This window comes from Lactuca saligna, chromosome 4 (assembly GCF_052625555.1).
Source record: "Lactuca saligna cultivar CGN05327 chromosome 4, ASM5262555v1, whole genome shotgun sequence".
Taxonomy (NCBI): domain Eukaryota; kingdom Viridiplantae; phylum Streptophyta; class Magnoliopsida; order Asterales; family Asteraceae; genus Lactuca; species Lactuca saligna.
The window spans coordinates 55,976,380-56,048,468 of record NC_136420.1 but is presented as its reverse complement, the minus strand read 5'-3'; the positions used below and the strand labels follow the sequence as shown (position 1 = coordinate 56,048,468).

The following is a 72,089-nucleotide window of genomic DNA, read 5'->3' as shown; positions in this document are numbered from 1 at the left end:
ACATGCAAGAGTCACGCAAACAACTAGGATCCTAATCATATTAAACTATGGGTCGACATTAGTGCCTTCGACTCGCCAAACATAGTGAGGAAACTAACCTCAAGTTGTTGAATCTCAATAAAATCTCCGATTGCTGATCCAAAAAAATCCTTGCACTAACACTATCAAATAATATCCAATTAATAGTTGTTCCTTAATCCAAAATTGGAATCCTAGTCCGAAGTCCAACCCTCAGGGTAAAAGTATATTTTACCCTTTCCTCACTTGGACCAAAATCCGTGGTCCAATCCAATAGTATCAAAAGATCAATATTTACTAACTTCCTAATTAGGCCCAAAACCCATCATAGGCCTAATTCCAATGAAACCCATAGCCTAGAAATGGCCCAAAGTCAGAAGTCCAATGGCCCAAAACCTAAAAGTCCAAAATATGCCCCAAACCCGAAAGTCAACAAAAGTGAAACTGTTGAGTATGCTTGGCATACTCAGACTTACGCTAAGCGTACTCCTTCCGAGGCCATTACATGCAGCGTACGAGCTAGGTACGCCCCACGTACTCCGTATACGAACAATCTAACACATTTAGCATTTTATCAGTTAAGCCATTAAGCTAAACTCCCAAATCTAATCCAAAAAAGTAACTTAACACGTAAAGTTGGTAACTTTACTCCCATGCATGACTCAATGGGACCCAAAACTCAAAAAGTACCATATTAAGGATCCTAACACATGCATGTAGTAATATAGCTCATAAAGGTGGCATTTTTATGGACATGGGACCTCATAGGTGCTAAGATCTAACATCTATGGCTTCTGGAGTAGACCATAATCTCAAATATGGCTTAAATGACCAAAAGTGCACAAATAACACCCTAAGTTCAATCTAGCATAAGGAACCATCAAGTTGAGAGCTTTTTACCTCAAATAGCTTGCAAAGATGAAGATGATTCTAGATCTATAAGCTCAACCACTCCCAAACAATCTCCAAGTGTTTTTCTTCCTTCACTTCACCAAAAGCACCACTAAAACTCACTTCCAAACTCAAATCTCACAAATGTAAATTAGGGTTTCCATCTTAGGGTATAGAGAGATGAAGTCTATTCATAAAGGAGGTCGAAGGGTGTAATAACTTATTTAAATACGACACAAACAACTAGGGTTTTCCCCTACATTGTGTACGCCTATCATACATAGGTGCATCCGCGTTCCAACCAACGATCAAGTATGCTCAACGTACTTATATAGTACTCCCCGCATACTGAGCTAGGGACTAAAATGAGAAATTTATTTTTAAAGTTATATTTTTATAGGCTTAGACTGTTAAAGTTCGTATAAAAATCATAATTTTCTCATATGGACACCTTTCTCGATTGTCTTTATATCGATGGAATCATATCGACAATCTTCAACTCTCTTTTATATTGTCATTCCTAACAATCGACCAATTTAGATTTCGGCTTCTGAGTCACATAATGTTGCGCTAAAACGTCGAAAAATCATAACTTTCTCTCACGAAGTCAAATTTAGGCGTTCTTTATAAGCACTAGTTCGCTTTTTTGATTACTACAACTTTTGTTTAGATTATTTATCCTAAATTACATTTTATTTTTAATATCTATTTTAGTCATATTTACTACCTTTCGATGTAGGTTTTTACATAGATACCATATATATCTAATATCTATAAAATTCTCATAAACACGTGTGTGTATATACATATATATATATATATATATATGTGTGTGTGTGTGTGTGTGTGTGTGAATAATTTATTTTTATCTATTCATAGAAGATTTCAATCGTCGAACGACATACATGCATATTCATAACTATGCTTAGCATAAACGCGAGCGTTATGGTCATACATGATATAAAGAGGCAAAATGATTTTCTAGTTAAAACAACTATATAAAGTTAACTAGTTAGTATAAAGTTAACCAAAATATCCAAAATTTTGTATATAACTTATGAAATCATGCTATATTATATAATAACTAGTTATACTCTCTTTAATTATTATTATTATTTTTTTCAGAAAACAATAATTATTCCATAATTAAATACAAGAGTTGATTTTATTATTAATAATCATATTAATAATAAAGATTTAAAATGTTTCAACTTGATATAGTTGTGACCCTATAGAATGATATGTTATTAGTAATATCATTCAATAATGATTCTTGAGCATATAGATCCTACATGGGGTACAATCAAGCATGATTCAGTAATACTTTTCTTCCTTTATCTTTTTAATGATTTCTCGTTTAATTTTATGCGCTTATAAAAATATCACCTCATTTTGGATATTGTGGCCAAAATAATGTACATGTATGTCATTATTTGTGATACACCACACATGCTCTTTCTAATGGGGTGGGTTAATCTTTTGCAATATCTTAATCGCTTCCAAAAATGTTTCCATTATTTTTTTGATATAACTTTTCATTTGTTATACGAAATGCTAAATTATATTTAGCAAGGTATTTCACGAGTGTTGTAATTCTCAATGAGACTTGTTTCCAATGCTCCATTTCTTTCTTAAATTGATCATATGATACTTTATCACTTGTTTCATTAACATGCATTCTTTCATGCATTAAAAACCATTTAGCTAAATTTATGAGATAATTTAAACCAACTTCATGATTTGTAAGACTTCTACTAAGATGTTTCTAATCCACATAACCTTCATTATCCAATTGGCCTATCGGGAACTCTTTTCTAAATATTTTACGACAAAAACAAAAGACGTTGTCAAACTCTTTCGAGTATACTAGTCATTCTATATTAAATGTCTCCTTATTTGGTAGAGTGTAGTATACATAGTTGAAGAAAACCGTCAAGAAAAGTTATCAAGTGGATCCTTATCAATAATATTATCTCTTAACCTTTCTCTACCAATATTTTCACGCATCCAAAATTAGTATCTTCCAATTTATTGTATCAAATATATCAACATGATTAATATTAACATTAATATCATCATCCACAACAACATTATCATATTCAACGTCATCACCATCATCAACATCAACCTCATCATTATCTATATTAGCATCATCAAGATTAACTTCATTAGTTTGATCTCCATCAACATTAACACTCACATTATCAGGAATATCATCATTGTTTTGATTATGAGAAAAAACTTGTGGTTTTTTAGGAACACTTATCTAGAGACCCACACTACAAGAATTCACTCCTATGCAGGCAACACCTATGCCAACGACAATGGTCTTCAATAAAAGTCAGGCTATACCGACGACAAGTTGTAGGCATAGGGTTGACCAAATACCATGTTGACCAATTTATGAGTAGACGAAAAGTCATCAGGGTAGGTAGGGCACAAAAATAGAAAAAAAAATCCAACTTTTTTGAAAATCTATTCCGACGACAAGTTGTCGATATAGATTTCATAAAAATAATTTCTATTTTTTAATTGTAATGTTGATGATAAAAGAGAAACGATGTCGTTTTTTGACCACTATCCTGACGAGAAGTCATCGGTATAAAAGGAGGTCAATCCTTGTGAAATGTGTGTCGACGACAATTCATCATAATAGGTTTATTATTATTATTTAAATAGAGCTGGAACATAGTAAACAATGTTGTGATCATTTACCCTATATAGACGACATGTCTTAGGTATATGGTTTCATCTTCTTGAGTACCCTAATTGATTCCATTCACAGTCGCCACTTGAGAGCCATATTCTCTGTCGACAAAATCATGATTCCAACGCAGAAGACCAATCTTGAAACCGTAATTTCTTCATTCCTCTATTTTTTTTTGATGATTTTTAATGTTTTAGGAAGTTTTTGAGGATTTTGGGTTTAATTTTGTTGAAAGATTTGGTGTTTTTTCGAACCAACCATCACCACCGAACCTGCCATCACCACCATCAATTGCAACCATCGACTGTCCCTACACTGGAGGTAAGTCTGATTTTAGTCCCAAATCTTTTTTCTGTTTTCTAATTTAAGTTGTATGAAACTAATTTTGGTTATATGAAAGGTATAATGTGTTTGTATGGAACTAATTTTGCTCATATTTTTGATTAAGGTTCACTAATTTGAAGTATAATTTCTTTGATTTTGTGCTTAGATATACTATTTGATTGTATGAAAGTGGTATTTTATATCTAAAATGAAGTGTTTAATTGCTTAAATTGGTATGAAGTGCTTAATTTATTTGATTGTGTGATTGAATGAAGTGCTTAATTGCTTAAACTATAATTGGATGTCTAAAATATAACATCATACTTTAAGAAAAGTACAATGATATAAATGGATATGAAATGAAAAAAAGTGATACATTGATAAATTCTTAATTATAACATCATACTTTAAAAAAAGTACGTTGTTATAATTGAATATGAAATGAAATAGTGTTACGTTGAAAAGTGCTTAATTATAACATCATATTTTAAGAAAAGTACAATGCTAAAATTGAATACGAAATGAGAAAAAATGTTATATTGATAAGTGCTAAGGTAATAGGAATATGAAAAAAGTTATAATGCTATAATTGAAAAAAGAAACTACAAAAAGAGGAATATAAAAAAGTAAAAATATAAAAGATGTGAAAATATAATGTTTTAAGAAAAGTACATTGCTATTAAAGAAAATCTAACTACAAAAGTATGACTATGATTAATAAAAAATTGAAACTAATAAGAAAATCAAATTAAATGGTACATTATTTAAACAATAATATTATGTAATATAATATTAAAAGTGTGATGCTATAATAGAAAATAAACAAAAGTATGATGTTATAATTAACAAAACTATCATACTTTTGTTAATTATAACTTCATACTTTTGTTTATTTTCAATTATAGCATCGTACTTTAAATATTAAATTGCATAATATTATGGTTTAAATAATGTACCATTTAATTTGGTTTTCTTATTAAAAGAAGTTAAATCATTTATTTTTTAGTTTAAGTCTTTTCTTTCTAGTCATCCAGAGCCTAGAAATACCCATTCGAAATTGATTTGAAAATTAATGTCGGGTTATCCTCATTTTGGGACTGCTTTTTGAATACTTTATCTCATTTAGGATGTGAATGTGTATTGCATGATTATTTGTTTAAGAAAAATTTGGTTGTCAGTTTCTCTTTGCACCTGGGGTATATATTTCTTTATAGGTTGATGATCGGTACAATAATTTTTAGCCAAACACAACAAATTATGCTTTACACAATTGTATAGTACAACCAGCTAAAGCATAAATTATTGTGTATGGCTAAAAAATATTGTGTACAAATCATTGTCCTTCTTTATATACTTAGGATGCAAGAGGAAATGTTGTTGAATTTTTCTTAAACAAAAAACCATGAAATACACATTCACATATAAGATAAGGTATTCAAAAAGCTGGTTTAGAAGAATATTCTTGTGAATACTCTATCCATTCTCGGGTCTATATATATATATATATATATATATATATATATATATATATATATATATATATATATATATATATATATATAGCACAAATACAATCTAAGTTTCAATAACTATGTATACAATGTAATTTTTAATAATGAAACAGTTATGACGATCGATAGGAGTTGGATTATAGAGGATTGAATGTCTTCGAAATTCTTGGAATGCCTTAATAACTTTATGAAGATTGCTAAGAAACATAACTCTGAAATAAAAGTGTATTTCCTGTGTAAAAAATGTGTGAATATGTATTGAATGTTTTCGCATACAATTTATTGCCACATACATGACCGTGGGTTTATAGAATCGTATACTACATGGATTTAACTGTAAAATCATCCCAAAATAGTGATACAAATTTTCACTTTTTTTAAATCATTAATTTCATACATCAGGTGTCTCAAGGTCAACCATAATACAGAATGTCAAAATCATCATAGTTAATATAATCAAAAGTGTGGAAATGTATGGGGGATGTTGTACCATCACATTGGGCCCTTCCCTTTTGTACCGGAAGTACCTAAAACTATAACCATAAATTGTAGGCGCATAGCTTACTGAGCTTTCCCAAGATACCACATACAACATATACAAAAATAAATATAACAACACATGGTTGTGTCGGGTCCGTATCAACCCCGAGTCCGTAATGACTCCATGTAACAGCACGTAGCTATGTCGAGTCCATATCAATCCCGGGTTTGTAATGACTTTGATCCCAAATTGGCTCCATGCATATAACATAGAATCAAAACCAATATTAGTCACATAAACGCATACATCCTACACACACACACACACACACACACATATATATATATATATATATATATATATATATATTAGTGTGTCAGCATTGGTGCCTTTGACCCACAACTGTGGTCAGAAGACTCGCCTTTCAAAAAGTGTTCAAGTGCTACTCCTCTTACTAACTGAGTAATGCTGCTACATACAACCTATACATTAGAATTGGCAATTCGTGTATTCATGTCATGAAAACGTGTCAGCTACGAATTTGACACGATACAATAACACGATGAGAAATAAGCTTTATCTCAATTTTCAAGATGTATTCATGTCGTGTCGTGTCTCTAACATATTCATGTATTTGTGTCTGAAATTGTCAGGTCTATTATACAGTCATATTAGATAAACCCTTAACTCTTCCTCCAAACTAGGTGCTTGACCAAAATTCAACTCAAGTCGAAAGTCAACAGTCAATGTTGACTTTTAGTCAACCGCCACGTCGTGGCTACCTAGTGCCATGTCGTGGCCCTCCAGTAAACAGTCTGTCATGATTTTCCCCACTGCCATGTCGTGTCGACCTACTTCCATGTTGTGGGCACTGGGTTTTCATCAACTTAATAGGTTAAGCTGCTTTCTTCCATCATAAGAGCTCCAAAGCTTAGATCTGGTCTGAAACAAGGTCCCGAAGGATAAAGTTTCCAATTTTACACGATAAGACCACCCAAAAGGTCAAAATCTCAAACCCTAGGTTTCAAATAGACTAAATAAGACATGAATTTCTCCATTACGCACTTATTTCAAAAAGTCCATAGCTCATTTACTCCAGAATCGATTCTGGTATTAAAACCAATATAAAAGTTGGTACTTTATAAACATGCATGACCACTGTATGTCTTGAAGTTGCAATGAGTAAAAAAAAATTAGTATGTTTCCATGGAAATGTCATGCATGGCTCAAAACCCAACTAAAATCCAGATCTAAGCCAATAATAATGTTAAACGTCCTATAGATTCATAAAGTTGCAAACTTTATGAGATCTCATCACTCCAACCCACAAGAACATGAAGATTAAGGGATAATACATAAGATTTGGCAACCTATCTTGATAAAATCGAGTCTTGGACACTTAAAAAGGTCCAGAAGAGTGTCAAAACAAAGGATGAGGACTAGCTTGCTGAATCTTAGCTCACTTCTTCTTTCTTCCTTTAAAGGCTTCAAAGAACACCAAAAGGGATCAAAATAAGATAAGAAGGAATTTAGGGTTTCTCAGATCTCAGAGAGGCCAATGGAGGCTGGGGGTGAGCAAACCCTAGCCTCCTAATTCCTTTAAATAGGGAGTAAAACCCCGAAAATAGGGTTTGTCACTTGCCAACCATCACGTCGTGGCCTATACTGCCACGTCATGGCGGATTAAATGAAATATGTGAACTAAACTTGACTTTTCACGTCGTGGTGCCTCCCCACCATATTGTGGAGAATCTTAAAATGCCAATTTTGAAAAAAAAAATATCACGTGATTCGGGTTACATTATCACAGTGAGAAACACACTACTTCCGATTTAGGCTACAGTTTCACTCCAAAAATAAACATTCTAGCAACTAATGAGATGTTTGATGTAATTGATGATGTTATGACAGAACAAAATACAAATGAAGAAAACATTGACGAGGAGGGACGAGGTATAGACCTAGTATTTTATGCTTTGTTTAAGGAGCCCAATACAATTTATACCCTGATTGTAGCGAGATGTTTTCCTTAAACTTTTTTACAAAGTTGTTTTCATTTTTAAGTGATCAATAAATGGACAAATAGTTCATTTGACCAACTTGTACAGTTACTAAGATCTGTTTTCCTGAAGAGCAAGATTCCAACCTTACATAATGAAGCTAAGAATAAATTAAGATAGATAGGTTCAATATATCAATCCATCCACACTTGCAAAAATGAATGTGATTTGTTTTGGAAGGAGAATGATTCCATGCTGAAATGTCTGATTTGTAAGGAGAGTAGATGGATGGACGCAACTACAATGGTTAAGAAAGTTCCACAAAAATATTTGTGGTACTTTTCTTTGAATCCAAGGCTTCGACGAATGTATAGCTCCAGATTCACAGCTAAAAACTGGACGCTCCGTGGATGGTAAGATGCGTCATCTGGTTGACGGGAAATCATGAAAAGATTTTGATTATAGATATCCAGAGTTTGCCAAAGAACTTAGAAATGTTCGTCTAGGTTTGGATTATTATGGTTTTAATCCATTCGGAAAACTTTAATAGTACTTATAGTACTTGGCCGGTTATATTGACTATCTACAATACACCATGATGGATATGTGTGAAAGACTCTTCTTTCATGCTAACTTTGCTGACTCCTGACCCTAGATCACTCTCAAAGGACATTGATGTTTTCTTGAGGTCTTTTGTGGATCAGTTCAAAATGATGTGGACCGAAGGAGTCCAAATGAAAGATGCATCAACCAACACTGTTTTCAATGTGCATGCGATGTTATGGACTATCAATGATTTCGAAGCACATGGTAGTTTCTCTAGATGGAGTGTTGAAGGTTATTTAGCATTGTAACGAAGACACATATTCCAGTCATGTGACCAACAAGATTTCGTAAGTTGGTCACAGACGATTCTTGCATACGAGTCATGGTTGGAGGCAAAGTCTATGTTTAACGGTCCACCCGAGAGAATATTGTTTCCAAGATGATTCACTAATGTGGTGATATTAAAGAAACTAGCTCGTCTCCCTAAACATATTATGGGAAACATCCTGAACAAGGGGTGCAAAAAGAAGGCACAACGATGAAACAAAAAAAAGAGTTGAATTGGACGATGCAGAGCATCTTCTTTGAACTTGAGTATTGGTCTTCCCTCGAGCTAAAACACAATATATATGTTATACATGTGGAGAAAAATATGGATAAGAGTGTGTTGAATACTACATTGATGAATGAAAAAACACAAAGACAAAAGTAGCAAGAGATGACTTGAAAAATATGGGCTTTCGGCCAGATCAATGGCCTAAAGAGAAAGTCAACAAGAGGAAGAAAGACAACAAGAAGAAAGAAGACTCATTAAGTTGTGTACATTCTTTCAAAAATAATTTGTGTACCTCATTAGATGTTAGCAACATGTGAAATTCCCAATCAAAAATGGTGAAGATATTATGCACTGTTGAGTTGATATATCATCTAGCATTTTTGGACATAATGATTCATCTAGTTATTCATTTACTTGAAGAAGCCATTCTTGGAGGGCCTATACACATGATATGGATGTATCCTTTTGAAAGATACATGAAAAAAACTTAAAAATTATGTCAGAAATAGAGCCAGGCCAGAAGGTTCAATATCATAGGCTTATGTTGATGAAGTTTTGACATTCTGCTCTATGTATCTTGAGGGTATGCAAATCAAATTCAATCGCGTTGATAGAAATGAGGATGCTAGGCTTCCAAAAAGTAAATTTTATGTTTTCTCATCACCATGTTGGTCGATGTCTACTAAGAAGCTCGTTGAACTAAGTAAAGATGCTAAAAATCATTTCATTTGTTTGTATTAAACAACTGCGATGAAATCCTACACGTGTGGCTCACACTTTAGGTGAAATTGGTGGATCCAATATAGCTCACACTTTAGTTGAAATTGGTGAATCAAATATAGCTCATACTTTAGGTTAAATTGGTGAATCAACTGTGACTCCAACTATAAACGATGAAGATGTCATTAATGATGATGGTGACAATGGTGATATGTACTCTTCCAATAATGATGATTGTTTTAGTAATGATGACGAATTCATTAATGATGATGTTGTACATGTATAATGCTCTAGTGATGATTTTGATTGACGGTATATTGTAATTATTATATATTTTGATTGCTTGTAATATTTGTTTATTATTTTTGTTTAATATTGTTAAATACATGGCCGCACATGTCGCAACAGGACACGGAGGAGATGGCGAGGTAAGACCTCCACACGGGGGCGCACACAAGATACCAATTGGTTGTGAATTTTGTAAGTTATATGAAATTCTTAAGTATTTGGTATATTTTTAAAGTTATATATTTATACATTTCCAATTCTATGTGTCAATATAGCAAACCCAAAGAAAGTGGGTGGAAAATGAAGAAGTTTGAATATGTATTCAGCATATAGGGACAACGGTGAGAATCCTTTACCCGTACAAATTGATACTGACGGATGAACCTATTGATTTGTAGGAAAAATGGCAAAATGTGCACGCTTTCATCTAAATTTTGGTGGAATCAAATGCACCACTCAATTATAGATCTTGGTTGCATGTCCTATCAAATACAAAGAAGCTATGTATCCTAAGATGGAAGTAAGTAGACAATACTTTTGTAGTTTTTAAAAATTTATTTTACTAATTAAATTTTAATTTTTATTTAATTGCATACATATTTTGATTTTGATAGCTACTGGGGCACACCTTTGTGGGAAGGCGTTCGATTGGCTGTAAATGCCGAGGACAAAGAGCATATAAAGAACACAAACATGTTGTGAAACATCATTTTCTCAAAGTCGTCGCATATGAGGATGTGGAAACAACAAGAAATAATCCACCAGATGTAGACAACGAACCTTGGAATGAGTTGATTGATGATTTTTTTTGAACGAGGGTTATATGAATCAGTCGGAGAAAGGCAAAGAATGTAGGGACAAACTTCAACATACAAGTGTTCATGATAGTAGGTCATATACTGACAGACACGATACAGAGCTAATAAAATTTATTTCTATTATATAAAATTTTATTAACACTTATATAAATTTATTAATTGTTTATGGCTTATTATATGTTGAACAATGACAAAGGCCGTAACATATTACGATATGGAGATAGATGCACTTTAAGGAAGGTCGGTGTTAGTGTACACCTCAAGCAGAACAAGATTAAGTAAGTAGTAAACCAAGTTAATATGTTGTTAAAAATGTATTATTATTATTATTATTATAATAGTTTTTAAGGTTTATTATTATCATTAGTGAATAAATTTAGTTATTTGTTTTAATTAATGTATGTGTATTTTTTCTTTATTTTATGGAAAGATCCAAGCGAAGTATAGGAAAATACAATAAGAGGTGAGGGAGGGTGGACATGCAATAGAGTCTCATTGTCTTACTTGTGTCATCGGTGAGATATAGAAACATATTGTGGGTGCTGGAAAGGAACCAAGAACCAATGTTCATTTAATTCCAAATCAACCTAATCTTCCAAATCAAAATCTTAAAATACGGGTAATAGTCAAATTGTTGCATTAACCCAACAAATGCAACAATACATGTGGCACATGTGTAATAACTCATTAGCAGTCGTAATTCTCAACTTCCAACCAACATCAATACTACAATTTCAGTTCAATTACAATATGTTTCCATAAAATATCTGCGAAATTGCGGTAATTGATCTTTTCTGTTATTTTAAACAATGTTTATTGAAGAATTGTTTTTTTTTTTTTTTTTTTTTTTTTTGTATGAATAGATTTTAAGTCTTGTTATTTAGTGTTTGACCTTATCCTAGCTACATATTGTGTGGATTTGTTTTAAAAAAACAAGTTTGTTATATATAACAGGATTTGTGAAAAATGTTAAAAATAGTCTATATCGATGAAATGTTGTCAGCACAAGTACTCCTTATTGTAAAAACGGTATTGACTTATTCCGACGACAAACCGTCATTATAGCTCAAACGATAAAAACGATTATACACTTTTGTCAACGACAAGTCGTCTGTATAAGTTCATATATCCAGACCACAAGTCATCGGTATAAACTGGACATATCTCGATGACAAGTCGTCGGTAACACTAAATAATAAATTTTTTTTTTGAAAATTAGTTCTAACGACCCTTTGTCAAAGACACGTCGTCGGTATAGGGTGGCCCTATCCCGACGAATTCTATAACGACGACTTCTATTACAGACGACGTTTCGTTGATATAGGCTTTCACGACGACATGTTGTCAGCATAAAGAATTAATTAAATGTCATCGGCATAGGGGTGGATTCTTGTAGTGCCACTTTGCGCCTTTCTTGATGCTTCATATATTTTTCTTCCTTTTTTTTTACGTTTTTTGCTACTATATAGATACTTACGAAGAATAATTTATAAAAATAAAATAACAATATCACTCAAATACTTAATAAAAACTGGAACTATGAAACTAGAATGCTTAAAATCAAAATAAATAAATTAGACATTTAAATTCAAAAGGAAGTATTCCAATTACATTAGATAAATCATAATTTTGATTTTATATTTGGGTTCAAAGGGTAACAAATTTTTAATTTTATTCACATTTAGTCACTAAATTTTTTTCATTATCTATTTGCCACTGAACTATTAAAACTGTTCATATTTTACCCTTATGACCGATTGTTACCAATCATAAGAGTAAAAATGTGAACAAGTTTAATAGTTTAGTGGCAAATAGATAATGAAAAAAAAAATTATGACTAAATGTGAACAAAGTTGAAAGTTCGTTTCCCTCTAAAAAAAGTTCAATAACTAAATTTGAACAAACTTTTCTCTTATATTATAGTTTAGCAAACTATGCATTTTTGTTGAACTTTAACAAAGTTTGTTGATGAAGAAATCTATGGAAAAAAAAACCCTAAAAAAAGTATAAAAACGAAAAACAAAACCAACATTATAAGTATAAGTTTTATGTTATAAAATTATGCAATATTATATGTATAAAAATTATCCTAATATTATATGTATGAATTTTGAGTTATAAAATTATACAGCATACAAATTGACATACATTAAACCATATACATTGTTTATAAAAAAAATACATATATACATTGACACATTATATATATATATATATATATATATATATATATATATATATATATATATATACACTCCATGTATTGATATACATCATATTAGTATATTTGTTATTAAAAAGGATATTGAAAATGAAAGTCAAGTTGTTTACAATTTAGATATTTTTAATTTATCCGGACAATTGATTTATATTTGAGATTGTATTTTCTTAAATTTTTTTGAATAATTATTGAAATTTATGATTATTTAACTTGACATATAGAGTTAAGTAAAACTATTAACATGTTTTATGAAGTGTTGCGCCCAAACCACCTCATCCATATTACGTTTACAAAAATATTTTTTTTAAGAAAAAACTAGCTATATATTCAACAATTAAAACGATGTTATTTTATTTTCCTTCAAAGAATTCACTCATAATTTTAAAATGTTTTAGGAAAAAAAAACAATTCATATTTAAATAACTATTTTTAAAAAATAAGGTTTTAAATTTTTTTTTTTTCAGAATACATCGTAATTTCGTAATTTCTGATAATGAAACACAATTTCCTAATAGCTATGGGTAAGAATGATTACTTTTTTTTTGTTAAACCAAAATTAGATTGGAAATTTTGATTTTTAATTTTGGAAAATACCAAACCATTTGTTTATTATTTCGTTTTCGGTTTTTCAGTTTCTTAAATATATTTTTTGCGATTTTGTTTTTTTATTTAATAGATTTCTTCATCAACAAATGTTGTTAGAATTTAACAAAAATAAATAATTCGCTAAAACATAATATAAGAGTAAGTTCGTTCACATTTAGTCGTTGATCTGTTTTAGAGGGAAACGAAGTTTTAACTTTGTTTACATTTAGTTATTAAATTTTTTTTCATTCTCTATTTGACACTGAACTATTGAAGCTATTCACATTTTACCTTTGTGACCAGCAACAACTAATCATAAGGGTAAAATGTAAACAGTTTCAATCGTTTAGTTACAAATAGAGAATGAAAAAAAATTAGTGAATGTGAACAAAGTTGAAAGTTTGTTTTGAAGTCATTATCCTTTTATATTTTAGTAAGAACAATTATGTATATCATAAGAAATAAATAAATAATACAATTCAGATTTTAGAAACTTAAAAATAAAAATACATGTTCGCCGCTGGAAAAGCTTTTGTTCGTTTAATGCTATGGCATTACAAATTTAATTGGGCTGAGTCTTGGCCTGTGTGAATTGTCATCTGGGCTGCCAAAAATATACATGTGGTCTTCCACGAAATGACTGATAAAAAAAATTGTTTTGCAATACATGATTCGAAAATAAAAGAAAAATCTAAATTTTTTTTAAATATAGTTTTTTATTTAAATTATCTAAAAAGTTATAAAAAAATAATAATAAAATTAGAAAAGTGTTTTTTCGAAATATGAGTGAAATATTTTAATAATATATTACATTGTAAATATCATATCGAATTTTTAAAATGTTAGAATATTATAATATTCTACAAATTGATAGATATATTAAAATATTTTAATATTCTACTTGAATTGATAGATTTGTTAGAATTTTTTTGAATAATTATAGTTAAATATTATAGTAGAATCTTATAACATTCTAAAATTTTGATTTGAGTATTTATATTATAATATTCTGTTATAATATTTCACGTATATTATGAAAAAAAAACGGTAAATTATTATTTTTTATTATTATTTTTTCAGATAAAAAAATGACGAAAATGATATTTTATTTAATTCTAAAAAAAAAATTCAATTATCTTACATTTTAAAAATATTTTGTTTATCTCCAAAATGAATAGCTATGATTATGTTTACATGTCTTACAAAATATGATGGTCTCACGCGAACTTTTATATATATATATATATATATATATATATATATATATATATATATATATATATATAAACGAAATCGTGTATTTCAATTGTTAATTGTGTTTAGTCTTTACAGTTTTAAGAACATTATATAATTCATTTGGTTGCATTAGTCGATAGTTATTAACACGTTAAAGCACAAAATGAAAATATTACTTTAGTGTTACTTCAATATAATTCTTTTATAAACAAAAAGAACTACGTAACTAATTTCTATATTAAACATCAAAATTACCGAATCTTTTTGCTTATTTTTAAATCTTACAACATAAAATTAAAAGAAGTTAGTATATAACTGTGACATCTCCATTTTCACAGCCAGAAAAAACAGATTTGTTTATGCTTTATTTGAAAATCAGTGTATCCTTTTAAAGAAAAGTGTTGCATAATTTGTTCCCAGAAAAACATGACAAACATATTATCAAAGCATTTCTGAAGAAATGTATTTTGTTTATATTAAAACAATGGGATGTCATTGTAAATACAAAAGCATAAGCATAAACAGACCTTACATTCATTTACACTAGTGATCAATCTCTCAGTGTAATGTAGCTTCGTATCGATACCTGTGATACAAATAAGCTGAGTGGGTTAGGTTGGGAAACCTGGTGAGCACATAGGGTTTTCAACCCATAATAATATAATTATTATGTTTAATCATCAAATAATCAACATAATTACCCATCTCCATTATTTTCTTATTCTTAAGGATCTACCTTAAGAATCATTTATAATTCACTTTTTCATTCCTAAGGATTCTCTTAAGGAATAGGCATAAAGTCCATCATTATCTATGGCACAACTGCCAATGTTATCTATTAGACACAACTGCCACTATTATTATATAGGTGCAACTGCCAGGATTCTGACATTATCTATTAGGCACAACTGCTAATATTATCCTTTCAGAGAAGCTGCCAGTAGTATGATGTTCTCTATTAGGCTCAGTTGTCGATACTATCCTTTAGGTGCAATTGCCAGGATATTTAGAGTACATCTAGTGAACACGTAAATCAAAAACACCTATGGATTATGGCGCAACTGCCAATATGTATCTATATCATCTTCCATCCCTCATTATTTATCTACCCATGCTCTACCCAACACATTCATATATATAAAATACATATACAATTTAAATCATTTAAAACATGTATAAATCATTCATTCAGCATAGATATCAGGAACACAAATAATATGCATACATAGCGCTTAATTTATATTAAATACTTCATATCTATGTGTAAGATAAAAGTAACTATGCACTCACTTGACCGGTTAATGGTTACTAACTATTTTTGTAATCGTCGTTGTATCACACTTTCTGTATTCATGACTCCTTGCTCGAAAGTTCTGAACTCTAATTTCAAAATTTCTGGCCCTTCTTTGTATTGTTTATATCTTTTTCTATCATAAGAATTGCTCAAATAATACCTCTAGTTATATCAAGGATTTTTGAATCGCTCGTACAATATCAAAAGATTAGTCACCCACAAAAATTATACGTATAACTTCAATTAATTAGATGTGTACAAACATACTTGAAAGGTTAACACATATTATTAGAAGGTGTACTACTACTTCTCTTTTATCAACACGTATCATTTTAATTAACAAAATATGTAGGACCTTTCTCATATTTTTTACAAGTATGTTGGTTTGCAATTTACAAATTATACTTACATTTATGGTCACTAAGTTATTGTTGTATTAACACAATATATCTTTCAAGTTATACTATAGTCCCTTAACTATTTATTAATAAAATCATTATACCCTTTATAGTGAAAATCTTATCCAAATCATTTATAAACAATAACTAACGTCGTAAAAGTACCCAGTCAATTATTATCGAAAGGGTATAATGGAAAAATTATTGTTTCACTACTTGAGTTCACCCTTAAATGGTTTTAGACCAAATACATCTTATGTAGTTTGAGATTTTACAATCATTACAATTTTCATTAAGACTATTTATCCTAAATAATCTTCTATTTAAAAAATGTTGTTTTAGCACTTTTTAATAAGTTTATAACAAGATTGATACAAATATTACATACCCATAATATGTGTCCACATAACACGTATATAATATATAATTATTTATTTAACATGTAATGCATACAAATTTTTTTATCCTATTTGAGGATTTCAAATATTTATTATTATTATCCTCTTAACGTCTAGCCATAACTCACAGACGCTACAATTCTCCCCCACTGAGGGTGATTTCGTCTATGAAATCACAAACCCGACGAATAGGTGTGATCTCCGCTACTCACCTTTTTTTAAGTAAGAGTTTTCTTTCCCACCTTTTCTTTAATGGTTTATTCTTCCCCACTTGGGTTCGACCTCTCTTCTACTGCTACTTACAACCAATCAAAGCTCAAGCTAGATCCATCTTTGTGATTGTTAATCTTTTTTCTCTTTGAAAGAAGCTTATGATCGTCATATTAATGACTTTATCATCACCAATGTAGCATCACTATGTGCAACGAGTGATCTTCTCATTTCTCAAAATCATGGTCTGATGTGTACATAATGGTATAAGAGGGTAATACTGGCAACAACAACGGTTGTTAAACTCAAAATTTCTTTTCCTCTTTGCTTGGACGATTAACTTATTTCTCTTCTGTTGATCATCTTGACCACATCTAAATTACTTGGACACAAATGCACAACAAACATCCTTATATGTATTTTTATCAACTGTTACTTTTATGGCTTTCCTAACGATTGTCAAACTCTTCAGACTTCTTAGTTGATGGCGGTGCTCAAACTTGCACCCGCTCTTCATTCTCTTTTGGACCTTCGGTCATAATCTCCGAGATAAAAACTCAATTCTCATTGGAGACTCCTACTCCTTAAAATTGGGTCGTAGACTCAACCTAGGACAAGGTCTTCACTTTTTCTACAACAACAACTCGAATGGTCACATTTTAATGACCTTGGTTGCATAACGCAAAAGACACACAACGAACCAAACTCTTATCTCTATTAGTCAAATACTATCACGGAAGAACCTTCCTTCATGTTTTAATGTGGTATAATATCTTCATAACAGGTAGCATTTCTAGCTACAAGTTTCTCAATCTTAACGAATATTGCAATCCTTCTGTCGATAATCCCAATTATCTTCTCCTTTAATCTTTCGACTAAAATCGGTGACCAGACAGGACATGGTTTTATGAACCAAATAAAGACACTTCACATATTTATATTAATCAAACTCAATTATTTATGACCACTTGGGTCTGAACAAAAATCATCTTCTTAGTCATCACTGAAACGAACGTAACATTAGAAACAAAAAAATGAACTCAGATATTAGTTCCTTAGCAACCTCGTGACTCATCCTGATCCAAGTGTGAGTTATCTGCTTCCAGTAGTATTGGCCTCTATAACCTTCACACCTACTCATACTTGTCCCAAGTATTGTCTTGCGATACCCAAGTTCTTATTTCCTAAAATCACAAAACAATTTACACATACGAATGTGTTTAAATAATCATAAAAAATTTCCTAAACTCTACTAGGACTTCTTCCATGTGTATCTTCAATCATCAATTCTACTTTAACTCGATTGGTAGTGGAAGTTCCAAACCATGGGATAACTTTATGGATTATACCAAAAAATACCAATCAAAACTGTACTTCTCGCGTAGCAGACGTATTATCTATTTAGATGTATTCTAAATGCAAGATACATCTCTTACAATATCTTCCGATAGGTATCATTCACCATCATAAGCATTCTCATTTTCTCCTTTTAATCAATTCACTACGAGTCTTCACCATGAAAATATATCCAATGAAGCATGCGTTTAGTGTATCGGGGCAAGAATATATAGAGAGAAGGTTTAGACGTGCAATCCTCCTTATTACTCAAAAAGTTACATGGCAGTTCTAATACCGTAATTAAACGTTTAGAAATCTAAACTCATAAAATTTCCAGATTTGGTAGGCAGCAGACCATAGATCTGATCAAATAGTGACATCATAAAGCATCATAAATCAGTTAGCACATAAAAACAATTTAGGCATCTTTAAGCTAGTGCTCGTGTTTCTTTAGACATACTTCCTAAATATAGAAGACATTCATCTCACAATCATCACTTAGCATTTCTAAGTTTAAGTCTAGAAATTTCCTACAAATTCCTAGTTCGCTTAAACTAATGCTCTGATACCAACTGTAACATCCCCATTTTCACAACCAAAAAAAGACCGATTTGTTTATGTTTTATTTGAAAATTAGAGTATTATTTTAAAGAAAAGTGTTGCGAAATTTGTTCCCAGAAAAACACGATAAACATATTATCAACGCACTTCTGAAGAAATTTATTTTGTTTATATTAAAACTTTGGGATATCATTGTAAATACAAAACCATAAGCATAAACAAACCTTACATTCATTTACACTAGTGATCTACATGTCTTTTAATCTCTAAGTTTAATGTAGATTCGTATCGATACCTATGATACAAATAAGTTGAATGGGTCAGGTTAGGAAACCTGGTGAGCATATAGGTTTTTCTACCCATAATAATATAATTATTATGTTTAATCATCAAACAGTCAACCAAATTACTCATCCCCATTATTTTCTTTATTCTTAAGGATCTTCCTTAAGAATCATTTATCATTCACTTTTTCATTCCTAATGATTCTCCTAAGGAAGAGGCACGAAGTCCATCATTGCCTATGGTACAACTGCCAATGTTATCTATTAGGCACAACTGCCACTATTATTGTTTAGGCGCAACTATCAGGATTATGACGTTCTCTATTAGGCACAACTGCCAATATTTTTCCTTTTGGCATAGCTGACAGGATTATGATGTTCTCTATTAGGCTCAATTGCCGATATTATCCTTTAGGTGCAGCTGCCATGATATTTAGAGTACATCTGGTGAACACATAAATCAAAAACACCTATGGGTTATGGTGCAATTGCTAATATTTATCTATATCATCTTTCATGCTTCATTATTTATCTACCCATGTTCTACCCAATATATTTATAGATATAGAATACATATACAGTTTAAATCATTTAAAACATGTATATATATATATATATATATATATATATATATATAGTAAATTACTAAAATCGTCCTTGTGGTTTGGTCAAAATTGCACGTTTGGTCCCTAACTTTCTTTTTGCACTCGGATCGTCCCTATGGTTTGATTTTGTTGCATTTTTCGTCCCTTAAATACATAAAGTTAGGGACCAAACATGCAATTTTTTACCAAACCACAGGGACGAAAAACGCAACAAAATCAAACCACAGGGACGATCTGAGTGCAAAAAACCGTTAGGGACCAAACGTGTAATTTTGACCAAACCACAGGGACGATTTCAGTAATTTACTCATATATATATATATATATATATATATATATATATATATATATATATATATATATATATATATATATATATCATTCATCCATCATAGATATCAGGAACACAAATAATATGCATACATAGTACGTAATTTAGATTAAATACTTCATATCAATGTGTAAGATAAAAGTAACTATGCGCTCACTTGACCAATTAATGGTTACTAACTATTTTCATAATTGTCGTTATATCACACTTTCTTTATTCAAGACTCCTTGCTCGAAAGTTTTAAACTCTAATTTCAAAAAATTTGTCCCTTCTTTATATTGTTTATATCTTTTTCTATTATTGTTTTCTATCATAAGAATTGCTTAAAGGATACCTCTATTTATATCAAGGATCTTTTAATCGCTCACATAATATCAAAAGATTAGTCACCCACAATAATTACACGTATAACTTCAATTAATTAGATGTGTACGAACATACTTAAAAGGTTAACACGTATTATTAGAAGGTGTACTATTACTTCTCTTTTATCAACACATATCATTTTAATTAATAGAATATGTACGACTTTCTCATATTTCTTACAGTATGTTGGTTTGCAATTTACAAATTATACATACATTTATGGTCACTAAGTTATTGTTGTATTAACACAATATATCCTTCAAGTTACATTATAGCCCCTTAACTATTTATTAATAAAATCATTATACCCTTTATAGTAATATCTTATCCAAATCATTTATAAACAATAACTAACGTCGTAAAAGTACCCAGTCAATTATTATCGAAAGGGTATAACGGAAAAATTATTGTTTCACTACTTGAGTTCACCCTTAAATGGTTTTAGACCAAATACGTCTTATATAGTTTGAGATTTTACAATCGTTGCAATTTTCGTTAAGATTATTTATCTTAAATAATCTTCTATTTAAAAATGTTGTTTTATCACTTTTCGATAAGTTTATAACAAAATTTATACAAATATTACATTCCCATAATATTTGTCCACATAACACATATATAATAAATAAGTATTTATATAGCTTGTAACACATACAAAGAAAATTTATCCTGTTTGAGGATTTCAAATATATATTATTATTTTCCTATTAGCGTCTCGCCGTAACTCCTAGATGATACAATAACATTACCAATTTTGTAGCAACCAAACTTGTTGGTCGCCTAATATACTGGTACCAAGTAATTTCTATACTAAACATCAAAATTACCCAATATCTATTCTTATTTTAAGATCTTACAATAGAAAATTAAAAGAAGTTGATATGTTACATTACTTATTTGTACCAACTAAACTTATTGATAGCCAAATATATTGGTCCCATGTATACTTGGTACGGTACATGTGGTAATTTTTTGTTACCAATTATAGTTGATACGGAACTCGGTTTAGAGAAAAAATAAATTGGTATCGTACCAATTTCACCCCTATTAATTCTAAAGGACCTACGCCTTCACCACCTGACTAAAAAGCCAAATTTGCCATTTTATTGTCACAAGACTATATATATATATATATATATATATATATATATATATATATATATATATATATATATATATATATATATATATATATATATCAAAGTTCTTAATAACATAAGACGTGACTTGGTAGAAATGTCATGCATCAAGCTTTTATGAGTCGTGGCGAGCCACCTTGTTTGTAAAGCGTGACTTAAGGCGCCAATTTTGTATATAATTAATAATTTTATAGGTATTTTCTATTATTATTATTATTATTATTATTATTATTATTATTATTAGTAGTAGTAGTATTATATATATATATATATATATATATATATATATATATATATATATATATATATATATGAGTCATGACACACCATGGCAAACTTTTTAGAACATTGATGTATATATCATCAAAAAGGAGTGAATATGGTATAGATTTGCCGAGAAATTCAAATAATATTGATTTGGTTTGAGTTAGGGTTAGAAACGTTAATGTAACAAAAACACCAGGGTGGCTCAACCACTTTTGGAGCTCTAAGTGAACCAAAAATTTGAGTCCCTTTGGCCTTTATTATACTTAATGTTATAAAACTTCTCCTTTATCCGGCCTTGGGAAAATCAGCATACCCAATAAATCATAACTAAGAAATCAAATTTGAGACAACTATACGAATTTAAGTGAATTTTTTTTGAGAACATACTATAAGGAGTCTTTGCACAAGTAGAATGAGTTGATCAAGAAGATTCCATAGAAACAAGCTTTAGTCCACATCATTTGTGAATTCAGAAACTGGATTAATTGGATTTGCTTTTATATGACCACCAATAGCTACTACTAGTATTTGAGGAGATTTGGATGATTTTTTTATTGTTCTATAAAGTGTAAGATGGTTTCTTCTTTCTTGTCAATGCCATGCTAAGGGCTATTATACAATCTGCATCAACCATTGAAAGATGAGTAAGTAACTCAAACCCACCCTACAAATTACTACAAAACATCCTCAACCATAAACATTAGATAATATAGCTAAATCTGAGAAAGTTGTAGTGAAAAATGAAAAAAATGTTTATACTTTATACCTCCCACTGTTGATTAGAGACAATAGATGGGTGATGCATGTGCATAAATTCTCTAAGAGTCTAGTATATCTTTTCTTTATCCCTTTAAGAATAAAATGGATAATTAACAGCATGTACACAACTTGTTCTTCATTTAGGATATATTAGTGTTGATAGAAAGGTCTTATGACATTACCTGTTGTTGAATAATTGCTCACAGTCACTTCATACTCTATGAGACGAAGTGCAAGGATACACCAGCCTGAGGTAATATAACGGTCATATTTCCTCACCACAGTGTTAGAAAAGCTTTTTACTAAATCTTGAAAAAAAACTTCATCTTGAAAGATCCAATTGAGAAGAATATACTTGTGGTTCTTATTTCCTTCCTTACTTCTTAATGACCGAGACCTCAAACAACAAACAAGTTAAGTGCATTTTCCTATTCCCTGTAACATCTATAATTTCAATTAATTGATTTGGTTTAATTCAAAATTGAAAGAGCAATAGAATTCAAATTATTGTATTTACATGTTTAATCATGGGAATCAGAATTTCATCTAGAAACCCTTCATTTTTAGCTCCATCCCAAACATATTTGTGAAGAATCTGAAATGAGTTCTCCATCGAAACTACATAAAACAACCATAGTATTTAAATCAGATTTTCAACATTGCTTATAATAATCTCAAATGACTACCTACTTATGTTAAAAAAAAATTATCACAAAGCAAGAGGATAATAATCTGGTAATACAAGAAAGATAATAACTCACACACAAGCAGACTAGGAGGGTTGAACAATCAAGAATCGATCAGAGGAAGAAGAACAAGATTGAGAATCAACTAATCAAGAGTCGATCAATATTCAATCGAGATTGGTAATGGTTTCTACCGAGAAACGAGAATCAGAGACTGATAAGGAAGATTGAAAGAAGAACAATCGATCACGGCTCACTTGACTAAAGGAAGAATATGGATTAAGTGGGGCCCTTTAGAATTAGGGGCCCTAGGCCCTTGCTTAGTTAATTTAAAGTTAAAGTCATCCCTGACACACACAAATAAGAATATATTACGAATCTTCTAGATTTCATAATGTAATCGAGAAATCTAACGTTAGTAATGAGAGACACTTTATAAGTGTTGCTCGTTATTTGTTTCCAAGGATGACATATTTCTATTTTGTTGTTAATGATGTTCAAAATAATTTATTATTACAAAAAGTCCAAATTTAGTGATGATTATTTGTGAGAGGCCGAGGTGGCAATGGGGGCGGGGAATACAGGGGACCCCAATCCTCATCCATATCATTAAATCCTCATTACAATCCTCATCCCAATCTTCAACGGAAAATATAAATGAACCCCAATCCTCACCCCCAATGGATGGGGATCCCTATCGGGGAATCATAGTTTTTTTTTCTCTTCTAATATAAAAAACTTTTACGTAAAGAAAAACTCTAATTTTCAAAGTTACCAATGTAATTTTAAAGATTTTAAAAAACATAAAAATATTCATAGATTTCATAAAAAGTATAAACAAAATTTCTACCAAATTTAGATACATACATAAAAAATCAAAGAGGAAAAATTTATATATATATATATATATATATATATATATATATATATATATATATATATATATATATATATATATATATATATATATATATATATATATATATATAGGTTCAGGTTCATTTGAGACCATTCTAATTTTGTGAGACCGTGAGACCAAATCTAAAAATAATTTTAAAATGCAAAATAAATGGAAAAATCCAAAAAATCTTTTTTTAAATATTACTTTCAGAACTTGAATTAATTAAAAAAAATTTTAAAATTTTAAAAAAAATCCCGTTTTTTTTTTTTTTTTGAAAAATACGTGAAATATTCTAAATAGAATATTACACTGACATATTCTAAAAAATAATTTTAAAATGCAAAATAAATGGAAAAATCTAAAAATTCTTTTTTTTAATATTATTTTCGGAACTTGAATTAACTAAAAAAATTTTAAAAAATTAAAAAAAATCCTATTTTTTTTTTTAAAAATACGTGAAATATTGTAAATAGAATATTACATTGTACATATTCTAAAAATAATTTTAAAATGTAAAATAAATGGAAAAATCAAAAAATTCTTTTTTTAAATATTATTTTCGGAACTTGAATTAACTAAAAAAAATTTAAAAAAAATAAAAAAATAATAAAAATAAATAAAAAAAAATAAAAAAATGCGTCTCACGGTCTCACAAAATTAAGTCGTCTCACATTAACCTAACCCTATATATATATATATATATATATATATATATATATATATATATATATATATATATATATATATATATATATATATATATATATATAAATCCACACATTGTAAATTATTGTCATCAATAACAAAATAAAAAGTCAACACATGGAAGAAAAACGAGCAACAAGCTGCGTTGTTTGTAACACACCAATTTCCGAGAATGAGATTTTAGGGATTTCATGCAATTAAAGAAGTCTACTTGACGAGTTAGAGGCCCCAACTCATTGTGTAGAGTTTTAATCAGCCCATGTGATTTATGAGGTTTACTCGACGAGTCAGAGGTGTAACGACCCAATTTTTTTCAAAAAAAATCATTTTAAGTTAAGCAAACACATTTTCATAGTTTAAGAAATCCAATCATAATTGTTTTCAAAACATGCATCAAATACAACTTTTAATCCAAATATCAGAGTGTCCATAAAAACGTCTGGGAGAGAGTGCATGTCGCGCCATCACACATTGCCTTTGCCCTTGGGATCTAAAGTACATGAAACAAATCCACAACCTATAAGATAATGCTTAGTCAATTTCCTAGAACATACCACACACAATACACACATCACATATCTTGATAGCTATAAAACCTACGTATAACATATAAGCCATGCATACAAAAACCTGTAAGGATGCCGTGGGCTCCCCTTATGTTCTTACAACATCGTTCCATGGGCTACCCCACATGGTCTTAACCTAGGAATGTCATCGGCTACCTCACATGGTCTTATATCCAATGCCAAGGGCTACCTCACATGGTTTGACATCCAATGTCACGGGCTCCCCCCGGGGTCTTCCATGCAATAATACACAATCACATAGCATATCAAACATAGAAATGACTAACACATACACCATAATCACATAATAGACCGACCTTGGTGCCTTAGACCCATAGGTATGGTGAGAAGACTCACCTTTCAAATACTGAACTGGTAAGCTAAAGTCAAATATATCCCACATGCCGCTCCTTCTTAACTGCCTATAATCATCACGTGATTAACATAACACCATCCTGTAAATACTCTCAGGTCAACCCTAGTCAAAGTTAAGGTCAACAGTCCATGTTGACTTCGACTTGTCAAGTATAACCAGACACTCGTTGAGTTCCTTGCTCAACTCACCAACTCGCCGAGTCACTTGAGTGACTCGTCGAGTTTCTTTATGTTTACGGCTTCACACCCTCAGCTGCAAACCCCTGGCCGAAAACTCCTTGGTCGTAAACTCCTTGGCCGCAAACTCTTTGGCCGACTCGTCGAGTCGATTAAAGGACTCGAAGAGTTCCTTTAGTCCTTCTCGTTTACGGCCTTTTCCAGTGGGATCTAGAGTCCCAAACTTCAGATCTAGCCTTCCCTAGTGTAGATGTCACGTAAAGTTGCAAACTTTACATGCATACAAGGCCTCACATGGCCATAACACCACAAACTAGCCTTCAAATAAGGTTCTTGTGCATGGGAAGGGCTGAACTACATAAAGGGGGCAACTTTATGTTATTGAGGACCTAAAGGGGTCGAGATCTGGGACCATAAGTCCAGATCCAAGCTTGACTCCATTTCTTTCCAACAATGGTTATTTACTTCGAAGAAGAAGATCTAGATAACTAGAGGTCAAGGTCAGGACTTTTTACCTTGCAATGATGGTCAATATGATGTAGATGATGGATATACTACCCCTCACCTGTTACCTTCTCCTTCAACCTCCACAAATCCTCCAAAAATGCTCACAAAGGCTCTTACTTTCACTCAAGGGTGTTTACAGCCGCAAACCACTTTCTGTAGGGAGCTAGGTGCTAGGGGAGGCTACAAGAGCAGTTAATGATCTTTATATAGGGGGCACCCCCAAAATTAGAGTTTCCTATTTATAGCTCCAACTCACCGAGTTGGGCCTTCCGATTCGCCGAGTTGGTCCCGATCCGCGCCCATGATTAATGCCCCTACTCGACAAGTTGGACTCCCAACTCGCCGAGTCCATGCACCAAAAACACCTAAATTAACTAAATCAGATAATACCTGGAATAGGTGTTACAAGTTTCCTCCACTTCAACTAGACTTTTTCCTCGAAGTCTGCTGACCTAAACAAATTCAGGTAGTGCTCTCGCATTTCCTCTTCCAGCTCCTAAGTCAATTCGGAGCCCCTTCGATACTGCTATTGCACTTTTATCAACCTTACCTCCTTGTTCCGAAGAACCTTGGTCTTCCTATCAAGGATGGCAACGGGATTGTCGATATAATTTAAGATCTCATCCACCTGAATATCGCCCACAGAAATGACTGCGGACTCGTCAGTGACACACTTCCGAAGCTGAGACACGTGGAAGGTGTTGTAAATCTGACTAAGCTCCTCCGGCAAATCCAGGCGGTATGCCACCTTGACCACTCGGGACGTGATCCTGAACGCGCCTATGAAACAAGGCCCCAACTTGCCCCTCTTTTGAAACCTGATAATTCCCTTCCTGGGCGACACCTTTATTAACACAAAATCCCCCACCTCGAATTCGAGATTTGATCGTCGACGATCGGTATAACTTTTATGATGGCTCTGCGCGACCCACAACTGGTCGCGTACTTATTGAATCAGTCTGGTCGTCTTGAGCACCATCTCAGTGCTCCCCATGACCAAGTGCCCAACCTCGTCCCAGCACATCGGGGTCCTATACCTCCGACTATATAACATCTCAAATGGAGCTCGGTCGATACTGGCATGATAACTGTTGTTGTATGAAAACTCTGCCAGTGGAAGGTACGTATCCCAACTTCCCAAAAATCCAATACACATGCTCGTAGCATGTCTTCCAGTGTCTAGATCGTCCTCTTGATCTGATCGTTGGTCTAGAGGTGGTACACCGTACTAAAATGCAGTTGAGTACCCAGTTCCTCGTGGAACCTCTTCCAGAACCAAGATGTAAACCAGACATCTCTGTCAGAGACTACCGACACTGGCACCCCGTGCCTATCCACCACCTCTCGAACATAAATATCTGCTAATATCACTACAGATATACTCTCGGTGATCGGAATGAAGTGAACACTCTTCGTCAGTCTGTCTACGATCACCAATATGGCATCCACGCCCCTCGTCGTCCTGGGTAGGTTCGTGATGAAGTACATAGTGATCTCTTCCCACTTCCACATTGGAATGGGTAGTGGTTGAACCTTTCCATGAGGCCACTGATGCTCGGCCATGACCTTCTAGCAGGTCAAGCACCGCTCTACGAACCACGCGATCTCTCGCTTCATGCAAGGCCACCAATAACTTAGTCTCAAATCCCTATACATTTGTAGCTCCTGGGTATATAGAGAACCTGGACTTGTACGCTTCCTCTAATAGCCTCTTTCTCACTCCCCCTATCATGGGTACCCATACCTAGCCACACTACGTCAAGAGGCCACGACAATCTTTGATAGAGAAAGGATATTGTCCCCGTATTTTCTCTATCTTCCAATTATTTTTCCTTGCTCCCTCGACCTGGGTCTCCTTGATCATATCCAACAAAGGAGAAATTAATGTCATCCTCATACAAATGTTTTCGATCGGGGACCCAGTCGTCTTGCAGCTTAATGCATTGGCCACTACGTTGGCATTCCCTGGATGGTATAGGATTTCACAGTCATAATCCTTTAGCACATCCAGCCACCTCCTATGCCGCATGTTGAGGTTCTGCTGGTCAATCAAAGACACCACACTCTTGTGATCAGCATAAATGGTGCACCTCACTCCATACAAATAGTGCCTCCAAATTTTGAGGGCAAACACTACCTCCCCCAGCACCTGGTCATGAGTGGGGTAATTTGCCTCATGAGGCTTCAACTGGCTTGAGGTGTAAGATAACACGTGCCCTCTCTACATCAGTACAATACCTAACCCTGAAATCGATGCGTCACAGTATACCACCAAATCGTCTAACCCTCAGGTAATACTAGAATCGGAGCCTCGCACAACCTCCATCTCAGGGTCTCAAAAGCCATTTGCTGATCTGTGCCTGTGAGACCCACTATTTCTCTAATACCTTTACAAAATTAGTACTCCAAACATGCTACATTCATATTCATAAACATATTTTACATATATTATCTTATTACAACAGACTGGATACAAACCGAGTATTGAGATTTTTACAAAGTTTTATATATTACATAACTTCCCAGGAATTTATACACTAAATACAAAAGCTATAATATTATCTATTCTACATCTTCTACTAGTACATAACTATATTGGATGCTTATCACCAGAAATAGTTTAAACATTGAGAGGGATAAGCGGGTGACGCTTAGTGAGTTCAATAACAGTTACAATATAACGTTTTGCCATATACATATCAATATGACAGAAGCAAAGAGGGACAAAGAACAACAAAGGCATATGTGAATCATGTGACAAGCTTTCCATATCAACAAATGATCTGATTCAAAGATTTACAATCAATGAGATACAATAATTTCAACTTTATATACATCAATAAGACTTCATTCCAAGTGGCATAGAAAATAAACGATTTCTGAATTAACATTTTGCTAGAATCTACAGGCTTTCAGCTCTATCTAGCATTCTGCCAATGCTAAAGTGATGCTTACTCATTCACTTCATGGTCAAAGGCTACATACCAATACTTAAGTGATGCTTAGTCATTCATTTCGTGGTCAAACGTATAGCTCATTATCATAATAACATAGGAAAACACATTGCACATATAACACATAACATACAATTGTGCCTATATTGAACTCACCGTAAAATATTCGATTGATAAAAAGATAATTTAAGCAATACTTTGTCTCTAAAATGACTTTCTGTGACAAAACCGGGGATTTTTGTTGAAAGTCGGGCCTTATGGGGGCGGAGTTTCAACTTGAAAAGATTATTTTCTCAGGTCTTCGGTGCGTCGGGAATTGCTTCGGGTGTCCGGGATGTTTCCTAAGCTTCGGTGGGGGGGGGGGTGTTTGGGTAAAGTAAGAGAGAGTAGAGGATGCAAGAGAGTGAATTTTGTAACCTAAAATCGGAAGCCTTCACTTTTTATTTATAGTGCCCGAGGCTCAACATTACGTTGGACGTAAATATGGTGTACACAGGGCGTACTGCTTTGAGTGACTCTACGCTGGGTGTACTGGAGGATCAACTCGGACGTATCAAGGCTACGACACGTGTAAACCATGCGAAGGAGTAGGCAACGTGTCCAAACTCAGACCGTGTACATAAACATACATTGGGCGTACATATCTCGTATGATGGGCGTATAAATTTGTATGCTAAGTGTATCACTTGTACGCTAGGCGTTCTTCCAACCTCAAAGTTTGTGCCCAAAACTTCAAAAATTCGTATCCTTCACATACACGCTTCATTTTTGACGTTCCTTATATCCACGCGTATGTGAAATTATGCTCTACAACTTTCGTTTAGACTCCGTCAGCTAATTTTGAATTTATTTTACAGGTCCGGACAGGAAAATCCGTTAAAAATTCATAACTTCTTTATCCGACGTCCATTTTCGCCTATCTTTTTTTACCGTTATACTGCTATTTACGAGATCTTCGATTCTCATTTAGGTTGTGTCGGCTGAAAATCACTCAATCTTTATTTTGAGTTTGTAGTTGTATACCCCTATACTGAAATTTAGAAAAATCATAACTTCCTCATACGAAGTCAGTTTTGGACATTCTTTTTATGAAAATTCTCAGTTTAATGAATAGTATGACTTTAATTTAGATTATAAAGGCTAAAAAGTAGTTTATCGTAAACTCACTTTTTACGTCATACGGCGTCGTGTCGGTTCTATCGCGAAACTTCAATAAGTCATAACTTGTTCGTTATAACTCGGATTTCAGTGAGGTTTTCGCCTAAATGTTTCTAATGAGATAGTCTACAACTTTCATTAACATTATTTTTAATTATTTCCAACTTTATATTTTCGTTAATTTCAATAATTAACTTTTGATCGAAATCTCATAAGACTTTCAATACTTTCTGAATTATTCTCAAGATAGTTTTACTTCAAATCTCATAAAACTATCTTGTTAGAACTCAACACTCAAATTCACATATTATTTAATAATATTTACTTTTACACTATCAAGCTTACAAAACACGATAATTATACAAGGTTATTAACGTGTATGTTACAAATACCTCCTCCTTTTGAGGATTTCATCCCCGAAATTATAATAATTTAAACAAATGGGGATATTTCGATCTTATCTCATTCTTATTTCCCAAGTATAATTTCAGCCTTGATGGTGTTTCCACTTGACAAGCACCAACTCCACTTCTTTATTATGTTTCATTTACGATCGCTTCAGGATCTTCTACATATTTTAATTTATTATCGAATTTCACATTGGATAATGGAACCGTTTCATCATATATTCTTAAACATTTACGCAGATAACTCACATTAAACACATCATGAATACCTGCCAAATCTTCTGGCAATTCCAAGCGGTATGCTTGCATACCAATTCTCTGGATGATTTTGAAAGGACCAACAAATCTAGGACTCAATTTTCCTTTCTTGCCAAATCGCATAATGTCTTTCCATGCGGATACCTTCACCTTTATAAAATCACCCACCAGGAATTCTATGGGTCGTCTCCTCTTTTTTGCATAGGACTTCTGTCGATCCTGGGCCGCTTTCATTCTTTCTCGTCCAATTTGAATCTTTTCAGTGGTGTCTTGATTCATTTCAGGAACTCCAAGGATTTTACGTCCTACATCCCGCCAACATAATGGAGTACAGCATTTACGAACATATAATGCTTCATATGGAGGCATTTTGATTGAAGTGTGGTAGCTATTATTATATGAAAATTCGACAAGAAGTAAGTACTTGTCCCAGTTACCACCAAATTGTAGGACACATTCACAAAGCATATCTTCCACTGTTTGGATTGTTCTCTCTATCTACCCATCTGTCTGGGGATGATAAGTTGTGTTGAGAGCGATCCGAGATCCTAGTTCACGTTGCATACTAGCCCAAAAATGAGAAATTAAGCGATCATCATGATCGAAAATAATCTTTTGTGGCACACCATGTCTCACAATAATTTCATCTAAGTATACTTGTGCATATTTCTCCATTGGAGCCGTTTCACGCATGGCAAGAAAATGTGTGCTCTTAGTTAGTCGGTTGACAATTACCCAAATGTTATCATTCTGTCTCGCAATCTTTGGAAATTTGGTAATAAAATCCATGGACAGCTCCTCCTATTTGCACATGGGAACATTAATACTTTCGGGACTCCCGTATGGCTTTTGGAGTTCCGCTTTGACTTGTAAGCACACTAAACATTGCTTCACGTATCTTCCAATGTCTCTCTTCAACCCAGGCCACCAATAATCAGCTCGTTCATCATATTACATTTTACTTGTACCAAGATGTATTGACAGTTTAGACTTATGGGTTTCATCCAAAATCTTTTGTCTTAATTCACCAATCTCTAGAATCCATAGCCGATTCTTAAACACTTTCACTCCATGTGGATCCTTAAGTAAAATATCAACATAATGTACCATTCCTTCCGTCTTTAAATTTTCTGGCTTTAAGGCCTCTATTTGCCATTTCTTTAGTTCATCAAGAATAGTGAACTTTACTGTAGTGTGAGTAATATCATAACACACACTATTATGATAAACCTTCGTGCTAAGTGCATAGGCAACTACATTGGCCTTTCTAGGATGATATAGGATTTCACAATCATAGTCTTTGATCAGTTCCATGGCTCGTTGTTGTCTCATATTCAATGTTTGTTGACTGAATGTGGTCAGTAAACAATTGGCATTTTGTACCAAAAAGATAATGCCTCCAAACTTTTAGGGAAAACACTACTGCAGCGAGTTCGAGGTTATGGGTGGGATAATTCTTTTCATACTCTTTCAGTTGTCTTGAAGTATATGCTATTACTCTACCACGCTGCATCAATACACAACCGAGTCCCAACCTTGAAGCATTGATATACATGGAAAAATCATTATCGCCTTCTGGGAGTGATAAGATCGGAGCATGAGTCAAAATATCTTTTAGAGTTGAGAAAGCTTTTTCTTGGGCTTCACCCCATTTGAACTTTGTTTCCTTTCGAGTAAGACTTGTGAGAGGTACAACTATACATGAGAAATATTTAATGAATCTCCGGTAATACCCCGCGAGACCCAAGAAACTATGAATTTCAAAAGCATTAAGAGGCACTTCCCAATTCTGAATGGCTTTGATTTTGGTAGGATCTACGGATATACCGTCACCAGAAATCACATGGCCGAGAAATTGAACTCAGTGAAGCCAAAATTCACAATTCGAGAATTTAGCATATAATTTCTCCTTTCGAAGAAATTCTAATATTTCACGAATATGACTGGCATGATCAGCTTCATACTTGGAATATATTATAATATCATCAATGAATACGATGATAAATTTATCGAGCATTAGACGGCATACTCGATTCACCATATCCATGAATACGACAGGAGCATTTGTCAAACCGAATGGCATGACAAAAAATTCATAATGCCCATAACGAGTACAGAAAGTAGTCTTCGGTACATCATGCTTGTGTACATTCAGCTGATGATAGCCAGACCTCAAATCAATCTTCGAGAAATAGGTAACACCTTGAAGTTGATCAAACAAGTAATCTATGCGAGATAGTGGATACTTGTTCCTGATAGTTACCTTATTTAACTCGCGATAATCAATACATATTCGCATCAATCCATCCTTATTGACAAATAATACCGAAGCACCCTAAGGAGTGGTACTCAGTCGAATAAAGCTTCTGTCAAGTAATTGCTGCAGTTGGATCATCATTTCTTTCATTTTAGCTGGCACAGACGATAAGGAGTCTTTTCAATCGGAGCAGCACTAAGCACAAGGTCAATTTGGAATTCTACTTACCTATCTGGAGGAAGTCCAGAAAATTCTTCGGGGAAAACATTAGGATATTCATTAACAACGGGAACATCATTTACAGTTCTTTTCCCCTCTTTTGAGATATCAACTGTATAAGCCAGATAAGTAGAACACCCATTCGATATAAATTTACGATCTTTTAGGAAAGAGATTATTTTAAAGATTTTAAGTCTTTGTTCACCGTAGACATAAATAGGATTCTCCCCTTCAATAGGAATGTGTACTACCTTTTCATAGAACAAGAATTATGTATAGTTTTTTTACAACCAATCCATGTCGAGAATAATATCAAAGTTGGGTAAGGAGATAGGAATCAGGTTAGCAAGAAAATTATAACCTTCAATTTCTATGACACAATCCCTATAGACTTTATCAGTAAGTAATGATATACTTCCTGCAGTATCTACATGAAATGGTTGCGTGAGTGCATAGCAAGCAATTTGATAGGAACACGCTAATTCATGAGACACAAAAGAATCTGAGGCACCAGAATCAAATAAGATGTGAGCAGGTCTAGAGTTGACAAGAAATATACCGGTCACAACATTCGGGTCTTCATGTGCCTCCTTCCTAGTAATTTGTAATGCACGGCCTTTAGCTTTTGGCACCTCCTTTTTTGTTGGAGTGCTCTTTGGTTGTTGGACGGAAGCTTGACTCCCCGCCATTCGACTAGTAAGAGTAGGGCAGAAACACTTCCTGTGGTCAGTAACACCACAAGCAAAGCATGTAACATTCTTCATTAGGCAAACGGACTTCATTTGGTCTATTTCTCCACATCCATAATAGACCACTGATCCTTTTTCTAATCTTCATTCGTCGGGATGATTCTTTATACAATTTCGACACGATGGCGACTGAAGAGAAAAAGATTGTGACCTACCGCGGCCACGAGAGGTATTATGAGATTGCACTTGTTTGCTAGGTTCAGATCGAACGGATTGAGCTGATGGGATATAGGAAACAGGAACAGTTCGATCAATACGTGGATGCTTTGGAACACAAAGAATGGTACCATGTATCTCTAAGCCATGCTCTAGCTTTCGAGCATACTCAACCACTTTATCAAATGATAGATCATCATGATTAACCACGGATGCAGATTTCATACCGTAGTCCTTCCATGAATAACTGGATTTTATCGTCTTCAGTTGGAATATACTTTGCAGCAAACCGTGCTTTTTGATTGAATCAAGTTTCATAATCATTCACAGTCATTCCTCCTTGTTTAAGCTCGATGAATTCTTTCTCCAATCTTCTCCTCATGTTTAGAGGAAAATACTTTCCTAGCAAATAAGTTTTGAACATTTCCCAAGATAAATTATCCTGGTCATACTCGTTGAGAGCTTTAAATGTTGCTTCCCACCAGACCAAGGCTTCTCCGATGAGCATTGCAGAAGCATAATTAGCCTTGTCTTCATTAAACACATGAGAAATACGAAATACTTTTTTTGTGTTCTGGATCCATGTAAGAACAACAATGGGATTAAGAACACCTGAAAACTCCATAGCACCATTACTTTTGAAAGTTTTGAATGAGGGACGTTTCACTTCCCCTTTTGAAGATTCTCCGGTGGCTTTCTCTTTGCCTTTATCATTATTCTTCTTGTGTTCTTCGAGTGTTTTCCAAATAACACCAGTAAGTTTATCCACAAGTCGCTCCTCATGAGGGGATAATGTAGTATTCACTTCATCAGGCTGAGGATCTCCACCCACATCTGGTGTATGGCTACTCACCTGCTCAACTTTTGAAATTTTGGAGTAGTATAGCATTTTAGAATATTAGGATTTATCATTACCTAATACTTTACTTAAGTCTTTCCTATGGTTTGTATCCATATACTTACAATGAATTCGTTCATATATTGAACTTCTGACAGTTTAAGTCTAAATACAAATCCTTGGTATTTAGTTCACTTAAACTACTGCTCTGATACCATCATTGTGAGACCTACTATTTCTCTAATACCTTTACTATATTATTACTCCAAACATGCTACATGCATATTCATAAACATATCTTACATATGTGGTCTTATTATAAAAGACTGGACACAAACTGACTATTAAGATTTTTACAAAGTTTTATATATTACATAACTTCCCAGGAATTTATACACTAAATACAAAAGCTATAATATTATCTATTCTACATCTTCTACCAGTACATGACTATACTGGATGCTTATCACTTGCAATAGTTTAAACATTGAGAGGGATAAGTGGGTGATGTTTAGTGAGTTTATTAATAGTTACAATATAACGTTATGCCATATACATATCAAAATGAAAGAAGCAAAAAGGGACAAAGAACAACAAAGGCATATGTGAATCATGTGACAAGCTTTCCATATCAACAAATGATCTAATTTAAAGATTTACAATCAATGAGATACAACAATTTCAACTTGATATACATCAATAAGACTTTAGCCCAAGTGACATAGAAAATAAACGATTTCTGAATTAACATTTTGCTAGAATATACAGGCTTTCAGCCCTATCTAGCATTCTGCTAATGCCAAAGTGATGCTTACTCATTCACTTCATGGTCAAAAGCTACATACCAATACCCAAGTGATGCTTAGTCATTCACTTCATGGTCAAAGGTATAGCTCATTATCATAATAACACGGTAAAGCACACTGCACATATAACACATAACATACAATTGTGCCTATATTGAACTCATCATAAAATATTCGATTGATAAAATGATAATTTGGGCAGCACTTCGTCTCTAAAATGAATTTATGTGACAAAACTGGGGATTTTTACCGGGGATTTTTGTTGAAAGTCGAGCCTTATGCGGACAGAGTTTCAACTTCAAGAGATTATTTTCTCGGGTCTTCGGTGCGTTGGGAATTGCTTTAGGTGTCCGAGATGTTTCCTAGGCTTCTGTGGGGGGGGGTCTTAGGGTAAATTAATAGAGAGTAGAAGGTGCAAGAGAGTGAATTTTGTAACCTAAAATCGGAAGCCTTCGCTTTCTATTTATAGTGCCCGAGGCTCAGCATTACGCTGGACGCAAATATGGTGTACACAGGGTGTACTACTTTGAGTGACTCTATGCTAGGTGTACACCTTCGTACGCTAGGCGTACTGGAGGATTAGCTTGGATGTGTCAAGGCTAAAACACGTGTAAGCCATGCGAAGGAGTATGCGATGTGCCCAAACTCGGACCGTGTACATGAGTGTACGATGGGCGTACATATCTCGCACACTAGGCATATAAATCTCTACGCTAAGCGTACCACTTGTACGTTGGGCGTACTTCCATCCTTGAAGTTTGTGCCCAAAACTTCAAAATTTTGTATCTTTCGCATACAAGCTCCGTTTTAGACGTTCATTATATCCACGCATAGGTGAAATTATGCTCTACAACTTTCGTTTAGACTCCGTCGGTTAATTTTGAATTTATTTTTAATATTATATTTTTAACAGACCGAGATTGGAAAATCCATTAAAAATTCATAAGTTCTTTATCCAACGTCCGTTTTCGTCTGTCTTTTTACCGTTGTACTACTATTGATGAGATCTTCGATTCTCATTTAGGTTGTGTTGGATAAAAAACACTCGATCTTTATTCCGAATTTTTAGTTGTATACTGCTATACCGAAACTTAGAAAAATCATAACTTCCTCATACAAATTCAGATTTGGACGTTCTTTTTATGAAAATTCTCGATTTAACGAATACTACGAATTTCATTTAGATCACAAAGGCTAAAACGTAGTTTATCTGAAAATCACTTTTTACGTCATACGACGTCGTGTTGGTTCTATCACGAAACTTCAATAAGTCATATTATCTTCGTTATAACTCGGATTCCAGTGAGGTTTCGCCTAAATGTTTGTAATGAGATAATCTACAATTTTCAATAACATTATTTTTTTTAATTATTTCTAACTTTATATTTTTGGTAATTTCAATAATTGACTTTTGGTCGGAATCTCATAAGACTTCCAATCCTTTCCGAATGATTCTAAACAAAGATTTACTTAAAATCTCATAAAACTATCTTGTTAGAACTCAACACTCAAATTCACATATTATTTAGTAATATTTACTTTTAATCTATCAAACTTACAAAACGCGATAAATATACAAGGTTACTAACGTGTATGTTATAGTGCCCCATCGAAAGGTCACATTCTTCTTAGTCAGGCAGGTAAATGGCACAACAATAGTGGATAAATTTTGAATAAATCTCTGATAATAGCCCACTGAACCCAAGAAGCTACGAATCTCTGATGCGTTCTTCGGTACCTCCCACCGTATCACAACCTCAACCATGGCTGGATCAACCGAAATGCCTTCCTGATTGATGATATGCCCTAAAAATTGTACTTCTCGCAGCCAGAAATCACACTTGGAGAACTTCTCATAAAGCTTCTCCGCCCTCAGGGTCTCCAGTGCCTCCCTCAAATTCTGCTCATGCTGCTCCCTGGTCTTAGAATAGACCAGGATATCATCAATAAAAATGATCACTGACCGATCCAGTATTAGCCTACACACCCTGTTCATGAGATCCATGAACGTTGTCGGGGCATTGGTGAGCCCAAACGGCATCACCACAAACTCGTAATTCCCATACTGAGTCCCGAAAGCCGTCTTCGGTATATCCTGTTCCCGAATCCTCATATGATGGTATCCTGACTGAAGGTCAATCTTGGAAAACCTAGACGCACCCTGCAGCTAATCAAACAAATCATTGATCATTGGCAATGGATAACGATTCTTCACCGTTAGTTTATTGAGCTCCTTATAATCAATGCACATTCTATGTGAGCCATCCTTCTTTTTCACAAAAAGGATCGGTGCTTCCCAAGGATAACTGCTCGGACATATGAACCCTCGGTCTAGCAACTCCTGAAGCTGTGCAGATAACGCCTGCATCTCTGTTAGTTCCAACTTGTATGGTTCCTTCACTATCGGAGCGGCACCAGGCACCAAGTCGATGTGAAACTCTACCTGCCTCTTCGGAGGCACTCCTGATAACTCTTCGGGGAAAACATCCCGAAAATCATGTACAACCAGCACGCTACCCACATCTTCATGGTCTCTACCCTCGTATCCGAGATGTACGCCAAAAATCTCATACAACCTTGCTGCAGAAATCTCCTAGCCCTCGCATCCGAACAGAAAGTTGGACCCTGTGAGGCCCTCTCGCCATGTATAACAAGTTCTCCCTTACTAGAGGTTCGAACCTTCACTAACTGGTGTTCACAATCGATCATGGCCCCATTGGCCCCCAACCAGTCCATATCAACAATCATCTTCTGCCCTCACATCGGTATTGGGACTAGGTCAATTCGAAATCTCTCACCCAACACATTCAGGACACAATCTTGATATACCCTCCCAGCACTCACAGTACGGTCATCTGCAATCTCTACCTCAAGCGGGGAATCCAAAATTCCTAGTGCGTCCCGGAACTTCTTGCTAAGCGCAAGTAACATGAATGATCGGGTAGCAACCGAATCAAACAAGACATGAGCAAACATACCATTGACCAAAAAGGGTCCCTAAACAAGCATAAAGTACCCATAATGCATACATGAAACAAAGAACAGAGAATAATAGTCACGTACCAGCCATAACGTCTGCTGCTGCCGGAGCCTCCTCGGTAGTCAGCTGAAATGTGCGGATCTTCACAGTCGGGGCATCTGCCTTAGCAGGGTGGCCATCGGTGATCCTTAGTGTGGCGGGTGTAGGTGCCGCCATTGCTCCTCCCTCTCCCTGCAACTTTGGATAGTTGGCGTTTTTATGGCCAGTTTGGTTGCAGTGGAAAAATATCAAGCCCTTCTTGGGGCAATCCCTGCTCAAGTGGCCCTACTGTCCATAAGAGTAACATCCTGATACCCCAGCTGTCCAACAAGACCCACTGTTAAATCTCTTGCAATTGGCACACCGGCCACGACCCTGCTGGCCCATGTTGGAAGTGTCTGAAGTCTTAGGCTTCATGGCCTGACCCACTCATGCATGTGTATGCTCTGGCTTCCGCTTGGTGTGGAAGTCCAACTCCATCTCCCGTTCCTGGACTTTCTCCTTTTTGCACCCTGTGAAGCTCACAAACTCCCGGATATCATCCCTCAACATGGAATGATATCGTGTCCTCCTCATGTCCTCATCAGTAGCATACTGCGGGATCAACAAGGCCCGTTCCCGAAACTTGGCGATGATCTCCGCCACAGTCTTGGTGGTCTGCTAAAGGTCATGAAACTCCCTCACGAGTAGTTGAACCTCAATGGCCGGTGCAAACTCCAAATCAAATCATCGAACAAACTCAGCCCAGGTCATCTCAGCTACACCGGCTGCTCCCACCTGACTCGAAACCTCTCCCCACCAATTCTGGGCCCTATCTCTCAACATACAAGAAACAAATCCCACCTTTTCCGCATCCAGGAAAGAACTCGTGCGCTGGGCGTTCTTGATGTCCACCACCCAACGTCAGCTAACAATGGGGCTGCTAACCACAAAATACTCTGGCGCCCCACACACCTTGAACTCTCGGAAAGAGGGAGTTCAGGCCCCAACCCGACCCACAGTAATCTCCTCCCTGAATACCTTGAGTCTCTCCTCCAAAATCTCCATCATACCCTCCTTGACCGTCCCAAAGATGACTAGGGTAGCGTTAAGGATGCCCCTTGTAACCTCAACTGCAATGAGCTCACACAGCCTCTAGTCAATCACGTTGGCAGTGTCGCCTGATCCTGCCCCGGATGAAGATCCCAATCCTGATCCCCCTGCTCCGAATCGTGTCACCACCATGCTGAACTGCAATGTCATAAACTATGATGATCAGGATTTCCATATAAGTTATCTCCCTACATCGATCCTCCTTGAAGTCGTCAGATCTAACACTGGTTCGAGTATAGGTCATGTGCTTTTAGTAGTACGGGCCCAATACTACCTTCCACACATACCTGTACCTTTCCCCAATGCTCTACTTGATAACTCCAATTTGTCCCAAAACTACACCATATCCATAACTACCACATACATCAATCTCAGGCTATCCTAAGATTTGTCCTATTCATATTGATCAAACCAATCATAACAGTTTGCCTTTATGCATGCAAATTCTACACAGAAAAGGATCAAATAAACTTTCGAATAAAAGATTCTACCCTAGGACGACAACCAAACAAGGAACAGGAAATAAGGCCAAATCAATCATTTTGAGGCTATAAGCTCCTAATCGTATACAAATTTAAAAGTATACACATAGCAATTCCATATGATCAAAAAAACTCAAGTATCAGTGGGCTAACATATTAGGGAAACCACTTACTTGGCTCGGCTGATCACGCACGTTGCACTCTCATCGATTCCTTTCTTTAAAAAAAACCTTTTCATTTTATTTTTGAAAACAATGTTACCATCTCCTTAGTTTGAGTCATGACACACCCAAAAGTGTGTCTGAATCCCTCAAACCAAGGCGCTGATACCAACTTGTAACGACCTAATTTTTTTCAAAGAAAATTTTATTTTAAGCAAAGAAGACACATTTTCATAATTTAAGAAATCCAATCATAATTATTTTCAAAACATGTATCAAATACAAATTTTAATCTAAATATCAGAGTGTCCATAAAAATGCATGGGAGAGAGTGCACGCTACGCCATCACACCTTGCCTTTTCCCTTCTGATCTCAAGTACCTGAAACAAATCCACAACCTATAAGCTAATGCTTAGTGAGTTTCCCAAAACATACCACACACAATACACACATCACATATCTTGTTAACTATAAAAACTACGAATAACACATAATCCATGCATAAAAAAACCTGTAAGGATGTCGTGGGCTCCCCCAGGGTCTTACACCATCGTGCCATGGACTACCCCACATGGTCTTAACCTAGGAGTGCCATGGGATACCCTATATGGTCCTACATCAAATGACATGGGCTACCCCACGTGGTCTTTACCTAGGAATGCCATGGGCTACCCCACATGGTCTTACATCCAATGCCACGCGCTCCCCGCAAGGTCTTCCATGCAATAACACACAATCATATAGCATATCAAACACATAAATGACTAACACATATACCATAATCACATAATGGGCCAACCTTGGTGCCTCAGACCCCTAGGTATGGTGAGAAGACAAACCTCTCGAATACTGAACTGGTAAGTTGAAGTCAAATATGTCCCACACGCCGCTCCTTCTTAACTTCCTACAATCATTAAGTGATTAACTTAACACTATCCTATAAATGCTCTCAAGTCAACCCCAGTCAAATTCAAGGTCAACAGTCCACGTTGACTTCAACTCGTCGAGTATAACCAGACACTCGTCGAGTTCCTTGCTAAACTCACTGAGTCACTTGAGTGACTCGTCGAGTCCCTTAATATTTACGGCTTCACACCCTCAACCGAAAACCCCTGGCTGAAAACTCCTTGGTCGTAAACTCCTTGGCCGCAAACTCCTTTGCCGACTCGTCAAGTCGATTAAAGGACTTGAAGAGTTCCTTTAGTCCTTCTCATTTACGGCCTTTTCCAATGGGATCTAGAGTCCCAAACTTTAGATCTATCCTTCCTTAGTGTAGATGTCATGTAAAGTTGCACACTTTACGTGCATGCAAGGCCTCACATGGCCATAACACCAAAACTAGCCTTCAAACAAGGTTTTTGTGCATGGGAAGGGCTGAACTACATATAGGGGAAACTTTGTGTCATTGAGGTCCTAAAGGGGTCTAGATCTAGGACCATAATTCAGATCCAAGGTTGACTCCATTTCTTTCCAACATTGGTCATTTACTTCCAAGAAGAAGATCTAGACAACTAGAGGTCAAGGTCACGACTTTTTACCTTGGAATGATGGCCAATATGATGTAGATGCTGGATCTACTACCCCGCACCTGTTACCTTCTCCTTCAACGTCCATAAATCCTCCAAAAATTCTCACAAAGGCGCTAAGATGCTAGCGGAGGCCACGAGAACAGTTAATGATCTTTATATCGAGGGAAAACCCCGAAATTAGGGCTTTCTCTTTACAACTCCAACTCGCCAAGTAGGGCCTTTCGACTCGCCAAGTTGGTCCAAATCCTCTCCCATGATTAATGCCCCTACTCGCCGAGTCCATGCACCAAAAACCCTTAAATTAACTAAATCAGATAATACCTAGAATAGGTGTTACATAGATTGTCAAACACACCCCTCTACTAATTTAGTTTTAACAAATATATAATCTATATTTTTTTTTCATTACATTAATATTAAATACAAACGATTACTTTTATAATAAACTTATAACTAAATATTATACATGCATTTATAAAAATATTACAAATACATACTTTTAAATAAATATTAAATAAATAAATAATTGTACTGTCACTTGTTGGTTTTTATTAGATTATTATTGTAATATATAGGTTAACTACAAGTTTAATGGCATATGTTATCGTGTTGTAATATATATCTTAATTATAAGTTTTTTGTAAATTACGTTATCCTTTTTTAAAATTTCAATATGTACTTAAAGGGTCCGTCTTTCTTACTTGGATCAGTTCATCATTACACCATGTAATGACTTACATGAGTTTAATGAATAGGGTCCGTCTTTCTTACTTGGATCAGTTCGTCATTACTCCATGTAGTAACTTACTTATCTACCCTCGTAGTAAGAAGGAACCCATGGGAACATTACCTTCAGAGGTACTTTTCGCAAAGTTCCCTAGGCACGAGTTTTGAAATTGAAGAGTCAAATTTCTATGACACACTGTTAGTGATGCGGGAAATTTTGAGTACTCTTACAATGTGTCAAAACCGTTGAGAATTTGTCGAAACCAGAAACGCCGACAATCATTCGCCAAATTCTAGGTCTTACAGACCTACTATCATATGCCATTCAGAACTCCTCTCAAATTACAGAAACCCTTACGACTTGACCCAGCAAAGGATGGCCCTTGTCTGGGAGGTTAAGCAAGAAAAAGAAACCTTGGCAATTCCAAGTGACAGACCAAATTCTTTAGGAAGTCTCACTCTGGGAACGGCTTAATACGCTACGTAAAGCGTGGAAAGCTAAATCCAAGATAGATAGGACCTCCGAGATTCTTACCAGAATCGGTCCTATAACTCTCAGACTAGATCTACTCCGCGAACTCAGTAACATACATTCTACTCTTCGCGTCTCGATCGTGAAACCATACCTTTCCATTAGGACTCTTGTAAGTCGACTCGTCGAGATCCTCACCTTCCTATTAGAACTGTAGTGACCCTCGACCGAGAGGTCAAGCAAACGAAGCAACGTCGTCGCCAGATAGTGAAGGTTCGTTGGGATACCAATCGAGAACCCAATTTCACTTAGGAGCGCCAGAACCAATCGATTAGGAAGTTTCCACCTCACGACTCGATCATTCATACCTACTTCCTTATCTAAATTCTAATTTCGGGATGAAATTCCCTTTAACAGGGGGATGATGTGACAACCTGAAATTTCCATTTTGAACAAACCATATCAAGCCAATAGAAGTTAGAACAGTTACAGTGAAATTTCAGACTTTGGGTATAAGTTTGAGTATTTCAGGTTTAGCACTTAAGGAGATATCAGGAGAATGGATGCACTAGGGTTTTGTGCAACACTGTTATTCCAATACTCTATGATATTAGAGTTCATTCCGGGAATAAAATATTTTCTGCCAAAAATTTCAGGACTATATATAGAAATCTGAACCATATTCATTCATTAGTTGCATTTCCAATTAAATAAAAGCTGAATTCTCTCTCACAGATCTTCGGGTTTTTTTATCCCAAATCATGAGTACTTCTATCTAGTTATATTATATAGCTTAGATTGTGTTTTATAACACCAAAAATCGGATCAAAACCCCAAGATTTGGGAGTTTACCGCCCAAGAACACTTGGAGAGTAAACTCCTTTTTAAGGGCCAAAGTGTGCCCAATGTCCCTCAAAGCCTTGGAAATGAATCTAGAAGCTACCGTTACAATTTTTAGACCACAAAACAATTAAGAATCAAGGGTGAAAGTGAGTTCACGGCCAAGGAAGTTCTTGGGCTGTGAACTCCATTTTCATGTGCCAAAATGCCCTAAAAGCCTTCTTTAAGCCAAGAGACTAACTTAGACATGTACCCTAATGTGTTTATAACCTAGAAAACATAAGGAAACACAAGGATAAAGGAATTTACGGCCAAGACAAGTTCTTGGGCCGTAAACCCCTATAAATGGGACAAATGACACCCTAACTCCTTCCTTATGCCTAGAACCCAACATAGATCATATCCTTGAAGTGTTTGGGACCTCAAAACATCAAATGGTACTCCTTACCATGAGTTTACGGCCATAAACTCATGGGGGAGTGGTCCCAAGGCCGTGAACATCAAGCAAGGCCATTTTAAGGCCTTAGACCCACCCAAACACTTGTTTAAGCCTAGAAGCACTTCACCACTTGAGTTGTAATAATGTTAAGCTTCATTTAGGGGCCTTATAGAGAGTTTACGGCCAGGATTTTACTCCCCTGGGCCGTAAACTCCAACACACTTGGTCTATTGACCATAAACTTCCATATGAGGTCTTGCACCCCTTTGTTGCAACCCATTAGCCTCCTAGCACTTGACCAAAAGTGTTTTCCTCGCATTAGGATGTTCATACATGTTTAATTAGTGTTATAATCACTAATTGTTTATATACATATGTCTTCATATGAAATTAGGACCATTGTGTGTGTCGAAAGTCTTCACTCGACACCTAGCAGTCCTACCTCTTCATTTCATCTGTATCACCCACAACAGGTGAGTTCATACCCCTTAATCAACGTTTTAACTGTTTTTAAATGTTTTATGGGAGGGGATACAAGTAGAATCATGCTAGTTACTATATCAATCACATGTGATTAGTAAGCAGCATTCAAATGATTGGCTATTCATTAGCCGTTTTACCAAACAGTTTACTTCAAATGTTTTTCATAAACACTTTTCGTGTTTAAAACTCCTCATTACACTGTACATTTTACTCCGTATGTTTCATTTCAAACTCATTTACAATTGTGTTTCAAACAAGTGTTCTTTATACTAAACTGTTTTATCAAACCCATGCCTTCAAATCGTTTTCTAGATTGACAACAAGTCAATCTTTTCATAGATAATAATTATGTTCAAAGGTTTTACAAAACTTACTTTATGCTTTTATATTATAAATTTCATGCCTATATATGTATATTTATATGAGGAATATTTAAAAGAGTTAGGAAGGCTATCCACCCTATTTCCTTTTCGCGCTTGAGATGTGGTCTGGTGGGATATCGGGTACCCATCCGAAGGTCATTTAAATATTAGTTATATATCATGTGTACATATATAGTCATAAAGGTCCTTCCAGTTCATTCAATGCCCTTGGGTAGCAAGGTATACATCCATGTCCATACATACCAGTTAGATTACTAGTAAACTACCATAGGGGTAGTTTAGGAAGATACTAGAACTATTACTAGAACGCGATATCATACAATAAGTCAGTTCATTCATGAGTCAATACTTGCTAGGTAGAGAGAACATACATTACAGCTAGTACACACAGTACATTACTATACATGCTAGACAGAGAGAGAACACAGGTTACAGCTAGCACACGCAGAACATTACAGTGCATTACTATATTGTTACATAGATATGTTTTACATGATTACACTTACATGAGTACGTTTACATATATACATTTACATGAGTGTGGTTACATATACTTTGATAGGACAAACATCACTAGGTGCTATAGCATGGAACAAGTTCAGGATCTAACTATACTGATGAATCACAACGCAATTGTGATAGTTATATCGGGTATACATGATCATAGTAATGTGGATGTGTCACGGCATGCATATATGCATGGGCGTGTAAAGGTCCCAAAATCCCTTTGACAGGGGAGCGTCCATCCTGGGATTTAGCCGTCACATTATACCTTATCCCTCAAATAAGGTAGTTGAGTACCGATGTAGTTATTTATTACAAATGCTACAGTACTTAGAAGAATTACCCTAGACTTAAGGTAATTGGTACGGTTGTAGTTCGACACTACACCATAATACTATTTCATTTTCCCATTACATTCACTTCGTGAACATTCACACGATGCACGGTAATGTAGAAACTATATTTTTGGTTAATGATAGTCAGACTAGGGAAAATACACACTCTTACAAGAGACACACACAAACACTAGATGCCTTGGTAGAAGGCTACATATAGATCAGTTAAGTCTTGGTAGAAGACTCCATGTTATAATAGTAGGAATCATAGGGATTTCTAGAGTTTTTCAAACATTTACAGTTGTTTTACATACATTTTCAATACTTACAATTCATATACATACAAATTAAGACACTAAAATACTTATGATCTCACCAGCTTCAAAGTTGATACTCGCTTTCAAAATTACTTTTATCCTCAGGTCATTAATAGACAGGTACGGATGCAAGGTTTAGAGAAGATGGAGCTCGTTCAAGACTCATCTTTCATTTTGATTTATGCTTTAGTGTCTATTATAATTTAACAGAACACACTTGTACAATAATTATATTATTAATGCAATGGATGATGTTGTTGCTTGTTTACTACTTTTCATTGTTGTGATATTGTACATGACGTCCTCCGATCCAAAACGTTTCCGCCGTTCAATGGTTTTGGGGTGTGACAGTTATCAACCCATGAGTTCCAAGACAAAGATCTCTCCCGCTTAGCTCTATTTTTAATCCACAAAAACCCTAAGCTTTGACATAAAAAACAAGAAGAGAAGGGTTTTTCACTTTGCTATTAAAGATCAAACCGTTCCTATACGTCTAAATAACAACACAATACAAGTCATAAAACTGTAAATAAATTGAAGCAATATGGGAATGTAAATATCAACAATAATATGGGACAAGAGTGAGACAACAACTAAACGAAATTGTGCCTCATAACACGTGATAACGCCAATGAACACCGCCCCTCCCTCCCGTTATTACATGTTAAAGACTTTTGCGTTACTTCCCGTTACCACCCACCATCACATTTGGTAACGGCGTTTTTTTTGTTTTTTTTGCCTCGTAACTCGTGTGGACGTTACCCACACCCACCTCTCTAAATACTTGAAATGAATTTATTACCTAGTCTACACATTATTCTATTGTCATGATTCTAATTAAGCCTCCATAGCCTTCTATGTAAAGTTATCTTATCGATAATCTCAAAATCCTTCAAGTCTAATCTCATACAAAGCCCTATCTTTCTTTTTAAACGATCTCCCCTCCTCATATCATCCATATTGACCATTTTCATCAAACATGACCTAAAGGTGTAGAACACCAAAATTTTACATGTTTATCCTTTTTATTTTTCCCAAGAAACTTCTCTAATTAAAATTAAAGAATATTGTTGAGATTAATAAGTATTATAGAAATTATTTGTTGGAATATATAGTTATAGTGATCATTTAGTCTTATTCAACATGCATTTTGTATATAAGACGCTATCCCGACATAATGACCTATTCATACACTTTAACCTTACGTGTATTAATGAAATCAAGTTCCTTAATTATGCATGTCGTAGAATGAGATAACAAGTGGAGCCAACAACCCACTAAGACTAACGTATCTACAACTACATCCCCGAGTGGCAGTTAAACGGGGGCGTGAATACGAGCAGTCAGCGGAATGATACGTTAATATATGGTTTAATAATATTTATAGTTGTTGTTATAATTAATTAATTTTAAAAAGTTTATTTTCTTAAGATTTTAATTTCTATCATTGTAATTATTTAAAACATCAAACATTGTTTTTGTTTTTAAATGTAACAATATAATTTTTGTATGTAGTGTTAATTTTAACTATTGTTATTGTAAGTTATTTAAAATAATGTATTTGAAAGCTCTTAATTTTTTAATTTGCTTTCAGAAATTTAATTTTTAAAAAAATTATTTGATGAACATTGTTAGTTTCTTTGATTGTAATTATTTAAAATAACAAACTTTTTTTTTGTTTTTAAAGATAATATTATAATTATTTATATTTTATTACTTTTAATTATTCTTATTGTAAGTTATTTTTAAGATACCTTTTTGAAAAATCTTAATAATTATACAAAATAGTTTCATGGTTTTTTCATTAATTTAGCATTACAATTTAGGTTTAACACTATAATTTATAACTTTTAACTATTTATAAAATAGTCTCTCGATTTTTTTCAAGTTTATCTGAAATTTTGATTTAAATTAACCTTTTAATAGTATATTGAAATTAATAATTTAACTATTTTGCAAAATATCATAAATTATACAACAATTGTGATTTTAAAATGAAAATTGGCCACATACGACAACATATTTAAACTAATAAGTTAACTATAATATTTTAAAAAGATAAAGTCATGATTTTATAAATAGAAGTAAAATATGATATTTTAATATTGTAGTTTAGTTAATTTATGATTAAAATTTAGTTTTTACATTAATTTAACATTATTAACCAATTTATAATAATTATTAGAAAGACATTGAAAAGTCATGGATGTTTCAAATTCATTTGGTGCAAGTAAAATACCTCTTTTATAAGTATACTAGACGAATGCTCGAGCGTTGTACAAAAACACCTATATAGTTGAAGTATTTACAAGTATATGTTTTTTAATATAACAATAACGTTGTTGTTAAATTTGATACAATAATTCGTATACTAAATTTATATAATATATTGATTATTTTAAATTATAATATAATATATACATCTATTATAACTGCATAATCTCAATCATTTGAATTACTTCTCTCCGCGAGTTACAAATGGATAAAATTAAATATAATATATGGTTTACTGTTATTTATCGTGGTTGTTATTGTTAATTATTTTTTTAAAATTTATTTGCTTAATGTTTTAATTTCTATCATTATAATTATTTAAAACATCAAACATTGATTTTTGATTTTAAAGGTAATAATATAATCATTTAGATAGAGTTATTTTTAACTATTGTTATTGTAAGTTATTTTAAGATACTTATTTGAAAGCTTTTAACGATTATAAAAATATTTTTAGGAAATATTTTAGTTAAATTGAGACTACAATTTAGTTTTTGCATTTATTACTTTTAACTATTTACAAAATATTGTTTGGTTTTTTCAGTGGAACTAAAATTTATATTTATGTTGACACTGTAATGTTATATTTAAATTAACAATTTAAATATTTTATCCAAACTGTTCAAAAGTTATTGCTTTAAACTATAATGGTTTACATACAGCACTATTTTCAATCTAACAAATTAAGTATAATATCTTTAAAATTTAAAGACATAACTTTATAAGTACAAGTAAATATATTATTTTAAAATTGAAATTTAGTTAATTTATGATTACACTTTAGGTTTGATATTTATTTAACCTTATTAACCAACTTATAATTATTATTATAAATACACAACAATTTATCACTTTGAACTATTTACAAAATATATTTTGGGTTGTTTAAGTTAAACTAAAACTTATATTTAAGTTGACACTATAATGTTATATTTAAATTAATAATTTAAGTATTCTATAAAAATTGTTCCAAAATTGTATCTTTAATATGATAATGGTTTACATCCAACAATATATTAAATCTAATAAATTAAGTATAGTATGTTAAAAGTTAAAAAAATATAACTTTATAAATAAAAATAAATATATTATTTTAATATTAAAATTTAGTTTATAAATGATTACACTTTAAATTTGATATTTATTTAACCTTATTAAGAAACTTATAATCATTATTAAAAAAATTGAAAAGTCATAGGAGTTTCAAATAAATGTGGTGAAGAGGAAATATGTTAGCTTTATAACATAATAGGCGGATGTCCGCGCGTTGCACGAAAACATTTATATAGTTGAAGTCTTTACAAATGTGTATATATATCTATATATATATATATATATATATATATATATATATATATATATATATATATATATATATATTTAAATATAGCAATAATGTTGTTATGAAATTTGATATAATAATTTGTATACTAAATTGACATAATATATTGATTATTTGGAATTGTATGATAATATATATATATATATATATATATATATATATATATATATATATATATATATATATATATATATATATAATGTATTTACATAATATCAATCGTTTGAATGACTTTTATCCGCGAGTTATACATGAATAAAATTAAATACAATATATAGTTTAATGTTATTTATAGTTTTTATTGTTTATTATTTTTTAAAATTCATTTGATTAATGTTTTAATTTCTATCATTATAATTATTTAAACATCAAACATTATTTTTTTTATTTTAAATGCAACAATATATTCATTTATATAGAGTTATTTTTAAATATATTGTTATTATAAGTTATTTTAAGCTTCTTATTTGAAAATCTTTTAACGGTTATAAAAATATCTTTAGGAAAGAAATATTTTAGTTAAAATGATATTACAATTTAGTTTTTATATTTATCACTACAATTTATCACTTTTAACTATTTACAAAATATTCTTTGATTTTTTAAGTGGAATTGGAATTAGTATTTAAGGTAACATTGTAATGTTATACTTAAATTAATAATTTAAATATTTTGTTCAAACTATTCTAAAGTTGCAGCTTTAAACTGATAATGGTTTACACATAATAACATATTAAATTAATTATAATATGTTAAAAGTTAAAACCATAACTTTATAAGTATAAGTAAATATATTATTTTAAAATTAAAATTTAGTATATTTATGATTACACTTTATGTTTGATATTTATATAAACTTATTAACTAACTTATAATCATTATTAGAAATACAACAGAGTTAATCACTTTAAACTATTTATAAAATATTCTTTGGGTTGTTTTGAGTTAAACTAAAATGTATATTTAAGTTGTCCATGTAATGTTATATTCAAATTAATAATTTAAATATTTTATACAAATTGTTCCAAATTTATATCTTTAAAATGATAATGGTTTACATCAAACAATATACTAAAACTAATAAATTAAGTATAGATTATGTTAAAGTTAAAAAAACATAACTTTATAAGTAGAAGTAAACATATTATTTTATTATTGAATTTTAGTTTGTATTTGATTACACTTTAGATTTGATATTTATTTAACCTTATTAACCAAGTTATAATTATTATTAAAAAGAAATTGAAACGTCATGGGAGTTTCAAATGAATGTGGTGAAAGGAAAAATGCATGGGATTTTCAAATGAATGTGGTGAAAGGAAAAATGTTTTCTTTATAATATATATATATATATATATATATATATATATATATATATATATATATATATATATATATATATATATATATTAGGCGAATACCCGCGTGCTACGCAGAATGCAATAATATATTTGAAATCTTTAAAAATATATGTTTTTTAAAATATATCAGTGATGTTGTTGTTAGCTCTTATATCATAAATTTATTATAAGTTGGTATAAACATTGTTTGTTTTGAACTATATAATAATGTAGATAACTTTTAAAATTCTATAATCTTAATTATCTCAATTGCCTCTACATACATGTTAATCATGAGTAAAAATAAATATCATATATGATTTAATGATATTTATAGTTGTTGTTATAATTAATTAATTTTAAAAAGTTTATTTGCTTAACATTTTAATTTCTATCAATGTAATTATTTAAAATAACAAACATTGTTTTTGTTTTTAAATGTAACAAAATAATTATTTAAAAGTTTATTTGCCCCTCTCACGTACCACGTCTCGTACCGCGGATAACAACGTATACAAAATAAAATTGTCATCGGAATCGTTATCATCGGAAGACGAAAAAATTGGAGGTGAAAAATTATCCATTTTTTGGTTTGATGTGTGTGTTTGTTTTGAAAAAATGTGGGTGTGGTTTAGTGGAAATTGTGAATAAAGTGGATGTATATATAGAGAATTTGAAAAAAAAAAAAAAAAGTTTTTTTTTTGTTAATGGATATAACGGTTGATTGTAATGTTCGGAAATTTATTGGTCAATCAAATAGCTCATCTTCGTCCGTCTTCTGCCTCACGCCACACGCAGCCCACCGGACTTGGGGGCGGTGTTCATGCGTGGGAGAGGGCGCCACCTCAGCCCAAAACGCGTGAAGAAGCCCCCATACCGAGTAGCCTAATGCTTTTGCAGAATGTGGGAAGTAACTACGTTACCATTCAAACTTACGATGGCCATAATATGGGATTTGGGGAAGAACAAAGCAGGTGATGGTAAACCTGAAAGCTAGACATGTATGGTTTTTTGGTTAATCAATCAATGACATGATTATGTGGCCCAATCATAATGCCTAACCATTTTTCACATGTATCTTATCACTATAAAAGTATATAAGGACTAAAAATAAGAAAACGAAGGGAGTTGACAAACTTCAGAAACTATGATGGTGAGGATATGGTGAAGAATTGCGAGTTATCAAGACAAGGTAGGTCAAGTAAATGCTCAAAATGTAACAACTTTGGGAATAATTCAAGAAATTGTAAGAGAATCTTGGAACATTTGCACGTGGAAGCATAATTGGGCCAGAAAATAAACCTAGTCATTGATAATTGTTGCTTATGTTCTCATATTAAATTTTTTTCTTCTTTGTGTCAATGGCTTTATGCCTAAACAATGTTATTTTTTCTCAATGTTTATGGTTAATGACTTTTGATGTAGCACTCATGAGATGTTATACTTGATGTTATGTTTAGTGTCATTTTGACTTTATAATTTGCTTTTTTTTTTCAATGTTGTTAGTTGTCTAAATATGTTTTGGCCAATTTAGTCTTAGTATGTTTTGTGTCATTTTTGTCTCAATGTTGATATTTATCTCTAAAAAAGTTCTCAGAATAATATTTCATGTTTTATTTTTTTATTGTGGCTTAATAGAAATACTTCTTGTTTTCTATGAGATTTATCGATACAAGTTTTACTATAGAGCCAAAATTACATATGGTACACAATTTGCAAGTGGAACCTTGTACAAATTCAAACGACAAGAGATGATTAAAAAATGCATAACTATATGGACCGTTTTAGTAATTTCTTCTAACTTTTTTCTAAGTTTCCCTACATTATTAGAGTGAATTTCAACACCTTATGAGTGTCCTCTTTGACATCTGATCTCATAGAATTTATTTATTTATTGTGACATTGTTGTTTTATATATCTTAGATACAACCTATCAAGACTTGATAATAAAAACCAATGGTGGCCGTCAGAAGAGGTTGAAATTCACTATAATGATGTAATAAAACATAAAAAAATGAAATTTTATAGATATAATTAAAAATTATATATGGCTTAAAATCAAATCTAAGAGTTCTCAATTATCATTTTTATGACCATAACCCTTAGGCTATCAGGAATGGATAATGATCCACGCGTGATTTGCTGAGCTGGAGGGGCTAAGGATGCGTGCACACCGTCCCCAGCCCCGGTGGTTTGGGTGTGGCGTGGCCCTGAAAACGGAAGAAGACGTGGCTTTTGATTGATCCCTCACATTTCTACTCTTTATCTCTCTCTTCTTTTTGCACCTTCACCACCTAACCACCGGTGAACACCGCCCCCATCCCCGGTGGTTTGGGTGTGAAACTCCATCAATATCTACGTGGCATCACATATATTCCCAAAGCATGCGTAACCATTCCATATAGCCTTATATCAACCACCCTCTTTTGGTCCAAATAACCCTCTTCAACATAAGAGAGTGGCATCTGGCATGTGTAACTTGGTAGTGGTTCATAAAAGTAATTATTTGTTAAAAAAGGGGTAAGAATGGTTGTTAAAATAGATTAAGAGTTTAATATGGATTGATGATTGGTTATGAGGGGCTTCATTAAAAGTTTCCCGATGGATAAAGGAGGGTGTGAAATGCCCTATTTCCTCGCTCTCCGTACATATGGTTAGAACGGCGGCGCCACCACTACCACTACAAAATATGAGTGGTAGAAAAAGTCTCTGAAAATCATACCCTCCTTCCACTTGTCACACACACTCAACTCACACTCCATTCTCTCTCGTTCTCTCTCTCATACCACAAACCATTACTCTAACTAAAAACCAGGACCAACCTTCTTTTCACCATACAACTTTACAACAACTTCAACTACAAGAACATAACTCCACCCTCAATTCTTTTGCTCACTTCGATCCCCTTTTTTTCTCCTTTGTTTATTGTCTCTATGTTTTTCTCTCTCTTCCTTCTCTTCGTTCTTCATGGCAAGTGCTGATGATCAACACACGAATTTCAAGCATTTTTGTCGAATATGTAAGAAGGGTTTCATGTGTGGAAGAGCATTAGGCGGCCATATGAGAGCTCATGGTATTGGGGACGATACGGGGAATCTTGACGATGACGATCCGCCCAGCGATTGGGAAGATAAGCAAGGAAACAAGAGAATGTATGCATTAAGAACAAACCCAAATCGTTTAAAAAGTTGTCGGGTTTGTGAAAATTGCGGGAAAGAATTCTTGTCATGGAAATCGTTTCTTGAGCATCGGAAATGCAGCTCCGATGATGGTGAGTCTCTAGTATCGTCGCCGGAGTCGGAGGCTGACGATGACGATGGATATGATGATCATAACGGTGGCCGGAAAGATTGTGGTGGTGGAGCAAGTGGGTGGTCGAAAAGAAAACGATCTTTAAGGGCTAAAGTTGGCAGCTTTAATTCAATGTGTCCATCTAGCGAAGACGAAGACCTAGCCCTAGCTAAATGTCTGATGGAGTTATCCAATGCTAGGGTCGATCCGGTGGAAACCGACGCGGAAGACTCATGCGCCTCCCCGACTAGGGAGGAGCAACGGCGGAACCCTACGTTTACTACGGCCGCGTTTCTGTCACCTTTTACAAGACCACCACCACCTATAGATAAAGCAAAAGGTGTAGCCACCACCCCTAAAGGCATGTTTGAATGTAAAGCATGTAAAAAAGTGTTTAATTCTCATCAAGCATTGGGTGGTCACAGGGCAAGTCACAAGAAGGTAAAAGGATGTTTTGCAGCAAGAAACGATCAGTTTGATGACACCACTGTTGATGATGACGTCATCACGCACGACCAACTGTTTCCTTCACCAAAGCCAATCTCGAGCTACCAAATCAATCAAGGTCCAAGCGCAGCGACTCCTGTCCCAGCACCGTTGGTCGGAGCCGCAAGAAGGAAATCCAAAGTACACAAATGCTCGATTTGTAATCGGATTTTTGCCTCCGGTCAGGCGCTAGGCGGACACAAGAGGTGTCATTGGCTTACATCTAACATGTCTGATACGACTTCTTTAGCAAAGTTTAACTTCCATGAACATATTGAGCAACTCCATCGAAGAGCATTGGCATTACCTTCACAAATACTTAACAAATCCAAAGCCCTCGATCTCAACCTCCCAGCTCCGGCGGATGACATTGCCGGATTAAGAAGAGATCGGCTGAGATTAGAAGTTTCTACAGAGATCAATCTACATTCATGGAACGTAGATCATGAGAATGTTACAGATGGAGATGGAAAAGATCAAAACAGAACCGGTGATCAACAAGATGATCAAAAAAACACAAGCAACCTTGAAAAAGAAGCAACAACGACAATGGAGGATGATGAAGCCGATAGTAAGGTGAAGTTGGCTAAACTCAGTGAGTTGAAAGACATGAGTAACGTCAGTGGGAGTTCATCTTCATGGTTGCAGGTTGGGATTGGTTCCACAAGTGATGTTGGTCCTACTCATGATCCATAATTTATTTTTCTTTTTTCTTTTTTAACCAAAAACAAGTATATACATAACTCGGAACCTGTAATTATATATCCATTCAACAAGCACATAATTTTTTTGATGAAGATGATACCACTCCATCTGCTGTTGTAACTTTGATTTTGTGGGGCGGTTCTCTTGGTGAAAATCAATGTTTATATGATTTATACTTCTTTTTTTTTTCTTTTTCATTTTTCATATCTCTCTACTTATTTTTTGGTCCAAATAAATATAGAGTTATTGGTTAAATATATTTGAAATGTTCTTAAATAGAAGCAGAAGCAGAAGAATTTTGTAAACTAAAACCGGTTCTATTTGCATATGGCAAAACCACCCAAAGAAAACATCATAGCATATCAAAAACAAATTTATTACATCTTGAAACCAGGGTGTTCATCAATTTGATCGAATGATTTATAAGTTTAGTTTAGTATGTTTGGTTCTAGATGTTTCAAGAGCATCTATAATGCATTGAACTTATTCAGTGGATTGTCACATCATCTTTCTACAATCCATACAACTTTATCATTTTTTCCTATAATTCATTAAACTCTACTGTAACATCCTGAAATTCAGGTACATCCATTTAACCATTCTTCTTTACCAAATTGTCAAGTTTAGCCCTTGAGTGGAAAATGTTGTAAATGAGTATGCTGGGCGTACCGAATTGTACGTTGCGCGTACTCATGCGCTTATTTTGGACGCAGACTCAAGTAGGTACGCTGGGTATACCAAAGTTACGTTGGGCGTAACTGGCTCAAATGCAAAACCCTAAATGAGACTTGAGGACTATAAAATGAATGATAAGGCCCTTACCCCAGCCACCATATTGCAGTGAGTGAAACCCTAAGAGAGCAAAAACTCGTTATAAGCTTGTGTGTATTCTTAAGCTTGAAAGTGCCATTTTGTGTTGGTGAAGGAGAAGAGAAGGCCATTATGGGAGCTAGAAGTTGGAAGATAAGCTTAGATCCAAGTTCTACAGTGGTTAGAGCATCATTTAGAGGTAAAAAGCTCAAAGCTTTCCTTGTCATTGTTGATTTGTGCTTTATGTATCCATTTTTAGGGTTTTTGGTTCCAAGGTGGAGACTTTATGAGCAAAGGGTCTCCATAAGCTTAGATATGCCCTTTTCCAGTGTAATATGTATTGTAGGTACATAAAAATCCAATCTTGGATGTGAATATCAAGTCATGCATGAGTTATAGGCTTAATGAGGAAAGAGGAAATGTGTTTAGAGTGATTGGAGACCTTTACAGCCATGCAAAGGCTTAAAGGTTTCGACTTTATGGATTAAGTGGCCATAGAATAGTCAGATCTGGAATTTGAGTTGATGTCTTAACTGTTTAAGACCAAAAATCAATAAGAGCATGAAACTGAGACTTACGCTGAACGTAAATCTCAGAACGCGTCGCGTAAGGGTTTGAGGCCCCGATTTTGGATCGTCGGTGTACGCACTCCATACAAGAGCTGGTACGTGTCGCATACTGCCATCTGTTGACTTTTGTTGACTTTTAGGGTTTGGTCAACAATTGGACATTTGGACTATTAAAGGGGTAAAATGGTATTTTCCCCCTTCTGAGAGATTATAGAAAGGGTCTAGTCTAGCTTTTGAGAATCGTGGTTAGTTAGAAGTAAAATACTTTATGTGATTCGGCGGAGGCTAGATCAGCATTTCAAGTTCGAGACTTTCCGAGATTTCCCGAGGTGAGCCTTCTCACTATACTTTACCTAGAGTGATAATTAGAGTTATGTGACAGAGTATCTTGTATGCTTTTGTATGATGTGATTTCTATTTGATTTGTGCTATGTATGATTCAGAGTTTACAGAGTTAGGACCGGAAGGTCCACAGAGTTAGGACCAGAGGGTCCACAGAGTTATGAGACTGGAGGGTCCCACTAAGACACATTAACCAAAGGGTCATACAGAGATATAGCCTCAAGTGGCTAATATGTGTTGTATGTGGTATTTTGGAGAACTCACTAAACATTTATCTTAACAGTGTGATGTGTTATCTGTTTCAGGTACTAGCGAGGATCGTGGGAAGGCACCGACATGATCCGTACACACTGTCAGAGGATTGTATTTCTGTTGAACATGAGATTTGAGAATATTAAATGAATTTGATGTTGTTTGAAAAATGAAAAAAATTGTTTTAAATTTTCACGTCATTACATCTATAAAATTCAATAAAATGTTACAAAATATAATTTATAATAAATATTTAAGAATGAAAATTTTTTCTTTTTCCTATTGAAGAGTTCAATGACTATTAAACTCCGAATCCATTGAATGCCAATGTGACATCTTACAATGGTAGAGTTTAATACATTGAATTACACATAAGCTTATCACTTCATTCAACTGTCCAATTGAACTCACCATTGTGGATGCTCTAACATAATGGGTCCTATAATTATTCCATAAAAGATCCTATACTTTGCATTTTTTTTCGAGTTTAGACGATTTTATTTCCAAAATAAATCTATATTTATTGTAGGGATGTAAATGAACTGAACGTTCACCAAATTGATTGTGAACCGTTCGACGGGAAGTTCGTTTATGTTCGTTTATTTAATAAACGAATGAACATGAACACAAATTATCGTTTGTTTGGTTAAGCAAACGAACATGAACGATGGTTTCGTTCGTTCAATTATGTTCGTAAACGTTCGTTTATGTTGTTCGTTATGTTCGTTCATATAAGTTCATTTTATGTTCATATATGGTTAATTGTGTTTGATTACATTAGTATATTATATATTAATTTAGGTTCATATATATATATATATATATATATATATATATATATATATATATATTCAATTATGTTTTTTTATTTTTGTTCATTTATGTTCGTTTAGCATGTTCACACACATAAATGAACGAACACGAATAATGTAATTTGTTAAACAAATGATCATGAATAAGAAAACACGTTCAGTTATCCGTTTGTGTTCGTTTATTTGTTAAGCTAACTATAAACGAACGAACATGAACAAGCTCCGTTTGTGTTCGTTTACAACCCTAATTTACTGTATTACTTTTAAATTGATGATGAAATTAGTTACCAAACAGAATAACGACGGAAAGCGTTGCCCTAAATTAGTGACGAGATTATGATGAAATACCTACAAAATATCGATGGAAGCAAAATTCGTCAGAAATCTGCCAATAAATACTGACGGAATAGCTATGGATCTAAGGAAAAAGATTAATTAATTTATTTTCCATCACAGATTCGTCGCTAAACATTAGAACTAGAAAAATGAAGAAAAAAAATTAGGGGTGGGTTCTAACTCACGTCTACCATGTACCATATCAGTCTCTTTACCATTTGGCGGGCATGCCACATCCACTAATAATGGACAGACAAAATTGCAAAAATGGTCCCTGTGGTATGCATTCTTTTTGGGTTTTAGTCAAAACCACGACTTTTTTGGATTATTGGTCCTTTTGAGCTAGTTTACATGCAGTTTTGGTCACTGTCCAAACTAAAATGACTATTATACCCTTAATGAATTTTTGTTTTCATTTTCTTTCACTTTTTAAAATTATTATTATTATTAAATATAAAATTATTATTATTATTAAATAAAAAAAAGGGAAATATGAGACCCACTTCATTGGTCTTCATCGATCTCGAATGGTACGCACTGAGACTGAGGAGACCAAAATTGAAACGAAGGTGGAGATGGTTGTTCTTACAGCAACAGGAGGGCGGCGATAGTCAGAACTTCCACAGTAGCAGTGGGAGGTGGCGATATAGCGATGGCAGCCGGTAGTGATTGCACTCATGGTGACAACAGCAATTGGCGGTAGCTCCGCCGCTTCCTTCCCCTCCTCCGGCTGTGAACTACGAGTAGAGAGAGTGTGGGGTGATGGAAGGGTTGTGGTGGTGCAAGATAGGGAGGAAATGGGTGGAGTGATGGTGTTTCTTGGTGGTATGTAACGGAAGAATAGAGTAAGATGGTGGTTCGACGGAGATGGTTGGCGGCAGCAGCAATGTAGAATGACGGTGGTGGTCAACTCCTCAACAGCAGCGGTGGTGGTGGCAGTACAGCGGTGGTGGCTGTCTCCAACAACAATGGCGACGACAACTTGTGACCTTCGTTTTCTTCGTTTGTCGGCAATGAATGACAAAACTAGAGGGGGAGAGAGGCGGTGAAAGGCAACAGATGGTCGGAGAGGAGTAGTTCCGAAAGCAGCAACAAAGATGGGTAGCGGTGGCTTACGTCGGCGATGGGTGGCAACAACGCTGCCCGGTGTTCTTGATTCGACTAGTTTTTTTCTTCCGTATACATTTGTTGTTGTAGTGGCATCAAGAGGAGGGTAGTGGCGAGTTGCATGTGACAAGAAGGAGGCTGTAGAGGGTGGTGAATGACAGCAGAGGTCGCAAACGGTGGTGGGTTGTTACGGTCGGCAGCTTGCTGGTGTCATTGTCTTCGTCGGTGGAGTACGAATGAGCGAGAGAGGTCACAAAGATGACTGATGAGGTTTCACCCGTGAAGAGATAGAGGGATATATATATATATATATATATATATATATATATATATATATATATATATATATATATATATATATATATATATATATATATATATATATATATATATATATGGGCCAAATTAATCAATTATTTTCTTTTTCCTTTAAATTAAATAGAATATATATATATATATATATATATATATATATATATGTGTGTGAGAAGGGCATTACAGTTATTTCTGTTTACCTAGGGACAAAAAACACAACAAAACTAACATAAAAGGACCATCAATCAAAAAAAATCGTGGTTTGGACTAAAACCCGAAAATATATATATACCACAGGGTCCATTTTTGCAATTTTTTCTAAGAGATACTTAATATGTTTTATACATTACTTATTTTCTTTCTTTCTTTCTTTTTTTATTATTATTATTATTATTATTATTATTATTATTATTATTATTATAACTAGAGGGAATTCCCTCGCTTCACTAGGGGAAAGTCGGAGATTAGATATGAGAGTATATTAGATACATGACTTTGCAAAGCATATTGATTTAGCATTTTGTTATGCTCTAAATCCCTAAAACACTAATCAAAAGGAATTGCAAAAAAATGTGTAACGGGTACAACATTTTGAGCTAACCAAAACAACAACCTATTTTTAATTTTAACTAGAAAGGTTACCCCCGCTACGCGGGGGCCAGAAGCTTTCAATATTGTTTCCGAATCGATAAATATGACAGACGTAGAAAGTGCAAGGATGAAAAGCCCAGGCTTTGCCCCGGACCGTTTTTTCATGTTTTTATGAAAAAATGTAAAACTTTTGACTGCAATGACCAAAAGTGTCAAAATAGCTAAATAATTAAAGGGGTAGAAATTAGCAACTTTTTCAAAAAAGGATCAAAGTTGTCAAACCATTAAAGTTTTGTAACCAAACTTTAAATATTAAAAAGTTCCTAAAAAGTGTAAAAATATTGATTGCAATGACCAAAAGTGTCAAAATGGCCAAAGAATGAGGAGCCAAGTTGCCAAAAAAACATCCAAATTTACTATTCCTAACTTTGAAGCCCAACAATAGTATATGAACCAATTCTGTCAAAGAATGGCAAGTTTACTATTCATAAGATCCATTTCTTTAATGGGAGAATTTCATATATGTCCTTACAAACTTTAAATATTACGTAAGTACCCTTATAAAATTTGATATTACATATATGTCCTCTAAAACTATAGAGTTCACGTTTATATCCAAATTTATATTTTAATTAGGATTAAACAAATTTAATACTTAAAAATTGATATAAAATAGAAAATATTATATGATAATACTAAACTGTCCTTCCTAAATAAAATTTAACGTTGAACCAATTTAATTAGAATCTCATGTGTTGCTTTTCTCCTTTTAGCTTTAGGTTTTGGAATTCTAAATATGATAATAAATGAAAAGCTTTGGTTGAGATAAATAGAATAGGAAACAATAGAGAATATGATAAATCACTTGATTAGAAATGAGTTTTCCAAAAATTTTGTATGGTTCGATTAATTTTGTTGTATGGATTCTTTAATTTTTTACATACATCTAAAGTCTTGTGCTTCAAATCGATAATTATGTGTTCTTCTTCAACAATTGGCTCAAATTCCAAAATGAGTTTTCCAAAAACTAAAATGGAAATGGATGCGTTAAAGGTAAAACTGCTACATAATATAGTAATATACTTCATATTTTCACAATCATTCGAACCCATATGTTCTATATGTGTCCATACAAGTTTGTCTTGTATTATTATACTTTAAATTTAGGAACCTAAAAGAAGAAGAAACGACACGGAAGATAATCCTAATTTAATTCGTTTAATCGTTAATAAATTGGTTTCATTCTAATATTTAATTTGGAGGGATATTTTAGTAATATTATATGAGATATTGAGTTTTAGATAAGTTTTTAAATATTAAATAGGTTTAATCCTAATTAATAAATGAATTTGGATATAGACGTGAATTCTATAGTTTTAAGGGGACGTATATGTAATATTAAATTTTATAAGGATATTAACGTAATATTTAAAGTTTGCAAGGATATATATGAAATTATCCCTTCTTTAATTTATATATATATATATATATATATATATATATATATATATATATATATATATATATATATATATTAATTGTATGAAAAATGTCACCAAATTAAGAACAATAAAAATATATATATAAATTACAAATGAAATATATACCATTGTGAAATATATCAACTTTTTGGCAGTAAGGGTCTGAACTGAACTCATCATTGGGTTTATTTTCTCTTTTGTCGAGTAATATTAGCTTCCATGATGATAGAGAGATCGCTAAACCCTTGAACTCCTCCAACACCATCTGTTACTTTTTTTTTCATAATCAAGCATCTAGAAGAGTTTTCCTTTTTATTTACCCCGTCTATCAGATGGACATCTCCTCACCTCTTTCATAAGTTGACGTCAGCAAAGATAAATAACAAATGCACCCAATCGTAGCAAATCTGACATAACGAAAACACTGACTATGAAAGATACTTATAGATCTAGGCTCACACACCTATTGGTGCTTTAGTGTAAGTACATTATAAAAAAATCGACATGCTATCAAATCCTTCCCTAAAGGAACTTCTTGCAGGAGAGATGGTTTGAGGGCTCAACACTTACTAGACGCCCTTTGTGGAGACGGGTCTGCTATTGCCACAGATCTCATACATGTTATCACTTCATTTGTTAATTTATGGTTAGCGGGAAGATGTCCAACCATTTTGGTAGAGTTTGTTGCATCCATTCCTCTCACGCCTCTACTTAAACCTGACAACGGGATCCGTCCGATTGCAGTAGGCACTATATGGAGACGTCTAGTTTCCAAGGTTTCCATGAAAGGTGTGGGTAAAGAAATGGCCAAGTACCTTAATAATTTTCAGCTCGAGGCTGGTGTATCTGGCGGTGCTGAGGCGGTGTTACACAGTGCCAATAGGGTGTTGAGTGAACACCATGCTGATGGGTCTTTTGTAATGCTGACTGGATTTTTCGAATTCCTTTAACCTGGTGGATCGATCAGCATTGCTTCATGAGGTTAAGAAGATGTGCCCTTCCATTTCTTTGTGGGTAAATTTCTTGTACTGGCAAGCAACGAGACTTTATATCAGAGACCAACATATATGGTTTTCCATTGCGGTGCAGCAAGGTGACCCCTTGGACCCTCTTCTTTTTGCCCTCATTTTGCACCCGCTTGTGCACAAGATTAGAGACAATTGTAAGCTCCTTCTCCATGCTTGGTATCTAGATGATGGGATTGTCATTGGGGATTCAGAGGAAGTGGCTTGAGTGTTGAACCTAATTCGGTTGCATGGTCCAGGTTTGGGTCTTGAGTTGAACATCAAGAAAACGCAGATTTTTTGGCCCTCATGTGATGGTAGGAAGCTTCGTGCCGATTTATTCCCAACGGATATAGGGATACCTTCTTTGGGGGTGAAGCTCCTTGGGGGGGGTTAGTCGAGACGCAAGGTTTATTAGTGAGCTGGCCATGAAGAGAGCGGTCAATGTTGTTGATTTGATGGGCCTTCTTCCACAACTATGTGACCTGCAGAGTGAGCTCCTTTTCCTTCGATCATGTATGGGCATTGCAAAAATTTTCTTTGGTTTAAGGACATGTCAGCCGGTACATATAGAAGAGGCAGCGTTCTTCTTTGAAAAAGGATTGCGTAAGTCTATCGAGGATACGGTGGTATGTGGAGGCCCCTTCTTTAGAGATATTCAGTGGCGCTTGGCTTCCTTACCTATTCGTTTCGGTGGTTTGGGTTTTTACTCGGCCTACGAGGTTTCCTCCTATGCATTTGTAGCCACGAGGGCCCAATCTTGGGCATTACAAGACCACATCTTACGTGACAGTGGCATATGTGGTATGAACTCGGATTACCTATGTGCTATAACTCGTCTTCGTGATACGATTCTGGGATTTGACTGTAGCGGTTTCACTAATAAGGACACCACCACCCCCCCCTAAATCCCAAAAGCTTTGGCATGTGCCGTTTTTAGCAAAATCGACTTCGACATGACTGTTAAACAGAAAGTAGTCTTTGAGTGTCTGCGGGCACCTCATGCTCAGGATTTTCTGCTAACTATCCCTATTGATGGTCTTGGCCAACATATGTCTCCTGTGGAGTACCGAACTATCCTTCGTTACCGCCTCATGATTCTCATATTCCCAATTGACGAGATATGCCCAGTTTGTCGCAAGGCATGTTTGGATACCTTTGGGGAACACGCGATTCATTGTAGAGAGTTCGCTGGTTTCAAGTATAGACATGATGTGGTTCAAGATGTTCTCTTTGATGCTTATCGGCGTGCTGGTATTTCTGTGCAGAAAGAAGCGTCAGTGAACTTTTTGACGGACCCTCAGGATAGCAGGTCCACACTCAAAACGGCTGACATTTTGGTCTTTGGATGGATAGGAGGGAAGCATGCGTGTGTGCATCTTACTGGGGTCTCTTCTCTCGTTGGTTTGGGGAATGGGGGTTTCACAGCTGGGCATGCCGCTTTGAAAGCCACTACGTGCAAAGTGGTAAAGCACGAGAATGCATGTAGAGAAAATCAACATGGGTTTGTTCCTTTTGCATTCGATACATTTGGTTTTCTCGCACCAGAGGCGGTGGATCTCCTTAATAGAGTCCAACGGGTCATGCATTCTAATGTCATATCTCCTAGATCCACAAATGTTGTTTTCAAAAGAATTGGTTTTGCCATCCAGAAAGGGCTAGCGGCACAGCTTGTTGCCCGTTTGCGTTCAATCGATATGTATTGAACTTTTATAATGTCTTTTTATATTCTATAAAACTTTTATTTTTAGCATTAGTGTGAATACATTGCTAAAAAGGCTTATCGTTTATATTATATAGTATTTCAATTTATTGACTTTATTGTGCAAGCCCATTTCTAAAAACAGACATGGTGGTGCATTAGTGCAAACAGATTGCTTATAGAAGTGTTTGAAAGCTAAGTGTTCAATGCAAGTTTCAATCTTGCAAAAAAAATTTGCATTATAGGTACCCTATCTTACACCATTATCAATATAATAGGTTCCATATCTGACACATGATTACAGGTACATAATAATAAACAGTGTTCTAAAAGGCGTGTCATGGCGTGAGGCGTGGCTTCGCCATTACGAAAAGCCTCATAACGTTGTTGTTAGGCGTGACTTGTGGGAAAGCGTGATATGGCATGCCATAGCGCGTTATGGTGTGTTATGGCACGTGTTTTTTCATTTGAGACACAATTTTTTGTTCTTTGTTATGTCTTTTCTAATCGGAGATACAAGTATTGTGGTTTTTGTTAACTTTTTGTTATTAGTTATTGATCTAACACTTCTAAAAAATAATTATATTTAATATAAATTTATATTTGTGTGGTAATATAATCGTCGTCTTACATCATGCCTTGAAAAACGTCATGGCTCGTTAAGCTTGAGGCTTGGACTTTCCACCACGTCACGCCTCAAGCCATTTAGAACCTTGATAATAGAACACATGTTGATGCAAACCATACCTCTAATCTTCCAAATTTAGGAAGCCAAAATGCAATCTCTTAGTTTTTAATCTAAAATTTCAGGTTCTACTGTAACATCCATAAAATTCATGAAAATTTTAAACTTTTAAAACCAACCCACAAAACATCATTGTTTAAAAAATAGTTTTCAAAACTTGTTCAATATTAGAGTTTTTCCAAAATTATAAAACAAAACACAAGGAGGTGCACGATCACGCATTCACCTTCCCGTGATCCCCTGAGATACTTGAATCATAACCCAAAACTGTAAGCCTAAAGTTTAGTGAGTTTCCCCAAAGTACCATCACAAAACAAATAACACAAATACAATAACAACATATTATGGATCAAATCAACCATCGGGTTGAAATACCCCAAGCTCTCAACCATTAGGTTGGAATGCCAACATATTATGGGTTCAATCATCCTCGAGATGGAATACCCTCAGTCCATTTAACCATCGGGTTGGTATGCCCCAGCCTGTTGGCTTACACATAAAGCAGTGAAGCCTCAGTCGCCAACCAAACATGTGCACATATAATAGATAATCATATAACAGATCACTAAGGCTTCAATGTTTTGTGATTATCTGTTATAATCATATAACATATAACAAATCACTAAGGCTTTCTAGCCTATTCGATCTAACAAATCACTACAGTACAATAGCATACATAATAGGATATCAAATCCAAAGGGTCACCCTTGGTGCCTTCGACCCACAAGTATAGTGAGGAAAACTCACATTGCAGACTAAACATAACTAATGAGGTCCGTCTCTGAATCTCAACTCTCTAACACATTACCTATTTCCACCAAGTGACCAATTCCATCAAAATCCCAAAATATCTAAAATACCCTCAAGGTCCAACTTGGTCAAAGTCAATGATCAAGGTCAAAAGTCCATGTAGACCCAAAACGCCATGTTCCCATTGGCCACGCCGTGTTCCATGAGCATCCAAAGAATCGGGAAAACTTCAGCCAACATGCTGTGTTGACTTGCAAACACATCATGTTCGCCAGAGTTCCAATAGATTAATACATTCAGCTACCTTTTTTACTACAAGAGCTACAAAGCTCAGATCTAGACCAAAATGTCATTAGGAAGGATATAGTTTCCAACTTTATCCATTAGGACTACCAAAAAGGTCCAAAAACCCAAATCATAAGCTTGATAATGCAAGGGCTTAACCACAATACACTTAATCCTTAAGATCTGAAGTCCATCCCTTCTAGAAATGATTCTAACACCTAAACCATCCCAAAGGTTGGTGTTTTTTAGACATACATGTTCAATGTATGTCTTGAACCCACATTAGGTCAAAATGAGGATTTATAACTTAATCTTAATGCATGGCATCAGAACTTGATTATAGACAGATCCAAGACACTACTAGGTCACCTTGACATGGAGATTCATTAAGTTGCAAACTTTATGAGATCCAACCATTGCAACATTCAAGAACAAGGAGCAAAAGGGACAAAACTCAAGATCTAACAACTTTGAATGATAAAAATCAGATCTTGGACACTTACAAAGGTCCAGAAGAGTGTCAAACTGAAGAATGGGGCTTGCTTGTTGGATGTTTGCTTCCTTCTTCCACCTTCTTCCTTCTTTAGCTTCACAACACCAAACTAGCTTCACAAATGGGAGACAAAATGATTAGTGTTTCTTTCAGGGCTTGACGGGATGATAGGGGCTGAGGGTGAAGAAACCCTAGCCTGCACATTCCTTTAAATAGAGAATTCGATTAAGAAAGAGTATCTTTCCTCTAACTGTGAGTAAACATTTTTCATATCAATAGTTAGTACACCCATACACTTAATCCTAACTGCTTTAGCATGTTTCATGTTATTATGATTGTCATTCAGAATGTTGTCTGTTAATCAATCCATCTGTTCATACAAATCCATAGATATGAAGATATGTACTCACCAAGAAAAAAATCATAAAAAAACAAAATAAAGAAAATAATTTGAAAGAGTACACTTGAATGGATTATAATACCTCAATTTACATTCACATGTTCATCAATTTTCCATAAAAATGGAAGAGAATGTCAAAAGAGTTGCTCAAATTAATTTATGTTTACTCTCACATGTCTATTAGGTTTTTATAGATTTGATGGTTATTTGAAGTAGTTGAGTAACATTTTTGGCCTCTAGTGTAAGTAAAGTGAATCCAACTTTTGGTCCCCAAGTATCACTAATTTTTCAAAAATTATTCATTTTATTTCAAAGAATGACCATATATGTGAGAAAAACTTCAAATTAAGGATCATAACTGAAATACCATCTTACAGACAACAAATATAAGTTAAGCAATTAAAAATCTAAAAACTTATCTTGACGTTTTCGACCTTTTCAGTATTTCTTCTTCAACCCTTACAATAATACAACATTTTTTTCTCCATTTCCTCTTTTATTCAAAATCCCTTTCCAATCACTTCAAAATCCCTCTACAAAAGCTGCATAAGTTAAAAACAAATTAGTATTCGTAAAAAGAAAAATAAAAACAAAGTAAAAAAGTGACTTTCTAGAAACAAACTGTAGCAAATGGTATCCCTCTCTCATCTTTGAAAAACCCCAATTATGCGAATAAGACATAACAACAGAAGTAGAACGTACATTTGGTCCTTGTTTTTAAACGTACCAGTGTACTTTCAAACTACAGTGGTTTAATAAGAAACAAATTAAAATAAATAAATAAATAAAATACTAAATTACAATTTATGTCCATGTAATGTATTTTTGGATTAAGTCTAAAAAAAACTTTTTTGCAAATTTGGTCCTGATTTCAATTTTTCCAATGTTTTTTTAATTTTTTTAATGTTTTTTTTTTGGAAAATCTCATCCAAACTAAGAGACTAACAACATATGTACCTACCTTGAATTTGACTTTTTTCAAAGTTTCATCCACAAAGCAACTCAAATGCAACATTCTGCAGAAAAAGTAATGTAACAGTAACCAAATAATGTGAAATATGGTCTACTAAAAGGAATGAAACATATACATGGGTGTTTACCTGACGAAATTCAAGCTAGCTATAGCTGAACCGACTATAGTTGTAGTTCCAAACTTAGTCGTTCTTGAAAATTCAGGGGGTATTGGGTCATTTGAGAAAAATCTTATATGAAATACAATCATATACTTATGTTTCTTTCTTAATATATTATGATTGCATTTAAATGTAATTCTTTTGAAAAACTATGGTTGCGTTTAGTTACGGAAAAATAATTTTCATTTTCTGTTTTTTGTTTTCCCTTTTTGATTTTCGTTTTCCATTTTCATTTTTCATTGAAAAATTTAGAAAAGACGTTTAGTTAAACTTATTCATTTTTCATTTTCAGTTTTAGAAATTTAGAAAACGTGTTTAAATGTGTATTTTTCTATCGGTTTTCATTTTTAAAAAACGGTAGCGGTGGTAGGGTGTGGGTGGGGGCGGTGACGGTGACGGTAGCGGGTCGATGGTGGTGGTGGTGGTGGTGGTGATGACATGCGATGGTGGTGGTGGCGGCAATTGTGTCAGTGGTGGTGATGGTGCTAGTGACGAGTTAGTGGTGGTGGGGGTGGTGATGGTAGTTCGGTGATTGTCGTGGTGGTGTTGGGCTGGTGAGGGTGCGAGTGTGTGTATGTGTGTGTTTGTGGGGGTAGATGTAGGTTTGTATGTGTGTGGGTGTGTGTGTGTATGTCTGTGAGGGTGGAGGTGGGGATAGGTGTGGGTGTGTGTGGGTTTGTGTGGGTGGGTATGTATGTATGTGTGTGTACGGGTGTGTATGTATGGGTGGGTATGTATATGTGTGCGAGGGTGGGTTTGTATGTGTGTGTGTGTGCGCTTGTGAGTGAGTGTGTGTGTGTGTGGGTAGGTATGTATGTGTATATGTGTGTATGTGTTTGTGGGTGGGTGTGTGTGTGGGTATGTATGTGGGTGTGTGTGTTTGTGGGTGTGTGTGTGTGTGTGTGTGTGGATGGGTATGTATGTGTGTCTGGGTGGGTTGGTGTGTGTGTGTGTGGATGGGTATGTATGTGTGTATGTTTGTGGGTGTGTGTGTGGGTGTGGGTGTATGTGTGTGTGTGAGTGGGTATGTATGTGTGTGTACGGGTGGGTGTGTGTGGGTGGGTATGTATGTGTGTGTGTGGGTGGGGGATGTTAAGGTGGTGGTAGGTAGAGGTGGATGGGGTGGAGTGGGTGTGTATTTATAGAAAAATTTTGGAATTAGAAATATATGGAAAACAATGGTTATCAGTTTTTCAAAATTTTCCAACTTCTTTGTAATTTTAGAAAACGGAAAATTTTTATTTTCCGTGAAAAATTTAGAAAAATAGACGAACTAAACGCGTTTTCAAAATTCTCATTTTTCTTGGAAACTTTTTCCGGAAAACGGTCCATTTTTCCGCAACTAAACGCACCCTATAGTTTTGTATTATTACAAATGTAGAAAAAAAATGAAAACATGTGCGGAAGCACTAGCAAGTTCGATTTTATCCCTATTGTTCTTGAGGATTAGCTTCGAGAGTTCTAAGAGCATAATTAGCCAAACCCCATCCCCATGCATATACTCCTTTATCAGACCCTAAACAATGATATTTGAACAAAAATCAGTTCTCAAGTTATATTATACATATACTACCATGATATCATCAAGTTTATGTATATCACACCCCTCAAGCCAATAAGATGATATCTCCCTGAATTTAATATCAATTTCATGGGAAAACATATAAAACTTACTCTATATTCCAATTTTGATGTGTGCAGGAAGCCGGTTTTGATTAATCAAAGCAACTAAGTACCCAAAAATAAAGCACTGGACAGATGGTAGCTTCTGATGGTTATAGTGGCAAGGGAGAGATGAAAAAGGTGAGACAATGAACCATGACTAAATTACAACAAAATCTTACTGAATCCAACTGAAGTGGTGGCGGATTCCTCTTCAAGAGTCGCCGATTCCGGACAAGTCGGCGTCAATCGTTGGTTCATCAGTGCCAATAAGCAGAGTGAGGATTAGGTTCAAAGGGTAGTCGGCAGAAGAATAGAATTAGAATAGAGGAATCAATCGATAATGGCAAAGGTCGAGATTCTAGAGAGCGAATCAATCGGTAATTAACCGTTAGCATCCCAATCAACCCCTTGATCTCAATTTAGATTGTGTAAGTTACGATGAGATCATTGATCGCCGGTAGAGAAAACGGACTTGATTACTTTTTCATTTGTTCCTTAGACTTTC

General features: G+C 34.2%; 1 protein-coding gene across 1 annotated transcript; it reads left to right on the top strand.

Moving 5' to 3' along the window:
- The first annotated feature begins 55,221 nt into the window (after positions 1–55,221).
- On the top strand, positions 55,222–56,857 carry LOC145038524 (zinc finger protein ZAT9-like). Its single transcript, XM_078986861.1, has one exon. The coding sequence runs from the start codon at positions 55,278–55,280 to the stop codon at positions 56,781–56,783; it is 1,506 nt and encodes a 501-aa protein (XP_078842987.1). The 5' UTR covers positions 55,222–55,277; the 3' UTR covers positions 56,784–56,857.
- The last annotated feature ends 15,232 nt before the right edge of the window (positions 56,858–72,089 follow it).

Excerpts from the sequence above, each read along its gene's own strand:
- LOC145038524 (XM_078986861.1), top strand. The coding sequence starts at position 55,278 with ATGGCAAGTGCTGATGATCAACACACGAATTTCAAGCATTTTTGTCGA.